The sequence below is a fragment of the Trifolium pratense genome, linkage group LG2 (genome assembly GCF_020283565.1).
Source record: "Trifolium pratense cultivar HEN17-A07 linkage group LG2, ARS_RC_1.1, whole genome shotgun sequence".
In the NCBI taxonomy this organism is placed as follows: domain Eukaryota; kingdom Viridiplantae; phylum Streptophyta; class Magnoliopsida; order Fabales; family Fabaceae; genus Trifolium; species Trifolium pratense.
In genome coordinates, this window is record NC_060060.1 from 56157130 (window position 1) to 56228946 (window position 71817).

At 32.5% G+C, this 71817-nt stretch overlaps 8 protein-coding genes across 14 annotated transcripts in view; 3 read left to right on the forward strand and 5 right to left on the reverse strand.

Moving 5' to 3' along the window:
* The first annotated feature begins 5834 nt into the window (after positions 1 to 5834).
* On the forward strand, positions 5835 to 8229 carry LOC123911324. Its single transcript, XM_045962726.1, has 2 exons — positions 5835 to 6072; positions 7654 to 8229. Exons 1-2 carry the CDS (start codon positions 5905 to 5907, stop codon positions 8182 to 8184), a joined length of 699 nt encoding a protein of 232 aa, XP_045818682.1. The 5' UTR covers positions 5835 to 5904; the 3' UTR covers positions 8185 to 8229.
* Positions 8230 to 19331: 11102 nt separating this feature from the next.
* LOC123908649 lies at positions 19332 to 20991 on the forward strand. Its single transcript, XM_045959342.1, has 2 exons — positions 19332 to 19650; positions 20301 to 20991. The coding sequence occupies exons 1-2, from the start codon at positions 19483 to 19485 to the stop codon at positions 20829 to 20831; spliced, it is 699 nt and encodes a 232-aa protein (XP_045815298.1). The 5' UTR covers positions 19332 to 19482; the 3' UTR covers positions 20832 to 20991.
* A 1354-nt stretch (positions 20992 to 22345) lies between these two features.
* On the reverse strand, positions 22346 to 23181 carry LOC123908416 (kunitz-type trypsin inhibitor-like 2 protein). The gene has a single exon (XM_045959038.1). It carries the CDS (start codon positions 23164 to 23166, stop codon positions 22471 to 22473), a length of 696 nt encoding a protein of 231 aa, XP_045814994.1. The 5' UTR covers positions 23167 to 23181; the 3' UTR covers positions 22346 to 22470.
* Positions 23182 to 26145: 2964 nt separating this feature from the next.
* On the reverse strand, positions 26146 to 26927 carry LOC123908231 (kunitz-type trypsin inhibitor-like 1 protein). The gene has a single exon (XM_045958802.1). It carries the CDS (start codon positions 26889 to 26891, stop codon positions 26256 to 26258), a length of 636 nt encoding a protein of 211 aa, XP_045814758.1. The 5' UTR covers positions 26892 to 26927; the 3' UTR covers positions 26146 to 26255.
* A 15366-nt stretch (positions 26928 to 42293) lies between these two features.
* LOC123908618 (serine/threonine-protein kinase SAPK2-like) lies at positions 42294 to 46339 on the reverse strand. Of its 4 annotated transcripts, none has more exons than XM_045959309.1 (10): positions 46223 to 46339; positions 45949 to 46076; positions 45762 to 45836; positions 44933 to 45034; positions 44675 to 44728; positions 44496 to 44588; positions 44325 to 44417; positions 43825 to 43929; positions 43602 to 43700; positions 42294 to 42981 (listed from the first exon to the last, which is right to left on the reverse strand). In XM_045959309.1, the coding sequence occupies exons 2-10, from the start codon at positions 46039 to 46041 to the stop codon at positions 42703 to 42705; spliced, it is 993 nt and encodes a 330-aa protein (XP_045815265.1). In that variant the 5' UTR covers positions 46042 to 46076; positions 46223 to 46339; the 3' UTR covers positions 42294 to 42702. The 4 variants fall into 4 exon arrangements, with proteins under 4 accessions (XP_045815265.1, XP_045815263.1, XP_045815262.1 ...); XM_045959307.1 differs by having other exon boundaries at positions 45922 to 46076; XM_045959306.1 differs by having other exon boundaries at positions 45922 to 46243.
* A 1796-nt stretch (positions 46340 to 48135) lies between these two features.
* Positions 48136 to 54217, reverse strand: LOC123904003 (DNA-directed RNA polymerase I subunit rpa43-like). 3 transcript variants are annotated; one of them, XR_006808237.1, is made up of 5 exons: positions 54027 to 54217; positions 53769 to 53860; positions 51938 to 52907; positions 51594 to 51614; positions 48136 to 48441 (listed from the first exon to the last, which is right to left on the reverse strand). XR_006808237.1 is itself a non-coding variant. In XM_045953700.1 (3 exons), the coding sequence occupies exon 3, from the start codon at positions 52498 to 52500 to the stop codon at positions 51973 to 51975; it is 528 nt and encodes a 175-aa protein (XP_045809656.1). In that variant the 5' UTR covers positions 52501 to 52907; positions 53769 to 53860; positions 54027 to 54217; the 3' UTR covers positions 51823 to 51972. The 3 variants fall into 3 exon arrangements, 1 of the variants encoding a protein (XP_045809656.1); XR_006808238.1 differs by lacking the exon at positions 48136 to 48441 and having other exon boundaries at positions 51591 to 51614; positions 52783 to 52907; XM_045953700.1 differs by lacking the exons at positions 48136 to 48441; positions 51594 to 51614 and having other exon boundaries at positions 51823 to 52907.
* Positions 54218 to 56825: 2608 nt separating this feature from the next.
* Positions 56826 to 62426, forward strand: LOC123909025 (uncharacterized oxidoreductase At4g09670-like). The gene is made up of 2 exons (XM_045959797.1): positions 56826 to 57355; positions 61667 to 62426. Exons 1-2 carry the CDS (start codon positions 56891 to 56893, stop codon positions 62297 to 62299), a joined length of 1098 nt encoding a protein of 365 aa, XP_045815753.1. The 5' UTR covers positions 56826 to 56890; the 3' UTR covers positions 62300 to 62426.
* Positions 62427 to 68553: 6127 nt separating this feature from the next.
* The window catches only part of LOC123905495 (ABC transporter G family member 11), a 9450-nt gene continuing 6186 nt past the window's right edge, over positions 68554 to 71817 (reverse strand). The window contains exons 7-11 of one of the 2 annotated variants that reach the window (XM_045955117.1): positions 71464 to 71550; positions 71011 to 71283; positions 70130 to 70237; positions 69452 to 69710; positions 68554 to 68850 (exon numbers count right to left, since the gene is read on the reverse strand). In XM_045955117.1, the coding sequence (XP_045811073.1) occupies positions 68834 to 68850; positions 69452 to 69710; positions 70130 to 70237; positions 71011 to 71283; positions 71464 to 71550 (744 nt within the window). In that variant the 3' untranslated portion in view covers positions 68554 to 68833. Of the gene's footprint in view, positions 68851 to 69103; positions 69711 to 70129; positions 70238 to 71010; positions 71284 to 71463; positions 71551 to 71817 lie in introns of those variants that run through there. The other variant, XM_045955116.1, reaches the window with a different exon arrangement.

A 71817-nucleotide genomic window follows, 5' to 3' on the forward strand; every position in this document is an offset into this window, starting at 1 on the left:
ACAACTTTATGACTTGAAGTCAAAAGTGAAAGTATAAAAAGAATATTGATTTAAGATATTACATTCTAGTACATGCGATGCTAAGGTAATAAATTAGCATAAACATCAGTATTCAAAAGTTCTTTTCTAAAACTATACATTTTTAATTAAAATAAAGTGACAAGGTAAATAACTCTAGGGTAAATAGTGTTATACCCCCTGCAAAATAGGCGAGTTTTGCGTTACCCCCTTGCAAAATATTTTTTTGAGATTACCCCCCTGCAATGTCAAGATTCTTTGCGTTACCCCCCTGGCTTAACAAGTGGGCATATGACATGGAAGAATCTTGACGTGGCATGACATGTGGAAATTAATTTATTTTTTATTTATTTTTAATTGCCAACTCATTAATTAATGTGGGTTTTTAATTAAAAAAATGAAAAAAAAACTTAAAAGTTGTTATATTTTTATGAACTTAGTTAAAAGAAAGTTTTTTTTTTTTGACTAAAAGTTGTTATTATATATAAAAAAAATTTCTTATATATATATATATATATATAATAACTAATAATAGAGTAACAAAAAAAAACGAAGATGAAAAAAAAACTAATAATAATAATAGTAACCAAAAAACTAATAATAATAATAATAATAACTAATAATAATAGAGTAACCAAAAAAAAAAACTGCAATCACATAGTCAGTGATTGCAGTTTTTTTTTTTTTGTTACTCTATTATTATTAGTTATTATTATTATTATTATTATTATTATTATTATTAGTTTTTTGGTTACTATTATTATTATTAGTTTTTTTTTTTTCATCTTCGTTTTTTTTGTTGGTTACTCTATTATTAGTTATTATATATATATATATAAGGATTTTTTTTTATATATAATAACAACTTTTAGTCAAAAAAAAAAAAAACTTTCTTTTAAGTAAGTTCATAAAAATATAACAACTTTTAAGTTTTTTTTTTTTCATTTTTTTAATTAAAAACCCACATTAATTAATGAGTTGGCAATTAAAAATAAATTAATTTCCACGTGTCATGTCACGTCAAGATTCTTCCATGTCATATGCCCACTTGTTAAGCCAGGGGGGTAACGCAAAGAATCTTGACATTGCATGGGGGTAATCTCAAAAAAATATTTTGCAGGGGGTAACGCAAAACTCGTCTATTTTGCAGGGGGGTATAACACTATTTACCCATAATTCTATGAACCCTTCCCCCGTATCACAATCAGAGCAGAGCTTCACCCAAGAACTCGAACACGATACTCAACAACCTGGAAACCAAACTATCTTTGAAGAAGGCTTCGAAGGGAGATTGATAGCTATGACAAAACACATGAAGCTAGGGGGCATCATCGACAAAGGGATACTATATTCATCGGATGGAACAAGCCTCGAGATGGATGGGTAAAGCTCAACTGTTATGGCACACACAAAAAATCGATAAATCTTTTCGGGTTGTGGTGACATTCATACCTATAGCAGTGGAAGTTGTTTGGTCACCTATGCTCGCCAAATTAGAGACAGTGATGCGCTTTATGCTGATTATGGTCTTGGCTCGGAGATAAGAGATTATTTATCTTCAAGTGGATAATGACTCAAAGTGCTAATGAGCATGGTTACATGAAATATCTCTACCTTGATTCGACGTATTCGTCATCTTTTTTGTTCATAGACAAAGTTACATTTACCACCAAAAATACACAATCAAGTGTGAAGTTCTAAATTCTAATTCAGACAAAATAGTTTAGTCTAACAATTTACTTCTTCCATTCCTTTTTAAGTGTCTTTTTAGAATAGTAATACCAAATTACGGAAGGGAGTAATATTTATCGATTAAAGTAAATCTTACTGATAAAATTGTAGTATTTATTTTAAAATAAATTTTGTTTTTTTCAATGCAATTTAATTTTTTCTAAGGGCAAATTATTATTATGTTAGTTGTTATATTAGATTTTTTTACAAACTTAAACTTTGGGCCTCCAAGGCTCCAACTCATCCTTAATTTTTAGCTTAAAAGTTCAACTAGTTTAACACTTTATCATCCAGTCATCCATATAATTTAGAAGATTGATAACCCAATCACTACAATGGTAAGAAAATCACTGATAAAATTCATGCAATTTCTAATCCAAATATTTAAAGAGGAAAACTCACTAAAAAAAAATTAATTCATGTCAAACTTGATATCAAATGAGCACTTATATCTGAATACTTTTATAAAGTTTTATCAAGTCTAAGGTGGGCTATATGTGACACCTTGGTCCATAGATCATATATATTTGATAAAATTTAGGCATATATATGAAAATATCGTAAATATGAAGAGTTTTGATTTTATTGTTTTATAAAAATATTCTTTTGATTTTAGTGCGTGAAAATATGGGTCATAATTGTCCATTTGTTTTCTTAAATTTAAATTTAATAATTTAGTTTGAAGTAGACATATTAAAGCACGTCCAACCCAATGACCTTTCTTAACTCAACTTAGACCGACATAAGATTTGATAGTTAATAAGAGTCAAGATCCTCTCCATTTTTTTCATTACTAATGTTTTGAAAATATAAATACAATAATAGGATTTGGTGAGTCAAACTATTTAATATATATTTAAAAATTATTCAAAACTATAATATCGAAGAGAGAAAATAGAGGAAAAAAAATGGAGAGATTCCAACTCACCTAATTTTTCCAAACTTTATTCGCATCTTTTGACCATGCTTCTTTTGGAAAGTTAGGAAGATAAAAAGTGTGAGATATCTCCTTATAACTTTGGGCTACTCTTATCAACTAGAATTTATATTGATAAAACAATAATGGGGTTTTCTAACTTAGACCCTAGTTAGGTCTAAGTTAGCAAGGTGCACCTTTTCAATTGGACCAAAATACCCATTCTTTTTAATTAATTAACCAAAATACCCATTAATAGACGGGGATCCAGTGTCGCGCGCGTACCGAAGGACCATGGTTACAGACCGTTGATTTCCATTAGACAGCCAAGATCTGATCTCATCAAGACTGTCTGATCAATCCGACAGCCCAGATCATCCTGATCCATCAGATTCCAGCGCGTGCGCCACACTGGATTACACCCTGGAGAGAGAAAAATTTGCTTTTTAAAAGTAGGACACGTGTCACACAATGGTTGGCTGAACGTGATTTTTGTTCATTTAATACTTTGAACTCAATTATTTCGTTGTAAATTAATTTTTTATTTTTTTTTATACTAAAATTCATAATTTTTTTTTTCTACAAATAGAGACTTGGTTCGTTTGATTTGGACACCGAAAAAAAAATGCAATTTTTCACTACCTTAATCTCATTTTTTGTCTACTAAATACGTTACTTGTGTGTTGTAATTTAACACGCACCACTCAACCAACTCACTGAAACCATTATACCAGGAAAATAGTAGATAATATTCTGGAACTTTTGGTATATTTTATGAAATTTTTGGAGACCTGAAACTATTTTTAGTTAATTAAATGAGATAAAACGGTAATTAAAAACTAATGTTTGCTTCTGAAACCATTTTACTGGTAGAATGGTTGCACATAGTTGTATTCTGAAACCATTTTACTGGTAGAATGGTTTCAATGAGTAATTTATTAATTGTGTTTGCTTCTGAAACCATTTATCTGGTACAATGGTTTCAGAGAGTTGTAATCTGAAACCATTTTGCTGGTAGAATGGTTTCAGTAAGTTGATTATTAGTTATTTGCTTCTGAAACCATTTAGCTTGTAGAATGGTTGCACATAGTTGTACTCTGAAACTATTTTACTGGTAGAATGGTTTCAGTGAGTAATTTATTAATTGTGTTTGCTTCTGAAACCATTTAGCTGGTAGAATGATTTTAGAGATTTGTACTCTGAAACCATTTTCCTGGTAGAATGGTTTCAGTGAGTTGATGTAAGGTAGTGAAAAATGAGATTAAGGTAGTGAAAAATTGGGTTTTTTTTTCTGTGTCCAAATCAAACGAACCAAATCTCTATTTGTAGAGAAAAAAAATTATGAATTTTGGTATAAAAAAAAAAATAAAAAATTAATTTACAACGAAATAATTGAGTTCAAAGTATTAAATGGAAAAAAATCACGCCCAGCCAATCAGACAGCGACACGTGTCCTGCTTTTAAAAAGTAGATTCTTCTCTCTCCAGGGTGTAATCCAGTGTGGTGCACGCGCTGGAATCTGATGGATTCGGATGATCTGGGCTGTCTGATTGATCAGACAGTCTTGATGAGATCAGATCTTGGCTGTCTGATGGAAATCAACGGCCTGTAACCAGGTCCTGCGGTACGCGCGCGACATTGGATCCGCGTCCATTGATGGTAATTTGGTTAATTAATTAAAAAAATGGGTATTTTGGTCCAACTGAAAAGGTGCACTTTGCTAATTTAGACCCAACTGGGTCTAAATTAGCAGCCCCCAACAATAATTATGTGTACTTTTATTAATTGAAAATAATTTAGGTCTTTTACTTTTGTAAAAAAAAAATTAGGTCTTTTACTTTAAAAATATATTTTACCCATATATTTTATATAGAGTAGTGAGACCGAAATAAGTTTCATTCAATTAAAAATTGAATGTTAAAGAGAATATTGAAAAGACATGTTCTTAATTAACATTCTCATGTGATATGTATGTAGAGAGTATATATGTATTGGTGGCTAAATTTTATATTATTTTTTAAAAAATTATAATCATAGTCACACTAAATTTCGAGTAAGAGTAGAGTGTCTCTCCAATTTTTAACTATAAATCTAATTAATACAGAAAATTAATTAATTTTTTCATTTATATCTTTTGTTTATTAAATAAATTTTTTATAATAATAGACACATTTTTTTTTTCTTTTAAGAAATGAAAAAAATCCATATGCTAAAATATTCCACATATACATGGTTCTCATTGCACTCTTAGCCCTACTAATTAAGAGAAATTAAGAGAAATCCTCACTCTAATTTTTTTTAACTAAAATAAAAAGAAATTCATTTATTAAAATGGGTAGAGTATATTAAATTCAAGTACAAATTCAACACTGTTAAAAATAAAAAAGTTTGAACCTGTAAACAAACTCACAACATTCTAGTTAACAACATAAAATGATATACTCATGCCTACAAATAATGTGTAAAAATCAAAGTAACCGAAATACACATGCTTTCTAATTTGCATCGTTAGCGAATTTAGTCACTTGTGAATTAATAGTTAACCGAACTTGATCTACTAATCCAACAAAATGAACACAATAACAAGACGAATTGTTAGCGAACTTAGTCACTTGTGAATTAATAGTTAACCGAAGTTGATCTACTAATCCAACAAAATGAACACAATAACAAGACGAAAAAACAAACAAACACCGCAGCAAGACGTAAAAGCAAACAAACACCACACCAATACGAAAAATAAACAAACACCACACAAAGACGAGAAATTAAACAACGTCGCACTGAGACGACAAAATCACACAAAAGAATAAGAAAACTATTCTATGTAAAATTTATTTAGATTAAAATAGATAAAAAAAAATATACAGGAGTGATTATTTCACTTCTAAAGATCCAAAACCACTCTCCTTTCGTTGAAAAAAGACAAAAAAAACATAGAGGAAAAAACGAACTTATATCTCTCAAAAATTAGTCCTGACTACTTATACTCACAAAATCACTCTTTATTAAAGTTGATTACACGTACTTCACTAACACTATAAAGCAAACTTTTTATTTTGTAATGTAGCTAACACTATGTTACTTGTGTTCCTAGGTAACCACTTCCCATATCTTTTGCTTTTCCCATTGTTCCACGTACGATTTTACACTATAAATAGAACTTCATTGCTAGAAGAAATAACGTATAAGGATAACAACAACAAAGAGTAAGAAAAGAGCAAAGAAGAAAATTAATAATGGAATGGAAGACATATTATTTGGATATGATGCTTATACCATTAGAATTTTTTATGACTATTGGTTATCATGTATGGTTGTGGCATAAGACTCGATCAGAGCCTTTCTCCACTACAATTGGAATCAATGCTCATGCTAGAAGATTTTGGGTGCCTAGCATGTTGAAGGTATATACTATTTTATTTTTTAATTTAATTTATATACACTGTAAGTGTAAAATTATTTTACAGATGCGTTCAATAATATATCAACATATCATGTATGATGTTTAAGAACACGTAATGTGTCACATTCATTAAATGATGTGGCAACACATCATTGGATGCATATTTAAAAAAAACTTTACACTGACAGTGCATACAAATTAATTTATTTTTTTTACATTACTATCTATTAATTATCTACTTATGTAGTCATTTTTTTTTATTTACTTCGTTAATTATTACTCATAGTGAAAACATGCCTAAAACAATCTAGTACTCAATATTTAATGTTTAGAAACTTCGATGTAAAATATAATGTTTAGAAACTTGAATACATAATATCCAAAGGAACAAAACTTGAATACATAATCCCCAAAATATTTAATGTTTAGAAACCTTATGTATATTTAGAGTTTAACACCTGATATAATATTCCTTCCGGTTGTTTTTATAAAAAACACTTAAAAAATAACACGGACTAAGGAAACTAAATTTTTCATTAATAATTCTAAAATTTTATATTTTGTTCCAAAATTAATACTAAATTAGCATGAGAAATGGTTCTCTCTAATTAATGCATTAACATTGAAATGAATTATTTGATATGATGAATATAAATGAAACTACGATGAATATAAATGAAACTACCGAAAAAAAAAGAACACAAATAAAATTGTGTATTTAATAAAGAATAAATATAAAGAGCATGTCTAATAAAAAAACTAAAAAAAAAATCTAAAATATTTCTTATAAAAAATTGCCGAAAGGAAAGGTGCATTGAATATTGAATATATGACAGAATCACAGAATCTACACATAATTGCATTCCCTAGGCTTTGGTACCTTTGACCAGAATAATGTAGAGCCTTTTGAAAATATGATATTGTCACTTTAAAAGTGGGTTTAACAACTTTAAAATAAAAAAAGGTAGCCAAAACCAAAAACTTTAAAATAAAAAGAAAAAGGTGAGTAGAATATGACTCTACTTCTTTAGTGTTATTGTTTAGATTTTAATCTTTGCCAAGAAAAAGAAAATGATAAATCACACTTTTAGGATGTTTTATATTAAAATTTACACTTTTTTTTCTTTGAAAAAGACATATAAACTAAATTAGAGTTTAATTTTCATGATCAGTCAAACAATGTAAAAAAATTTACATTATCAACATATCACAATTGATTATGTGTATAATTTTAGTAGTTATAAGAAAAGTGAAATATTTCTAATAACCTAACAATTATGATTGATTGATAGCGTAAAAATTATTTAAGGTAATTATACTCCCCTTAATCTAATTATAATTTACACTAATTTACAATAAAAGTGGTTGATATTTCATTACAACCACTTTTTTTTTTTTTGGTTAAGTCATTACAACCACTTTATTGTTCATAATACAAACTAAATGAATCAAAAGTTTTGTTACTTTTTTCTTATGTGCATCTATAGGGTACATGACAATGATAAAAGTGACTTAATTTGCTCCCATATATATTTAAAAACATTGATAAACTCTTAACCTCAAAACATTATGCTAATTTCAGGATATTGAAAAGAAGAACATCTTAGTAGCGCAAAGTCTTCGAAATCTTATAATGGGATCGACTCTTATGGCCACCACATCAATTCTTCTATCAGCTGGCTTAGCTGCTATAATAAGCAGTACTTACAGTGTAAAAAAGCCTGTTGAAGATGTTCTCTATGGTGCTCATAGCGAATTTTCAGTAGCACTTAAATATGTGACACTCCTTACCATATTCTTATTCTCATTTTTCTGCCACACTCTATCAATTAGGTTTCTCAACCAATTAAGCTTACTTATTTGCACCCCACAAGATGTTCTTTCCATGGTGACTCCTGATTATTTGGGAGAGATTTTGGAGAGAGGAACTACTTTGAACACTGTTGGAAATAGGATTTTCTACTCAGCTCTTCCACTTATGCTTTGGATATTTGGTCCTGTCTTGGTTTTCTTGTGCTCATTGGCTATGTTGCTAGTGTTTTACAATCTTGACATTGTTTGTGGAAGTGGAAAAGCAAAGACAATACTTAATGATGAAAGCAACTATGTCTAATTTGATTAGCTATGCATATAAATAAGATTAAAGAAACTAAGAAAATGAGCCCTACTTACTAGTATACTCTTTATAGTGAAGTTTATGAGAAAAACTACGAAACTCAATTTAGTTTCTGAGAGAAAGATGTGAATTTTTTATTTTCTTTTAAAAATTAAATTGAGTTTCATAATTTTTCTAATGACTAAAATAAGTTTTCAATTAATTGAAATTTATATGAATCTCATTAGTTAATCATGTGGAGCACATAATTTAATGGGATTTATCTGAATTTCATTATTTCATTCAATTGGAAGAGTATGTGAAAAGAATGTGTTGGTGGCATTTTAAGATTAATACGTGAATATGTGTCATTGGGTGTATATGGTTTACAACTTTATGTTGTAAAAGTAGTGTTACTTTCTTTACACACAAAAAGCAGAAGAGCACAAATGCTCTACATAAATAATTCCAATGACTTTTCTTATATATATATATATGGCATTGATTATGATTACCATTAATTTTTTGTTTGTTTTCATCGAATTCTTTTCTTGGTGGCACAAAAAAGTTGATATCATTGCAAAATGATAGAGTTCGCCCAATTAATTGTTCTTATTATTTTTGTTGAAGGGTGTGTTTGGTAAGTCCAATAAGTTAGCTTATAGTTTATGGGACTAGCTTATAAGTTTGTTAGAGGTGTTTGGTAACAAGTTTTTTTAATTAGCTTATAGCGTTTTTTGAGATGTTATTTCAAGTAGCGTTTGAGCTTATAACTTATAACTTTTTATATTTTATTCCATTTATACTCGCATGAATTTAGTTTTAATTATTTTTATTTAAAAAAAAAAATAAAACTACCCATTATAGGAAAATGAAGTAACCGCTTACCCTTGTTCAATTTTTTTCAACGGATTTTTTTTTTGAATGCATATCAATATTTATTGTTTTTCTTTTTTACATATTTACCATGTTAAATAAAAAACCATAAAATTTTCCATTAAGAATATAAAAATTTGATAACAAAATTAAACACTTTTAGTTAAACAAATCTCAAATAAATTCATATATCACATTTATAATTTTCAAACTTTAATTTTAAAAAAATTAAATATTTAAAATAATTTATAGTTAAAAATGTGTATAAATATATATATATATATATATATATATATATATATATATATATATATATATATATATATTTTTTTTTAAAAAAAAATTCAATATACATGTACTTTTATGTCATTTTATATTTACCAGTCACTTGAAAAACTAATTTTACCAAATACTTCAATTAAAATTAATTAACTTTTCAGCTATCAGCTAACTTTTATATATATATATATATATATATATATATATATATATATATATATATATATATATATATATATATATATATATATATATATATTTGCGCATTATAATATTAATTCGGGAAAATAGCCTAGTGGTTAAGAAGAGTACATGCTTATTTATAGTGTCAAAAGTGATGGGTTCAAGTTTCTTTTGCTCCAATTTTATATTTTATTCTGTTTTTATCAAAAAGTATCTTTTTTAATACTCCTTCGTTCTGTTTTAAGTTTTATTTGAGAACTAGCATGACACCCGTGCGTTCGCACGGGAGTCGCGGCGTTGCCGCTCCTCATTTGGTAAGATGAAATTTATTGGAAAGTAGATTAAAATATAAAAAAAAATAGAAGGGATATAATATTTGGTAAAAAAAAATAGAAAAAGAACAATGGTAAAATCATCACCAAAAAATCTTAGGTCTCGTATTAATATAGGAATATAAATATAGATAATGTCAAAATTATGAAAAAAATAGGCTACCTTATTAATATATTAGTAAAAACATAGGTCTTGTAAAAATGACCAAAAAACTTATGTCAATGTATTAATATATGAGTATAAATATAGTCACGTAAAAATTATTAAAAAAATAGGCAATCGTATGTGAAAATATAGGTCCCACAACAATCATCAAAATAATTAGGTCACTGTATTAAATATGAGTATAACCTGTAAAATTGTAAAAAAAAAATAGACAACTTAATTTTTATTTTATTTTTGTTACAAACAACTTAATTAATATATAATTAAAAGTATAAGTCCTCCCGTAGAAACCACACAAACAAAAAAGTTTTCATATTAATATATGAGTATAAATATAGGTCCTCAAAATGTTATAAAAGATGGGCAAGCTTATTAATATGAGTAAAACACATGTGTCCCCATGTACCCAAAAAAAATAAACACATAGGTCCCCAGAAATCACACAAAAGATTAGGTTCTCGTATTAATATATGATTATAAATATAGCTCTAACAAAATAGTAAAAAATTGAAAACTAAAATTTATTTGAAAAAGTGCAATAAAATAGGAATTTATTGGTGAATTAAAAAGAGGGTATAATAGGAAGAGAGTGTGCAAAAATCCACTTTCTTAATTTAGTGTTATCATTCTAACTGAACACCTATAAAAAAACGGAAGGAGTAAAATATTAAAATGGAATTAACCACCTAAAAAAAATTAAAAATATTGAAATTATTTACTAAGTTTCAAATATGACACAAAATACTCATGAAAGTGATGATGTGTCAAATTATTAAGTGGGGTAACATGAGATTTTCACATGTATCTTATTTTCTTAGGTCCTTGTAATAAATATATGTATGAGTATGAATATAGTCCCATAAAAATTATTAAAAAATATGCAATCTTATTAATATGTTAGTGAAAATATAGGTCTCACAACAATCATCAAAATAATTAGGTCACCGTATTAAATATGAGTATAAATATAGGTTCTACATAAATTATTAAAGATCAGAAAACCTTATTAATAAGAGGATAAATATAGGTCCCACATAATTCACACAAAAGATTATGTCCCCGTATAAATATATGAGTATAACTCGTAAAATTATAAAAAAAAAAACTTTATTAATATAGGAGTAAAAATATAAGGCCCGTAGATATAACAAAAAAAAGAGGTTCCCGTATTAATATGAATATAGTCCGTAAAATTATTTAATAAAATAGACAACATAATATATTAGTAAAAACACAAGTTAGAATCACAAAAAATAGTAGATTTTCGTATTAATATATGAGTATAAATATAGGTCTCACAAAAAATAGTAAATAACTGAAAACTTCATTAATAAGAGTAAAAACACAGTTCTCGCAGAAATCCCACAAAAAATTAGATCATTGTATTAATATATGAGTATAAATATATGCCTTGTAGAAATTATGAAGAATGAACAACTTTATTAATATATGATTAAAAATATAAATATCGTAGAAATCAGAAAAATAATAGGTTCTCCTATTAATATCTTTAGTATAAATTTAGGTCCTACATAAATTATTAAAGATCAGGAAACCACCTCAAGAAAATATTAAAATATTGAAATTAGTTATTAAAATATCTGACCAATGTATTGATGACACAAAATATTAAAATGAAAGTAACCACCTAAAGAAAAATATTAAAATATTGAAATTAGTTATTAACTTTTAAATATGACACAAAATACTCTTGAAAATGATTATGTGTCAAAAAATGAAAAAGGGAAAAATTGGTGATTTCATATGTATCTTCTTTTTTCCTTAAAAAAAAAGTATCTTTTTTTCATATATTGTAGATGTGTAATATGTTCATTCGTCGGTCATAGTTATTAATTTTATGTGAATATCTATGTGTTATTTATTTTATTTTTTTGTAAGGTAAATATACGTTTTAAATTGAGTAATTAAAACAAAATTAATACCGCCTATATTAATTCGCTTATATAGTAGATTGTATAGGATATATCGATGCCTCGTTAATTGATTTTTGTTTAATAAAAAAATTGAATTTGTATAAAGTGAGGTAATTTGAATTTGGGTTACATACAAAAAATTGGAGTTTTGATAAAAAGAAAAAAATCGAGGGAGAAGTAACAAATAAAGTGGAGTTTTGTGGTTACAATTGGACATTTAACTCATATGGGTTCCAAAAATCTACATTATATGAAAAGAAGATACATATGAAATCACCCTTGAAAATGATTATGTCTCAAAAAATGAAAAAGGGGCAAATTGGTGATTTCACATGTATCTTCTTTTCATATATTGTAGATATAAAGTGAGGTAATTTAATTTGAATTTGGGTTACATACAAAAAATTGGATTTTTAGATAAAAAGAAAAAAAATCGTGGGAGAAGTAACAAATAAAGTGGAGTTTTGTAGTTACAATTGGGCATTTAACTTATATTAGTTCCAAAAATATAACAAATTAATTCATATGGCTTAGTTGTAAATATAATAAGAAGTGTAACTAAAAGGTTAAGGGCTCGAATCCTGTTGAGACATGTTAGAAATTTTTTAGCATTTTCATACTAACTTTTTTTAATAAAGACACAAAATACCCTTAAAAATGATTATGTGTCAAAAATTGAAATAGGGGCAAATTGGTGATTTCATACTTATCATCTTTTCATATATTGTAGATATAAAGTGAGGTAATTTAATTTGAATTTGGGTTACATACAAAAAATTGGATTTTTAGATAAAAAGAAAAAAAATCGTGGGAGAAGTAACAAATAAAGTGGAGTTTTGTAGTTACAATTGGGCATTTAACTCATATTAGTTCCAAAAATATAACAAATTAATTCATATGGCTTAGTGGTAAATATAATAAGAAGTGTAACTAAAAGGTTAAGGGCTCGAATCCTGTTGAGACATGTTAGAAATTTTTTAGCATTTTCATACTAACTTTTTTTAATAAAGACACAAAATACCCTTAAAAATGATTATGTGTCAAAAATTGAAATAGGGATAAATTGGTGATTTCATACGTATCATCTTTTCATATATTGTAGATTGCGTGCATTATTCATATATCCTATTTTGATTATTTTTTTTATTGATATAAAAACAAATGTTATCATATAAGATATTGTTCAATTTGTCTCGATGAATATTTTCAAAATATATTTTTTTTATAATGATTAATTAAGGTTATTAGTGATTAAAGTTGTTGATGACAGTCAATTATATAATATTTTTAGTAGCAATTTAGGGTAGTTTTAATAGCAATTGAAGTCCAAAAACAAACAAATACTTGGAAAAGTGAAGTTATTTGGCCCGGAAGCAAGAAAAGTGGAAAAAACATAAAAAAGGGCAAAAACATAATAAACAGCGCAAACCATCGTACCCACGATGAGATCCGGTGTGGCGCGATGAGAAGGCAATTTAAATTGATGAAAATCTGCAACGAATTTTTACCATCGTACCACGATGACTTGTCATCGTAGCACGATGAAAGGCGGTTGAAGAAAACGGAAAATTCTGATCAAATCTTCCATATGCACATCAATATATCTTGTAAAGAAATAATATTTGTCTCATTTTTTTTTACGTATTAAATATAACTTTTTGAATCATGTATGCCATGTGAAATTGAATTTTTTTTACAATATTTTTTTATCTATTATTTATCAAATAACTTATTATATTTAAATGTCCACAAATCTTAGCTCAACTGGTAGAAATATCAAAATTGCTTCATCGAACCTCATTTCATCTATCTACCAAAAAAAAACTTATTATATTTAAATAATCACATAAAAATTTATAATATTAAATTATTTTATCAAAATATAATTACTTATTTGTTTTGTTTCTCACTTGTTTTCATCTATTATTTTTGTATTGTTTTTTTTCCGCGCACATGTATAAAAATAGGAGACACTGTTGGGAACACACGGATACGAAAAATTATTATCTGTCTAACTCTTGATGTACTCACTCCGTTCCTCCGTTCCCCATTTTAAGCACAAATTCTCTTATTAGGGTCTTTAAACAATTGATGTACTTAGTCTATAATATCGACCAGATAATCAATTATTCGACGATGAATTTTTTCTTATAAAAAAAATACAGTATATTGTTATGAAACATTTACATGTGTAAATAATTGTTATTCCTATAATTATTAACATATATTATTCCATCCGTCCCAAAACTTTAGTCTTTTTGGAGATTTGCACAGAGATTAAGAAATGATAAAAAATGATAAGTTAAGTCACTTTTACCCTTACTTTATTAAGAAAGAGAAAATATATTTAATTAATGCTTTAACTTTAGTATAAGGGTACAAATGGTAAAGTATTACTAATTGGGCATTGATTTCTTAAAAGAACTAAAGATTTGTGACAAAACTAAAAAGGTAAAAGGACCAAAGATTTGGGACGGAGGGAGTATTATATATAAATAGTTAATTGTCTTTCTAGATATGCTATTGTATTTATTACTACTAGCGGGCCAGCCGCGCCTGCCTGTGTCTAACTTATGTACCTAAAAAAAAAGATACGCCTTATGTTATGGTGAGTTTGTTAATAAAAGATTTTTGTTGCTACTAAAAAAAAGCAAGGGTAATGTTGGTATTATGAAAATTCTACCCCAAAACTCATGTATTCTTTTTATATATTTTATAGTATAGAATAGATATAGATGAAAAAACCATAAAAAAAAAAAGAGAGGAAGTTAAGGGCAATTATTATGGAATAATTAAAAAACCATAAAGGAAGTTAAGGGCAAAATGGACAAAAAAAAATCCAGCCCAAACTCCCTTATCCCTTTTATATATTGTTATAGATTAATATGATAAAATTGAACTTTTAAATTGATTAAGAAAAAAAAAATTGAATCGTTAGGTGAAAACATGCGAGTTTTAGTGATTTTATTGATTTTAATATGAAGTCAAATCCTGTAAACTTATTTTGACTACCGATTTTAGTCAAAATGATTTTAGCTCTGATTTAACACGAAATTTACCTCAAAATGTATGATTCTTAGAGTTTACGTTTTAAAATGATATTCTAACAACCTTACTTACATAGATGGACGAAAACTGATAAAAAGGTAACGCTGTATCTGTATATCATTTATGAGTTAAAGGAAAAATGTGGTAAAAAAATAACTTATTACAAATATATAACTTAAAAATATTAAGGTCTATCTTAAATCAGGTCATATTAAATGGCCGCACGAACTATAGGGGAAAAAAATTTGAAACTCAAGTGTATACACATATGTTGCTCGATCCTTATCACATAGAAGCAATATAAGGGTGCCAGAAAGAAATTTTCATCAGACAAACTCTAAAGGCCTATTGAAAAAGTCCAATAACCACTAATAAATTCATTTTTTTTATACAAGAGAGGGCAAAAGCCCCAAATGAATTCTACCATAACCTATTAAATCACTAGATCTTTCATTTCGTCTCATATCAATTTTTTTTTTAAAAAAAAACACGGTCTAACATAAACATTTTCAAAAACTCTGCATCGCCTGAAACTGAAATCACAACACACAAGCACATAAGGCGTTTTTAACCGTCTCCCTCAGTCTTCGGTTTGAATCACAAATCCCCCAACCATTGCTGCAATGCCATCTTCAACCTTCATCCCTACCAACGCATCCAATACCCTAGCAACTATAGTTCAAGATCACGAGGGAGGGCTTTCTTTCGTGACATTTCTGATGAACTCTTCCACCGGATCTTGCTTGGTTTACTTGGCCTTGCATAACCGCAGTTATTGTAAATGTAGGATTTTAATTATAAATTTGTACAAGAAATAGTGAGCAATACAATGTGCCTTTCGATTTAATATGCCAATTTTAATTCTGCATTCTTATATTATGATTTATTTTCTGATTTCTAAATGTTTGTTGATTCAATTCAATCTTTGTTTCTAAATGTTTGTGATTTACACCGTGCCTTCGATCTTCGCATATCTTCTGTTTGTTGATTCAATTCAATCTTCGCATATCATCGCTGTTCTAGATCGGCTAAAAGCCCAATATACATGAAGGGATTAAATATCTAGTGAAATCTCCACTTTTGATTAATTTTTTTAATAATTAAAATCTTGTGGGCCAAAGGAAATGAATGAGTGTGATTGCACAGGAAGAAAATGTGACTGGAGACAACCTCCACCTAGAGGAGGGTGGGTGGTATACGAGTTATGAGAGAGAAAAGAGAAAAAATTATTGTTTTTTTAGGATGCATTATTGGCGGCGACTAGTACTCAATAATTGCTTGTCACATTTATTGAGGGCTAATCCCTCAATAACGTTTTAGACAATTTTTGTTTCTCTCGATGCACATTCTTGGTGGCCACTAGCACTCAATAATTGCTAGTCACATTTATCGAGGGTTTTAAGCTCTAAAAAAATTTCTCTAGTAACATTAGATTTTCTTTGTAATTAATACTCCTCCCTTCGTTCTTATTTATAAGCAAAAGTCAACATAAAAAATTATTCTTAAATATAAGCAAAAATTATCAAATTCAACTTTATTTAATATCGTCTTTCCAATAATACCCTTTCTATCATCTTTCCAAAGAGTGCATTTTCAATATTTATGCATTTAATGTGGTTAGATAACTAAGGTTATTTTTGTCCAAGTAACTTATTTTTCACATAAAACTAGGACTCCTTAATATGTGTGAAAATAAGAATATTTGCTTATAAATCAGACTGGAGGGAGTACTATTTAGTGGTGGTTTTTTTGTTAATAGACGAAATGACAAAGTTATTGAAAATTCATACACATGAAGTAGATGGATCAAGGTTCAAACCCCGTTCATAGCGTTTAACACTAATAATTTCGATATTTCTGCCGGTTAAAGTGACCTATTTATCGATGATTGTAATTGATCTTATACATATGAAATTTCTAATATACTCCCTCCGGTCCTTTTTATAAGGAACACTTAGGGCAAAAAATTTGGTCCTTTTTATAAGAAACTTTGACCAATTTTCAAATATTTTAAATGTTCAATTTCACTTATGCCCTTATTTATTATGAGAGAGAATTTAAAAATAAGTAAGTTAATTGAATAAAGAGTAATTAAATAAGGGTATACATGGAATAAATTTAAATTTATAAGTGTATTAAATGAAAATAACTATGTTAAATGTGTTTTATTGGTCTGTGTGATTTTTTCAAAGTGTTCCTTATAAAAAGGATCGGAGGGAGTACCGTTTAGTCGTGACTGTAATTACTCTATAAGACGGGTCCACCATTCCAATCAAATTTTTTTCACAAACAAGAGTTGGATTGAACCAATGTACATTAACATTCATAAAAAAATTAAGTGTATTTTGGTAAAACAAAATCATAATCATTAAGTGTTTCTTGTCGAAAACAAAATCATAATTTTTTACGTACCCTTCACGTTGCCGATATTATGCTTACTTTGATTTGCGTTTTTAATATTCAATTCTAATTTTTAACGTTTTAATTACGGTTTAATTTTTAACTTTTTAAATCATCTAAATTGTTGTTGTAAAAAAAAAATCATCCAAATTGTTTCCAACTAAATTGCTTTGAAGCAATATTTAATTTTCAAGAAACGGACCCATAGTAAACTAAATTGAAGCGCATGTGTTCGGGCGTCGTTAGAAAGTGCACACTAAACTCCAAGCAAACTCCTCATTCCACACCACACCTTATGAGAGCGCCCCACAAACGATAAAAAGATGTGATAATAATTCGACACTACCACACCCTCGACTACAAAGTTGAGTGTCAACATTCAAAATAACCCTCCTGAAAAGATTATCTTTAGTTGGTACTTGGTAGTCACCTGCAAAAAACACTGAGCAAAAATTTAAACTTTCAGCGAAGCAATTTTGACCCAAATACATTAGCGAAAATAATCACTAGTTAATGTAACATATCTTTAATTTGTTTGTAAAAAAAACAAAACTATAAGGTTAATTTGGTATAATATATTTTCTAAATTAACTGAAGAGTTTTCAAATACATCATTATAATTTTTTTTACTAAAAATAAATGATATTCATTCATTCAAATTGATATAGTACATCGATACAATTCAAATTTAAATTAGCTATCATGGAAGCTTCAACAGACTTAAATATGGCATAAATAGGTACCTTTAAAGACCTCAATGATGGCTTGGCGGTTACTTCGGAACAGGTTACCAACTAAAGACAATCTAGTGCGGCGCAACATTCTTGATCCTGCCTCTCAGTTGTGTGTGACTGGTTACGGGGGTGTGGAAACAGTGCAATATTCGTTTCTTTCCTGCCCGGTTTTTGCACCCTTGTGGGGCTTGATTAGACCATGGGTTTGGGTATCCTCGGCTGATCCGTTATTGGTACAGGACCATTTTGTGCAGTTTACTCATGCGGCTGGAGGCATGCGAGCTCGCCGTTCTTTCTTGCGGCTTCTTTGGTTATGTAGCATTTGGGTGGTGTGGCAAAAACGAAACAACATAGTTTTTAAGACTAATGTTTCAAGTGTCCATCAACTATTAGATAAGGTCAAATCACATTCACTTTGGTGGATGAAGGCCCATCATGTAAATTTCGATTTAAATTCTCACATATGGTGGTCGAGTCCCTTCGTTTGTCTGGTCATCGATTAATTTCGTTTTTGCTGTAGTGCTTTTTGTAACACCTTGTATTATATTCGCTAAAATATTATAATTTATTACCGTTATTAATGGACATCCCAAAGTAATATTTAATAAAACATTATATGAATAATATATTGTCAAAGAAAAAAAATGAAACAAAACATTATATGGATTCTTAATTTTTTATAATATTATACATTTTTTTATAGAAATTTATTTTTTTTATTAAAAATGGTATATATCCACTATTTGACCGTTTTTGAGAAATCTATATTAAAGAAACCCATTAAATGAATGAAAGAGTACTAGTGTATAGTTATTAATAAACTTAGAATAAACAAAACTAAAATTTAAAACATAGAGTAATAATAATTTATGATTGTCCCATCGATAATTAATTATAACTTAAAAACTTATTTGGAGAATTTTTGAGGCAATTATCACACTGTTATAAAATGTGAAATTTTGCTAAACGCAACATATATGTCCTTTTGCATATATCTAAAGGTTTTAAAAGGAAAAAACAAATAAAAGAAAAACATCATTTTAATAAGTTCTAACACATGTTTTAGGTATTGTCTCACCTTGTTCATGAATAGTAGAAGATAAGAATATTATTTCAAAGTAATGTACCAAAAAAAAAAAAGAATATTATTTCAAAGTAACCTTTCAATGCAACCATTAACTTAAAAAGATGTTATATATAGATGAACAAACAAACATATATAATCCTTCAAAAAAAAAAAACATATATAAGTGTGTCTTTGCGCTTAGCGGAAGGGATTGTAATAGTAATTATGCAAGCATAAGTTGTTGGTGCGCAGTGTGTTGTAAATTCTGAAATATCGATATTTTCTCGCGATAAAAAAGATGGAGTGGCAAAAATATTATATGGATATACTTCTTGTACCATGCGGGTTTATCATCATTCTTTTATATCATTTATGGTTATGGCATATGACTCGAACTCAGCCATTCACCACAACTTTTGGAAGAGATGCAGATGGTCGAAGATTTTGGGTTCCTGCCATGATGAAGGTAAAATATATTTTTACATTATGTAACAATTTCATAATTTTTGTTGTAAAATATATGGATTTTTTATATTATGTAACAATTTCATAATTTTTTTTTCTTCTTTATTTTATTTAGGCCATGTTTGGATAAACACTTTATTTACAGCTTTATTGCACAAACATTTATCAAGATAATCACTTATTATGTATAAGGTATATTTCTATAGCAAAAAGATAAAATAAAGTTAAATTATTTTTGTATAAACTATTTTTATTAGTCATCTTTTGAAAAACTTATGAAAATCGACTTATAAATATACAATAATCAAGCTGTTTATAAGTTCTTCTAAATAGTCTCACAAAACTTATGCCGCACATAAGTTTAATTAGTCCTACTATGTCAAATAATGTATTTTCGCTCTCTCATCTGTTTTTAGGAACTTAATTTCCGCGTGTTTAATTATTCAAATGTTTGTTGCAATTTTTTAGATTGAAAAAAAAAAGTAGTTTTGTCCGGTAAATACAATTTATTTGGTAAATGGATGCAGTGACATTTGATATTATAGGATGTGAGTTTGAATTTGTCTCCATTTTTTTAGCAGAAAACCAAAGTTGTATATTAATCAAGCTCTTTTATTATTTAAACATATAGTTGCTAACAAAAATATGCAGGATATTGACAACAAGAATACAATAGCAATCCAAGCACTTAGAAATGTAATAATGGGAACAACCCTAATGTCAACAACATCGATTCTCCTATGTGCTGGTCTAGGAGCAATTATAAGTAGCACTTATAGTGTTAAAAAGCCAATCAAAGAATCAGTTTTTGGAGCACATGGTGATTTTGTTGTAGTACTAAAATTTGCCATAGTACTTACAATGCTATCATTCTCATTTGTATGCAACACTCTATCATCAACATTTCTCAATAGAGTAAATTTGCTAATTTGCATCCCACAAAATGTTAAGTCTATGGTGACTCCAGATTATTTGACACAATATCTTGGAAAAGCTATGTTATTGAACATAGTTGGAAATAGGCTTTTCTATACAGCAATTACACTTCAACTTTGGATCTTTGGACCTTTGTTACCTTTCCTCTCTTCAATGTTAATGGTTTGTATACTTTACAATCTTGATTTTGCGGGCGGGGATCGTGCTAGAAATGCGGATATGGATTTTATTCGGACCGATCCTTGAGAGATGCTATTAAAAAAATTTGGAGAAGAAAAATATGAAATTTGTAAGTGTATCTGTTTTTCTTTTGATTAAAATTAGTTCTATTTCATTTGTAAGTGATATTGAACCAATTTGTGTACTTAAATGAAAATATGTTTGTATTTATCATACATTAATTTAATTTAGTGATGTGACCTTGAAATCTGCCTCTTGTCATTTGGAAATTAAAATGTAGTGTTCATTGTCCCCTCACTAAATTAATGGTCACATAAGAGTAATAAATTAAAAATTTAAAGGATTATTTGTTACCTAGAAAATATAAAGAATATATCTGTTACAAATGTAAAACTTAATTATCCTCGATGCATTTGGTATGTATATATAATGATAGAATGAAAAGGACAAATTGCCTTGCGATTCAGCTGCAATAAAATTGCCTTGCGAATTGCTAATACACCAGCTCCAACTTGTACGACTAGAGTCTCCATAAAAGCTTGCATCAACGTTGCATTTCCACCAATCGATACGCAGCCGCTGCCACTGCACCATGAAAGGATCTGTGACAGTAGCAACAACGGGTTGCTGCATTCTGTTAACAGCACACCAGTCTCTGCCACCATATGTAAGACACGCGTCATTGTTTCTTTTGTCGAGTCTTTAACCCCGATCCAGACGCAATTGTTACGGTTATTCCACAGTGTCCATCCATGCTAGCTTCAAAAGGTGGCATATTGGGAATATATGTTTCAAAGTGTGACATATTGGTCAATAAGCCCAGCCAGCTTCTCTCCTATAATCAACTTCATCCTCTACATCTCCTCTATCTTTTATATAGTTGAGATAACCACCTACACTAAATTAATCACATTATTAAAAGTGATTAATAAACAAGTATCACACTAGCTTATAAATAATTGTTGTCTATGTATTTTTCCTGATATTAAGTTTTTTACTCTCTTGAATGCTAACAACTGATCGAGATGTCTACAATTATTGCTCTAAAATATCAACAAACAACTTGCTTTTTTATGGATAGTTTTATAGATAGGCTTTATGTCTATGGGACACCCATCATATATATAGGAAGATACTGTTTAACTATAGAATTAAATAATCAATTTGTCCCGGTAAATTTGTGAGTTTTGCGAGTTTTTTGTTTTATTCTCTGTAAGACCGAGTGTCAAATTTAAAGATAGTTGTTGTGAATTCGAACCGAAAACCACACCAATAAAATCTTTGATGTGTGTGTTGGACAAATGAATTGAAGCAACCAAAATCAAAATGAATGAGAATAAGCAATAAATCAACAAAAAACTGGAACTACCAAAAATAGAAAGTCAGCTCCATTTTGACATCAACTTGTGCCTGGGGCGAAAATCCTTCCGCCTGAAGCGCCAAAACAGTAACTTTTTGTGTCTTCCTCGTTTTCAAGGCAATTTCCAACAATAGTGTTTCCTGTCGAATTGTATTTGTAGTTTAATTGAACGAAAAAGTTCTATTTGGTTGCAATATATCAATAATTATAACAACTAAAATTACTTGAAATTTGATAATAAAAATATCAAAGATGAAGAAATGGATTACAAGATCTATTCATACAAACTTGAATTATTATAATTAAGAAAGTGTTACAATCACTCTTTTCATCAAAACAAAGTACCTAAATACTTTGAGATTTAACAGAATCAGCATCAACAAATACAACATTATAAGCACCAGCTATAGTCAAAATCAAACGTGAACCACCTTCTCCAGAATTAAACTCTTGCAATCCAACATAAAAACAATCACCAGAACTATCTAAACAAAATCCAATCCTATAACTTGGTCCTTGTGTATGTGTCACAACTAAAAATTTACCACTAATTATCTCTACACCAGGATAATTTGCAGGACCACCAATACCAACACAGTTTTCTTGAATTTTATCATCAACAAACACCAACCATTTTGATGATTCGGCGCAATCAGGCTTCTCGATGAATTCGATCTCAAGATCGGAACTTGTTACCATTCCAATTTCTGGGCCGATTCCGGTGGTATTTTGTGGGATGGTGAATTTAACTGGTAAACCAGTTATAGCATTGTTTTGTAGGACAGTTACTGGACATTTTGAATCATCACCAACTTTGTTTAAGGTTAGTCCTCCCTTTGTGGGGATGTTATCAGTTGCTGGAGAAATGAAGTATTGTTTACCAAAGACAACAGGCTTACCATTTGTGTCAAAAACTGGTTGACCTGCATTGTTTGGTGAAAGGTTGGAGAGGAAAGTAAATAGGAGGAAGGAAAGAGTAAGGGATAAGGTAGGATTCATGACTTTGCTTTGTTTATACTTTTTGTGTTTTGTTGGTTTCATTACCTCTGCTCTATATAGTATGATATAGTAAACAAGATTTTCACACTCCACTATTTAATATTTTATATCTGTATAATATTTCTATAATTCTATTTTATTTTATATAATTATTATATAAGAATGAATGAAAGGTAGACGAATAATAAATTGAGTTGTTAAATTTTTTGGATGTCAAAATTAATCATCCAAAATATTGTTTTTTTTTTTTTTAAATTATAATGACTATTAATCTTTGTCGGAGAATCTCTGGAATACATAAGATAAATTTCTCATTTCGAATTAAATTTTCATGATATACATGAATTACCAATGACTCATCTAATTAAATTCTTCTAGATAGTTGGTTACAAGTTAGTTGTGGGTATCATACGCAAATCTACTTAGGTGGTTTATTCTCATTGATTGTTAGACAAATATCACCAAATTATCAAGGGATAGAGTATGTCTCACTTTATATAATACATCTATAATTGTATTCTATATAATTATGAAAGATAGGTGAGTAATAAGTTGTGTTGCTAAAATTTTTTTCTTCCATAAAAAAAAATTGTGTTGCTAAATTTTTTGGATGTTAGAATCAATCATCCGAAATATAATTATAAAAGATAGACGAGTAATAAGTGTTTTTGGTTAATAGGCAGTACTAATCTCTATCAAAGAATCTTTAGAATACATAAGATAAATTTTCCACTAATTTTCATGATATACAAGAATAAGATATCAAACTTCTCACTATTTACTAATCGTTAGTTGGTTCAGTGGTGATTGAGGTTAAACTTGGTAGGGAGGAACACGGTTTGATCTCCACAATTGCGATCAGGAGGGGGCTGAAACAATTTGATACAAGAACTGAACCCGAACCAGATTAAACAATCAGTGGGCCGGATACTAATAGTGAAAACCAAAAAAACTTCTCACTATTTATTTAAGGGTAATGTTAACATATCCCTAAAAGCACATGTCAACGATTCTTTAAATAATTATGAGTAATTGTTTCTTGAAACAAATAACTTTTGACTTTAAACAAATAAAATGCACAATTTTTAATTCAAATTTTCTATTGTATCTTGTAATACATTAACACGTGCCCTTAGAATATGTTTTAGTTTTTGCCTTTATTTAAAGGCGTAAAACCTTTAGAGCGTGTTTGGTTTGACGAAAAAATAAAAGAAAAAAAAAATTAAAATCAATAAATGAATTCTGATTAACTTAATCCAAGTTTATTTATTGGTTTATGTATTTTTCTGTCTTCCCTATTTTTTTTTTCTTCCATAAACCAAAGATACCCTTGGTATTGGAATCAATTTATTATGATTATTATTATTTTTTTATTTTTTTACAAATTTTATTATTAATTTAATTTAATAACTGATTTAATTATTATGATTGTATTTGGTACAAGCATGACCAATCTGTACTGTAACTCACGTGGCCAACAAACTATGTTTGACCATATCCTTTTTATACTTTGTTTCGATCTCTTTCGTGCTTTTGAAAATAACTTTAATTTTAAAATAAGTAATTTTTTAAAAATAAAGGATTAGGATGCTGTTCGGCATGTGCAAAACAGAGCAGCAGCAGCTATGCAAAGTAATTGCAAGAAGCCCCTATCCGGCCGAGTTAAATGCAACATTGACCTTATTTTAAGGGTATTAAAATTGGCATTGAAATGTTTATCCGTGCAAAAACATAGTGCTTAATTGGATGCACTATATTTTAGCTCAACTTAGGACCCGTCGACTTTGAGGTGGACTCAAAAAGAGTGGTCGACAGTTTTTCATCATCTATTTCATCCGGTTCTTATTATAAGAAGAAATTTATTTTTTAGATTCATGGAATGATTGATGTATCTGGTCCATATTATTGAGTAGATCAGAGTTTTTCTAATTTTTATAACGACTAAAATATTGAGTTTATCCGGAGACAAGTAAATGAGGTTACCCACAATCTTACTAAAGTAACCTTATTTTCAACTAGTCACCAAGTGTTAATTGATATATATACCTCATTGTATTAATGAAATGTTATTATAAATCTTTCTCTGTATAAAAAATACGTTTTAAGCATCACATGTATCACACTAGCTTATAAATAATTGGTGTATATGTATCATTCATGATATTAAGTTTTTTACTCTCTTGAATGCTAACAACTGATCGAGATGTCTACAATTATTGCTCTAAAATATTAATAGACAACGATCTGCTTTATAGATAATGCTTTATCTCTATGGTGCCACACATCATATAGGAAGATAATGTTTTATCGATTTGTGCAAGAGAATCAGAAAAAAATATTTTATATTGAATTATTTATCTACATTTATATTATATCTAGTACATATTTAATCTTATCTTTTTTGGACAGAAACATCTTTAATCTTTAATAGTTCATAAAGTAGAAAGTTTAACGAAACACGTGTTACACAAGGGCATACATCTTTCATAAGTTTTTTGATAAATTAAGGTTTACCCTTTGCAATGTTAAGATTTCGTTAATTTAGCTTTCATTGAATATGATAGATTAAGATTCCGCGTAAGTGATAACGTGATATGATTAATGAGAGGAGTAAACCGAAATTCAAGAACCTTAGAAGCAAATGGACGGAATCTTAAGTCATAATACATTTTCCATATAAACACGAATGGTTGAGAACATGATCATTCAGGAAATGGCCATGTTGGCCGAAGTCCCTCTGATTGAGGGACATGGCCACATTCACTTGAATCAAGAGTCGGCCGACGTTTAGAAGTGCACAACACTAATGTCGTCTTAGCCTATAAACAATAAAATGATGCCACCTAATGACGATTTCAGCAAGTGTACTGAAATCATACAAGTAGTAAAATCCAAGTGTCAAACTTAAGGATCGTGCTTACTGTCAATAATCATCGATAATCATAAAAACTAAAATTACATATAATTTGATAATAAAAATGTCAGAGATAAATTTTCATTTTGGATTTTGTCATCAAACTATTAATCAAATAAAGAAATGGATTACAAGATCCATTCCTACAAACTTGATTAATTATTATAATTAAGAAAGTGTTACAATCACTCTTCCACTTATTTATCAAAACAAGTACCTAAATACTTTGAGATTTAACAGAAGCAGCATCAACAAATACAACAGAATAAGCATCAGTTATAGTCAAAATCAAACGTGAACCAGTTTCTCCAGCATTAATCTCTTGTAATCCAAGATAACCACAATCACCAGTACTATCCAAACAAAAACCAATTTTATAACTACCATCTTTTCCATGTTTCACAACTAAAAATTTTCCACTGATTATTTCTACACCAGGATAATTTGAAGGACCACCAATACCAACATAGCTTTGTTGATTATTACCATCAACAAACAGCAACCATTTTGATGATTCAGCACAATCAGGCTTCTCGGTGAACTCGATATCAAGATCGGTACCTGTTACGATGTTATCGGTGGTACTTTCCGGGATGGTGAATTTAACTGGTAAGCCTGTTATGGCATTGTTTTGTAGGACAGTTACTGGACATTTTGAATCATCACCTACTTTGTTTAAGGTTAGTCCTCCCTTTTTGGGGTTATCACTTGCTGGAAAAATGAAGTATTGTTTACCAGAGACAACAGGGTTACCATTTGTGTCAAAAACTTGCTGAACTGCATTGTTTGATGGAAGATTGGTGAGAAAAGCAAATAGGAGGAAGGAAAGGGTTAGGGATAAGGTCGGATTCATGATTTGCTTTGTTTATACTATTTGTGTTACCTCTGCTCTATAAATAATAGTAAACAAGACTTTCACACCCTCCACTATTTATTATTTTATTTTATTTTTTGGTAAAAAAAAATAATATCAACAATGAACCTCCTCAAAGTTTTTTTTATCTAATAGTGACCAGAAATTTCGCTTTAAAGGTGAATAAGTGAAGTGTTCGGAGTTCGAACTCTGACTCCTGCATAATATATATATATATATATATATATATATATGATGTCCCTACTAACTGAACTCACGAGAACGAACCTCTTCAAAGTTATAAACTTGCTTATTGACAAAAAAAAGATATATTAATAGTAAATTATTAATGCATATGAAATATATTGTGAAGTAAGATATAACGAAAAACTGAAAAAACAAATATATAATTAAGACATAAGGTTAATGAACATGTATATGATGTCTGATAAAAATTAATTATTCTTCTATATAATATCATTAAATAAAAATATAGTAGAATAATTTGACGAAATACATAATTAGTTGACGGATCCAAAAACTTTTGTTTGTGGGGGCTAAAAAATATATTAAGAATTTTTATAAAATACACAACTATGGTGACAAAAAAACTCAAAATACATAAAAGTTTATATAGATTATGTTGGGTTTTTGTATATTGGCTACATTTTGCAAAAACATATTTTAGTCAAGTGTTGAGACAAGTGTGTTGACCCCAAGTGTTGTGACAAATGTTGTGACACTTTGAAACAACACCTGACTCTGTTCTGCGCGCGCTAGCTGGATGTTTTTATTTTCTACTCAATCTTTTGAAGATCTGTTTGAAGAATTATTTCAAGGTTTCTTACAGAGGAAGGCGCACGTGTTTAATGTGTTTCATGAGGCAGCTAAACCCTAGTTTTATTTTCCAAAGGAATTATATTTTTGGAAAATATATTTTTGCGGTTTCAAAAATATAACTATTATTTTCAAAAATATATCACTGCTGCCGCAATTCTAGAAGCCCTAATTTTGTCTTGAAGCCCAAGTCATTCTACTACTATAAATACGAAGGCAAGCATATGGTTTCAAGGATCTAAAATCGTGTTTTACAAAGCGTGTGTTTTAGGGATTTTAGAGTGTTAATTGTGAGCCTATCTTGTGTCTCATTGATGCAAGCTTAGGACCTGAGTGTTATTGAGTTGTAAGTGTGAACTTCTCCTAAGCTTTGAAGTACGGAGATTGTTCTATTGTGTTGTGTGGATTACTCGCAAGCTTTTAAGCAAGAGTGAATCCTAGTTTCTTAGGAGTGTGTCTCCACCTGTTGTGTTTGTGAAATTGAATAGCAGCGCTGTCTGTGTTGCTAAGGTGGGAATTGGGACGGGGTCTCATATCTAGGAGTTCCTAGGTAGAAGGGTCATTGGGTAGTGATTAAGTGAGAAGTTGTAAACGGGTGAGTTTAGCTTCGAAGTAATACTGCTGATAGTGGACTTCATTCCTGGATTGGTATCCCCCATAGTAGGCTTTAGGCTGAACTGGGTTAACAACTCTCGTGTGTTATTTACTTTAATGTTTGTATTGTTTTATGTTATTTGCTCTGTTTATAGACAAGTGTTGGCGCACCAGTAACAACATCTGTCTACAACAGACAAGTGTTGCTACACCTTGAGCAACACCTGTCCACTGTGTGCCAGGAATTTCAATTGGCATCAGAGCAGGCACCCTGTTCTGAATTTTAGGGTGAGCTCCAGGGAAATCGTTTCTGGCAAGGATGGACAAAGAAGGAGGTTTTGTTACCAGACCACCTCTCTTGGTTGGCGCTTCAAACTATGACTATTGGAAGTCCCGCATGATGGCCTTCCTAAAACAAATTGATAGCAAGACATGGAAGGCAATTCTGAGAGGATGGACTCCACCTGTGAAGATGGACAAAGATGGTAAACCAACTCTTGAGTTGAAATCTGCTGAAGAATGGTCCAAAGAAGAAGATGAGCTTGCTCTTGCAAACTCAAAAGCATTATATGCGCTATACAATGGTGTTGACAAGCACATATTCAGACTCATCAAAAAGTGTGTCTGTGCTAAGGAAGCTTGGACAATTCTTGAGACTGTTCATGAAGGTACCTCTAAAGTGAAGATGTCAAAACTTCAACTCCTAACAACTAAGTTTGAGAATCTAAGAATGAATGATGATGAAACCATTCAGGATTTTCACATGACCATACTTGATTTTGACAATCAATTTGATGCCTTGGGTGAAAAGATACCTGAAGAAAAGCTGGTAAGAAAAATGCTTAGGTCTCTACCTAAGAAGTTTGACATGAAAGTCACAGCTATAGAAGAAGCAAAGGATATCACAGATATGAAGCTAGATGAACTAGTTGGTTCACTACAAACCTATGAGGTAGCCACAAATGAAAAGATGGATAAGAAAAACAAAAGTATTGCTTTTGTTTCAAATGCTGAGGAAGAAGATCAACTGAGTGACACAGAATCTGAACAAAGCATCTCTGATGCAATGGTTCTTCTGGGAAAACAATTTAATAAGGTGCTAAAGAGAATGGACAAACGCTCTAAGACAGGTGCAGCCGACATTGGTCGCAACACTTACAGGAATTTCAGAAAACCTGTAACAGATGAGAAATCAGCTCCAAATAAAGGTGTTCAATGCCATGAATGTGAGGGGTTTGGTCACATCAGAAGTGAATGTGGAACCTTTCTGAAGAAACAAAAGAAGGGGTTAACTGTAACTTGGTCAGATGAAGATTCTGAAGGAGAAGCCGATACTGCAAAAGCTATACATGTATTGACAAGTGTTTGCACATCTGACACTGAATCATGTGAAGAAGAACTAACCTTTGATGAGCTTGCTGAATCATATAAAAAGCTGTGTCTGAAGAGTGCAGAAGTCTGCAGAGTCTCTGAAGAGCAAAAAGAGACAATCACTAAGTTGCAAACTGAGAAAGCTGCTAATTTGTCAAGAATCTCTGAATTTGGTACTAAATGGGAAGATAGTTTAAAGATCATTGAGCAACAGAAGGCAACTATCATCAACTTAGAAGCTGACAAGATCAAACAACTGACTGAGATAGCCCATCTGAATGAAGAGGTAACTGAATTAAACTCTCATCTTGAGAATTTAAAGAAGCATGTTCTTAGGCTATTCAAAGGAAGTGATCTAGATGAAATCCTGGAAACTTTGCCTGCCCCTAGTAGATCCAAAACAGGCATTGGGTATGAATACAAAAATGTTAATAGGATTATGGATTACAACAAAGAAGGGAAATTTTTGCCTGAGTTGAGTAAACAACCGTCTCCAAAAATGCATGACAGGATGTCGCCACACCTGTCTCCTAGACAGCAGAGACAAGTGTTGCCACATGTGGCACCACATCAGCAAAGATGGCAGAGACCTAGGTTTATACCTAGACCAAGAAGCAGGTACCATTCATGGAGATGTCATCACTGTGGAAGAAAGGGGCACATAAGGCCTTATTGCTACAAACTGTATGGTTATCCAAGTGAAATTCCACAAGAACCTGATCAATCCATCACTAAAACAAAGATGGAATGGAAGCAAAAAGATGATGCAACCAATACCAAGGAGTATACAGCTGAAAGCAGTGGGAAAAGTTTGATTGCCCATACATCTCTCAGAGCATCATCAAAAGAAGATTGGTACTTTGATAGTGGCTGTTCCAGACACATGACTGGTGTTGAAAAATATTTAAAGGAAGTAAAATCTTATGCCACAAGTTTTGTGACATTTGGAGATGGAGCAAAGGGGGAAATCAAAGGTATTGGAAGACTTATTGACCATGGTCTACCAAAACTTGAAAATGTTCTCCTTGTAAAAGGACTAACTGCCAATCTAATCAGTATAAGCCAACTATGTGATCAAGGCATGAAAGTCAACTTTACAAAAAATGAATGTCTGGTCAGCAATAATGAAGGAGACATCCTTATGAGGGGTGTTAGATCAAAAGACAACTGCTACTTGTGGATCCCTCTTGAAGAAGGTAATGTATCTACATGTCTCTTAACTAAAAATGAAGAGGTTAAGCTGTGGCATCAAAAATTAGGACACCTTAACCTGAAGAGCATGAAGAGAGTCATATCAGAAGAAGCTGTCAGAGGACTACCAATCTTACAGATACAGGAAGGCAATATTTGTGGTGAATGTCAGATTGGGAAGCAAACCAAAGTGTCGCACCAAAAGTTGCAACACTTGTCCACCTCTAAAGTTCTTGAGTTACTACATATGGATCTGATGGGGCCCATACAAGTTGAGAGTCTTGGAGGTAAGAAATATGTTCTTGTTATTGTTGATGACTTCTCTAGGTATACTTGGGTGAATTTCATTAGGGAAAAATCTGAGACTTTTGAGGAATTCAAAAATCTTTGTGTACAACTTCAAAAGGAGAAAGACTGTGGTATTGTAAGAATCAGAAGTGACCATGGTAAGGAGTTTGAAAACTCTAAATTTGCTGATTTTTGTGCTGCTGAAGGAATAATTCATGAATTCTCTTCACCAATTACACCTCAACAAAATGGTGTGGTTGAAAGAAAGAATAGAACCTTACAAGAATCTGCTAGAGTAATGTTGCATGCCAAAAATGTTCCTTACAAGTTCTGGGCTGAAGCCATGAATACAGCATGTTACATTCACAATAGAGTAACATTAAGGAAAGGTACTGCTACAACATTGTATGAACTATGGAAGAATAGGAAGCCTACTGTGAAGTACTTCCATGTGTTTGGGTCAAAATGTTATATTCTGGCAGATAGAGAACCTAGGAGAAAATTGGATCCCAAAAGTGATGAGGGGATATTTTTAGGTTACTCAACCAACAGCAGAGCGTACATGGTTTTTAACTCCAGAACAAGAACTATGATGGAATCAATTAATGTTGTTGTTGATGACAGTGATACAACAAGTGCAGATCCAGCTGAAGAGACAGATGTCATAACACCTGTCCCAACACCTGATGATGATCAAACTGAACCTGAACCTGATCAACATTCTGAGTCTACTACAGAGGTTCCTAGACCAAACAAGGGACCATCTACTAGAACACAGAAGAATCATCCTCTGGAACTTGTCATTGGAAATCCAAATCAAGGAATTGCAACAAGAAGATCAAAAGAAGCAATCTCCAATTCATGTTTCATATCAAAGATTGAACCAAAGAATGTTAAAGAAGCTTTGACTGATGAATACTGGATCAATGCTATGCAGGAGGAACTAACTCAGTTCAAAAGAAGTGAGGTATGGGATCTAGTACCTAGACCAGATGGTATAAATGTTATTGGTACAAAGTGGGTGTACAAGAACAAAACTGATGAAAATGGTGATATTACTAGAAATAAAGCCAGACTTGTAGCACAAGGATACACCCAGATAGAAGGAGTAGATTTTGATGAGACTTTTGCTCCAGTTGCTCGCTTGGAGTCCATAAGATTACTCTTGGCTGTGGCATGCATTTTGAAATTCAAGCTATATCAAATGGATGTAAAAAGTGCATTCCTAAATGGCTATCTAAATGAAGAGGTATATGTTGAGCAACCAAAAGGGTTTGTAGATCCAAGCTTTCCTAACCATGTTTACAAACTAAAGAAAGCACTTTATGGATTGAAACAAGCCCCTAGAGCATGGTATGAAAGGTTGACTGAATTTCTTGTCAGCCATGGATACAAGAAGGGTGGAAATGATAAAACCTTGTTTGTAAGAGAAGAGAAAGGGAAGCTAATGATAGCTCAGATATATGTGGATGATATTGTATTTGGTGGAATGTCGCGACAGATGGTGGAACACTTTGTGCATCAAATGCAATCTGAATTTGAAATGAGTCTTGTAGGTGAGCTAACTTATTTTTTAGGTCTTCAGGTCAAACAAATGGAAGACACCATATTTATCTCTCAAGAAAAATATGCAAGAAACATTGTGAAGAAATTTGGTATGGAAGGTGGTAGTCACAAAAGGACACCTGCACCTACACACTTGAAGCTTACCAAAGATGAGAAAGGGGTTGATGTGGATCAAAGTCTCTATAGAAGTATGATTGAGAGCTTACTATATCTCACAGCTAGCAGGCCTGATATCATGTTTGCAGTTGGAGTTTGTGCTAGATACCAATCTGAACCCAAGATGAGTCATCTGACTCAAGTAAAGAGGATCTTCAAATATGTCAATGACACATGTGGCTATGGAATTCTATACTCTCATGGTAATGATTCTACCTTAATTGGATATTGTGATGCAGATTGGGCTGGAAGTGCTGATGATAGAAAGAGCACCTCTGGTGCATGTTTCTTCTTGGGAAACAATCTAGTATCTTGGTTTAGTAAGAAGCAAAATAGCGTGTCTCTATCAACAGCTGAGGCAGAATATATAGCAGCTGGGAGTAGTTGCTCTCAATTGTTATGGATGAGACAAATGTTGAAAGAGTATAGTGTGGAGCAAGATGTCATGACACTCTTCTGTGACAATCTTAGTGCTATAAACATTTCTAAAAATCCTATTCAACATAGTAGGACTAAGCACATTGACATACGTCATCATTTTATAAGAGAGCTTGTAGAAGAAAAAATTGTTACACTTGAGCACATTGCATCGGAAGAACAATTAGCAGACATTTTTACTAAGGCGTTGGATGCAAGTCAATTTGAAAATTTAAGAGGCAAACTTGGAATTTGCCTTTTTGAAGACAAATAGCAGTTACAGCATACAATGCGTGTAACTACCTCTCATCACTTTAAGTTACACGCTAATCAAGGAAGTTCTCATTCAACTTCCCACAACCTCCATCAACCACAATCATTACTTTTCATCTATTCTCTCTCTCACGCTCAAAAACTCTCTATCTTCCTCATCAACATCTCTCTGACTTCTCCTCTTCTCAGAAAATTTCAATTCCAAATCATGTCTAACTCCGCCAAATCTTCACCAACAAAGACGGATGCTACTCCATCACTACAAAAGGTGGTAATCGATGCTGTTCCTCTCACCACCATACCTTCCATAAGTCCAACTATGAGGAGAAAATCAGTTGCGAAGAAGAAAAAATTATCACGAACGAGCATAAATCCTTCATCTCCCTCCTCTTCAATTAAGAAAACGAAGAAGAAGAGCAAGAAATCGCGAACTGAATCGAGAAGGGCTTATACAATGTCTGAACTGCATGTTGATCCTCTGCCATCAAAAGATGTTCCTACTCCTGTCGTTGATACTACAGAGGACGATGTTGACACATCTGGTAAGAACTCACTTAATCAAAACTCTGATGTTCAAAATTCTGTTGAAAACCTAGGTTTAGAGAAACCTACTGTGTCTGAAAATTTGGGGAAAAGTGTTCCTAACTCCCCTGTTGCTGTTGATGATAATATTGGTGCTTCTACTGAGACCAATAATGATGTTGCTGATGAGTCCATTAAGAAAACTGCTCCTGAGACTCATGTTGCGCCAAGTGTTGCAACACATGGTGCTACGCCAAATGTGGTGCCAGATGTTACCACATCTTTGGCACAAGAAAACCTTGTGGACTATTCTGAATCTGATGAGAGTCCCCCACCTAAGGCTACTGATAAAAAGGCTGTTCCTGATAAAGTTGTGAATGAAACTCCTGAGGTGATAATTGTTAATGAAAATGAAACTACTGTTAGTGATAAGGGTATTCCTGCACATTCTGAAGCTAGTGTGGCTAGGAGGACTAGAAGTAGGGCTGGTAAAGCTGTAGAGGCTACTAACACACCTGTCCAAACACCCAAACCATCTAGGGCTGAAAAAGTTACTGGTAAAAAGCCCCTATATGGACCTCCAAAACCTGTAAGTAAGGTGGTTCCTAGAACTGAGACTAGGAAAAGGAAAGCTCCACCAACAAGTGATTCTGATTTTGAACCTGAGACAGATGTTGCTGCATCAGGCAGCACATCTAGAAAGAGTATAGGAAGGAAGAAGGTTCCTCAAACTGTTCCCTATGCTCCTTTAGATAATGTCTCATTCCATCTGGAGAATGGATCTGCAAGATGGAAGTTTGTGTATCATAGAAGGTTAGCTCTAGAAAGGAATTTGAAGAATGATATTCTTGAATGTCCAAGTGTTGTTGAAGCTCTTGAGTATGCTGGTTTGATGAAAACTGTTGTGGGTTTGGACAAGTGCTATGACAGGCTTGTCAAAGAATTTTTGATTAATGTAGCTGCAGATTGCAATGATCCAGCAAGTCCTGAATACAGGCAAGTGTTTGTTCGTGGAAAGTGTGTTCAATTCTCCCCTATTGTGATAAACCAATATCTCCAAAGAAGTTCTGATGAAGTGGCTCCTCTGAAAGCCACAGATAATGAAATCTGCAAGGTCCTCACTGGTGGAAAAATTAAAGTGTGGCCAAGCAAGGCAAAGTTGTCTGCAACTTCCCTCTCACCATTCTATGCTGTTTTAAATAGGATTGCTGCCCATAATTGGGTACCAACCACCCACTCAGGTGATATTGCAAGAGGATTGGGTAAGTTCATTTATGCTGTGGGTACAAAAGCCAACTTTGACTATGGTGCATATTTCTTTCAAGAGACTCTGAGCCATGCTTTAACATATGCTGTTGAGAAACCAGTTGCTCTTCCCACTCTGCTATGCAATATTATACTTGAACAACATCCAGACATACTAAGAAGTTCTGATGTTCCTTGCAAAAGGAAAGGGGTGTTGGTGATTGAGCAGAGGCTGCTGGATGGGACAAATGCTGCAGCAGGTATTGGCACATCTGTCCAGACTGGTGTTCTTTCTAGGAAGCAGATGATTGCTGATTTGACTGAGACCAGCAGAGCCCTTGAGGCAAGAAAATTGAAAATTGACCGTGTGATTGAGGCACTCAAGGCAGAGGAAGCTGCTGAAATGGCTGAGGGTGAGCCAGATGGAAAAGAAGGAAAAGAGGCTAGTGAGTCTGAGGATGGTTCTGAGGATGTGATGGAGGACTCTGATGAAAGTTCTTCAATCTGATCTCTGATGTTTTTCTTATGATTTTTCTGATGTACTTTTGTTGTTTCTTTTGTTGTTCCTTATGGGCAAGGCCCTGAATTTCTAGCACCTGTGTGTGCTCTATGGTCTGTAATAACTGCACACTGATATTCTCTATGCTCTGGTACACTATGATTTCCTATGCATGATGTTTGTCTAAATTGTGGCTAAAAAGGGGGAGTAGTGTGAGTAGTGTGTGTGTGTGACAAGTGTGAAGACAGATGTTCTCACATCTGGTGACTTATGCTCGTATGCTCGTATTAAGGGGGAGTGTGAGTAATATGCATGTACTGAGGGGGAGTAGTGAATATTCTTTCTCTATCTGGTGTGTGTATGCATGAATTCAGGGGGAGTGTGAGTGAAATTATCTCTTGATCGCCTGAATGTATTTGATGACAAATGTTGTGCCAAGTGTTATGGCACCTGACTATTGAGTCCACTATCTACTATGACTGAGAATTTATTTTTCTCAGATGTGTATGGGAATTTATTTTTTCCTTGTTGTTCTTATGTTGAAGAAAAGCGCGTTACACTATTAGGAGTTTATTTCTCCTACTTCTAAGCATCTACTATTGGGAGTTTATTTCTCCCTTGTGTTGTTCCATGAGGCTAGATGTTTTGTTCCGCTGTTGCATTGCCTCTGATACTACTTAACTCTTCTGGAAGTAGTTTTTATTATGCGTTACTTTCTTTCCTAGTTGTGTGATCATGTTGACTCGAAGGAAAGGTAATACTGTATCTCTCTATATACTGGTCTAATATTGTTTTAGCCAAAATTTGCCAAAGGGGGAGATTGTTGGGTTTTTGTATATTGGCTACATTTTGCAAAAACATATTTTAGCCAAGTGTTGAGACAAGTGTGTTGACCCCAAGTGTTGTGACAAATGTTGTGACACTTTGAAACAACACCTGACTCTGTTCTGCGCGCGCTAGCTGGATGTTTTTATTTTCTACTCAATCTTTTGAAGATCTGTTTGAAGAATTATTTCAAGGTTTCTTACAGAGGAAGGCGCACGTGTTTAATGTGTTTCATGAGGCAGCTAAACCCTAGTTTTATTTTCCAAAGGAATTATATTTTTGGAAAATATATTTTTGCGGTTTCAAAAATATAACTATTATTTTCAAAAATATATCACTGCTGCCGCAATTCTAGAAGCCCTAATTTTGTCTTGAAGCCCAAGTCATTCTACTACTATAAATACGAAGGCAAGCATATGGTTTCAAGATCTAAAATCGTGTTTTACAAAGCGTGTGTTTTAGGGATTTTAGAGTGTTAATTGTGAGCCTATCTTGTGTCTCATTGATGCAAGCTTAGGACCTGAGTGTTATTGAGTTGTAAGTGTGAACTTCTCCTAAGCTTTGAAGTACGGAGATTGTTCTATTGTGTTGTGTGGATTACTCGCAAGCTTTTAAGCAAGAGTGAATCCTAGTTTCTTAGGAGTGTGTCTCCACCTGTTGTGTTTGTGAAATTGAATAGCAGCGCTGTCTGTGTTGCTAAGGTGGGAATTGGGACGGGGTCTCATATCTAGGAGTTCCTAGGTAGAAGGGTCATTGGGTAGTGATTAAGTGAGAAGTTGTAAACGGGTGAGTTTAGCTTCGAAGTAATACTGCTGATAGTGGACTTCATTCCTGGATTGGTATCCCCCATAGTAGGCTTTAGGCTGAACTGGGTTAACAACTCTCGTGTGTTATTTACTTTAATGTTTGTATTGTTTTATGTTATTTGCTCTGTTTATAGACAAGTGTTGGCGCACCAGTAACAACATCTGTCTACAACAGACAAGTGTTGCTACACCTTGAGCAACACCTGTCCACTGTGTGCCAGGAATTTCAGATTACAAGAAGTTGATGCTTCGATGAATTGAGAGAGAAAAGTAAAATTAAGAAAGAAACAATGTGAAAATTAAAAAGTTAGAGAAGTGAAAAGTTAAAAATAAAAAAGATAAATTTGTGGGGGACTTGAGCCCCAAATAGATATAACCTGCATCCGCCACTTTGAATTAGTGTAAAATAAATCTCATTTTCTCCACTTATTCATCTTTAAGATGAATTTTTTAACCATTAAACTTCTTGACAAAAAAAATTTATTTTCTCGGTCAACATTTATATATTTGTTTTTTTTTTGACAGCATTAAATATTTGATTTTATGAGCCAAAAACTTGTATATTTGATTTTAAAATCGTATTAAGGTCACGTTTGTAGTCGTCAACGAGACACAAGTGAGTGATGCGATAAGGATTGAAGGAGCAAAGTACATTATGGGTACTGTTTAGCATTTGGCTTTTAAGTATTTAAGTATTCATGTTTATGGCCCATATAGTTGGTGTGATATGATCTTTATTTCTGTCAAAACACATCGTTTATGGCCCACGTAGTTGGTGAGATTCTCTTATATATCTGTCAAATATATTGAACTAACCCCCTCGTGGCACACATGGCAAATAAAGATAAAATTTAATAATATTTTTAAGCGGCATTGAGAATATTATATCAACAAAAATAGTATAGAGAAAAAATTTAATAGTTTCTTTAAGCGGTAATGAGAATATTTTATCAACAAAACTATGTCTTGAATTTAGAAGTTTTGAATTTGAGACACATGATCATTAAAATAAAAAAAAAAATAAAGTTTAAATTATTGGACAAATTTTTTATTGTTCGATATTTCGTGAATAAAAGATTATTTAGATATATTAATCTCGCATAACACTCATGGCACTTAGTATCGGAATATACATAATGGAACAAGTATGAATTCCAAGAAAACCCATAAGGATCCCACTTAGCATACATATCAACACTAAAGTCTTAATTTTTCAAAGATGCAAATATAATGTATCATTCTATTTCATTAATTTGTCTAGATATGTCATTTCCGTCAATTTTGTCACATATGGCAACCAATTTGCATATGTGGACTGACACATGGCACTTGGACACGTTGACACGTGTACTGTTCAAACAGTGTTAGTGACAAAACTAACGGAAAGGATTAACTTGTGTCGTGTGTGAAAATCCTAATATCAATACTCGGTATCATAATTTTAATAGAAATAACATATAAAATAAAATTAAATATAAATAATTGAGAATTTTGGTGTAAAAAACAATCTATTAAAAAATTTGGAACTATACTAACTTCGGTTACGCAAAACTCAATGCAGTAGGTCCGATATATAATTTGCAATTCATTAAACAACTTCTCCCGATCAGATAAAAGATTGGGATTCAAAGGACCTGTTTATTTATATATATATATATATATATATATATAGAATAAAGTTTTAAAACAATATCGATTTCAGGAATAAAGATAATAAATCACAAAACAGAATGAAAGTTTATACACACCTCTGAGTAAATTAAGTCGAATTGTGGTGAAATTGTTAATATGAGACATTGAAATGTGAAAGATATTTTTTTTTAATAGATTTCAATATTGTTGAAGGTGTTATAGTATGAGAATATATATATGATCCGGTAGAAAAAAAGTATTGATCAGGAAAGACATAAAAATATTTTGTGATGAATAATATAGTTAACAATAATTTTGATATGATATACTTTAAAACTGGATGATGCTTATCAATTATTGCACATAATTTTAATCATAATTGGTATACTTGCCATGATGGTTGGAAATATTGCCTTGCACTGAAGGGTTGTGGGTTCGAATTCTAGTCAAGACAAAATTGTATTATTTTTTAATAAAAATTGCAAGATAAAATGGAGGGAAAACAGGGAAAACAAATTAGGGTATTTTCCAAAAGGTATCCGTGAGCTTAGCTCAATTGGTAGGAACATCGCACTTTATGTGTAGGAGCCCGGATTCGAACCCGAGACACTCCACTTATTCACCTTTAAGGTGGATTTTCTAGCTACTTGACCAAAAAAAAAAGTATTTTTCAAAAGTTATAATGACTTAGTTGGTAGGGGCATCACATTATATACGTAAGAGTCGAGATTCGAATTTAGGAGTCAAACTACTTGACAAAAAAAAATTTAGGCATCAACCTACTTGACAAAAAAAAATTGACAAAATCAAACTACCATAAACAACCGACTATTTGATAAATTCTAAAGGAAAACAAAAACTTGTAGTCTATTAGCACCTCTCTTGAGAATCCAAACTTGTAGTTTATTAGCACCTCCATTGAAAGTCCTATGTTAGAATATAGATATGACATCTCATCTTAGAGTATATGTTATCATCTAGATTCACTTTTCTTGTAGTGTAAGAACAACAATCAATCGATTTTCATTGAATTTCCACTTCTTCTTCATTAAGAAGTGCTCTCACTACTCACTAGTATCTATGAGCATAGTTCAATTTGTAACGATATTACAATTTATATGCAGGGCTAATATTCGAACAATTAATATTATTAGTCCACGAGATTAGGCAATGGGGGGGGGGGTGCACGAGATTAGAAAAAAGGAGCTGGGTTTGGTTGATACGGCCCAAGCTGATGTTCAAAGGGAGGGGCAGCAAAGGAGGTAGGGGAGGAGCAAATAGCAGTTTTTTCTTTGCAGCCAACGGTTGACCCGACCCAAAATACTTCTTGTGTTTTGAGTGTGGTGAAACATGCTGGCCCATTAGAGGAGGAGCAATCAGGTTTGGAAATGAAGGGGGTGTCTGTAAGTAAAGGAATAATTTGCCAACAAGTGAATAATGGTGATTTGAATTGTATTCTTTCTCTCTATGAATTCCAGTTAAAGGTGTTTTTGATGCATGTATCCGGTATTAAAAATTCCATTGTTATTCCAAAGTTTAGAAATTTGAGGAAGACTTGTCCGACGCGTATCCGATACCGATACATCTCGATACGTATATCAGATAAGTATCGGGTAATTACTATATTTTTTTTATTTTTAAAAAATGACTAATATGTGTCGGATACGGATGAATAAACCGATATTTTCTCTCAATACATATGCATGATTTTATTTTATTTTTTGTTTTTTTATTAGTCCGCGTCTTACATATTTCATTTTAAAAGAAGAATAACATAAAGACAATCAATATGTGATGTTCTTTATGGATAAACAACTATATCATTTTTGGCCAGTACTAATTATGTTTTTTTGGGATAATTACTATTGATGTCTTTTTTGGGTAGTACTTAACTTAAGATAAGTGATTGTCACTTGTTTGCTCATTTTGAGTAATTTGAATGTTAATTTATAATCATTATCAATTTTAGTTATATTTATATAATGTGCTTTTATATATTTAATACTTCAAGATTAACCACACCAGTAGACTACCACTAAAGTTTCAGATTAAGCTCTAGCAATTCACTTGTCAAAGTTCTATTAAGGCCAACATTACATCAAACTTCATTAGTGACAATATGATCCGCTAAACCCAAATCCACTCAAAGAACCACCAAAAAGCCTATCCAAAATGCAATGAAACACTCTCCTCCAAGACACGGTCGCCGATCCACGCATCCAAGGCAAGCCCTGGGATTTGAATACCATTGACAAATGTTGTAGTCCATACTGCTTGTCTTAAATCGCAACCAATTCCAAGACATTCTTTTCGCTGCTTCGACTACCTAATCTATGATGACTTCCTTGTTGTTGAACAACTTATTGTTCCACGCCTTCCAAATACTCCAAATTCTCGTAGCCCAAATCACTTTAAGTCTACCGGATAAAACTCTCCCACTACCGATCAGACCTTCAAACTATTCTAAATGAGCCTATAACCTGCATTTTGAAAACCGAAGCAATTCCAAACCATTTATTGATCATGGACCAAGTACATGCAAAAACGAGACACTAAAAAAAAATGTGTAACTATTTCTTCCGCCCCGCGCTCCCCTACACATTGAATGGACCCTTTATCTATTGCCCTTCTCCTATATTGGTTTTCTTTTGTAGCTACTCTATTCTGCAGAATTTGCCAAACAAAACATGACACTTTTGTCGGAATTGATTTTTGCCATGCCTTCGACAAAAACGTATCAGCCGAATCAACCCACTCCGACATGATCTTATATGCTTCCTTAACCGAGAATGTGTTTATCGAATCGCTTATTCCTGAATCTAACAGACTTATATCTTTCCACCATAACAAACTGCTATTAGCCCAACGTCTAATACCACCCTCACTAACCCCGTATCGATTAGCCAAAGCTCTACACTATAAACTCACAGTAGGGAAATATTAAATGCCTTCAAAAAATTTACCCTCTATAGGTGTACATATCTTTTCCCATTAACCCAACTTATTTTCCTCTCATCCTCACTCCCTCCCCATAAAAATTGTTTAAAATGAGATTTGAAAACTCCAAAACCGGAGAAAAAACTACGGTCATTGTCAAAACCAACAACCAGAGAATATCTAACTACATCTCACAACACTCTAATAAAAGTAATAAAAGAGTACAAGAGAAAAACAGAAAAAATCAGATATAAGCTTATAGTGTTACTAACTGGTGCATTGAAACAAGGAACTTGAGGTTTCTATATATAGCCTTGAGCTCCCCCTTACTTCACTTCTCTAAGCGATGTGGGACTTCTCCACTATAATTTTCTTGACCTTTTTTTCCTTCATTAGCAAAGTGAGACTTACATTGCAATCAACCACAACAATTACAACCACCCGACCTCCAATAGACAACTTCTTATGCTTCCAGCTTGACAATCATGCCCACGACACTAAGACTAACATGTTGACACCGACAATAATTTGAGAAATAAAACTAAGTAAGCGTAACCACGTGCAACAATGTGGTGTCAGACATTGGACGTGTCTTTAATTTGATGTGTCGGTGCTACATAGGTTTAGCACATTTTTGTTCATGAATACACACTTAAAGAGGAGGGCAAACGAAATCACCAAATGTGTCTATATCTTCAAGATCTATGTCAGCATCAAAATCATCTAGGTCCATGTTGCTTCCACTAAGAAGTCCACCAATTTTTGGGATGTTAAGAGGTTTTCTTGCCTCTTGTATAATGGACAGGACTTCATCAACACTTTGTGATGGATTATTTACATCATTTGTTTGCCAGCTTCCACCTTCCATTAATTCTACTGGCAAGTTCTTCAAAAACCATGGATGGTTTTTGATTTCTGGTATTGTTATTCTCTGCAAAGAGAAATAATAGATTGAATGAAATTCTACAAGCATTTCAAAGGAAAATTTCCAGCAACATGTCTAAAATAGAGGAAAGGATAATCATTGCTTGAATTTGTGTCCATAACACACAAACCACATTCTTTAAGCCAAAATAGAAGAAAGAAGCACTTAAATATGCATCATAAGAGAGAAATGCAGAATTGTCAAGAGTTGGTTGAAAATAAACATCAAGAGAAACTATATAGGCAGGGTGATCTAGCACAACAGTAACTAGGCTCTGCTTGGATTGAATTATTTGAGTTTTTCTACCGACATATGCACTTTTGAATTTTGATACTGTTTGGGAGAGTATATGGTAACAACTTATGACATGTTCAAAAGTTCTTTTTCAGCTTATTTCCATAAACTCCTCAGGATAGCTTATGAAAACAGCTTAAAGTTTATATAAAAATATTTTGACTATATTTTAACTTTTGTTATAGAAATAACTTATACATAAGCATAAAGCACTTATGCTATAAGCGCTTAATTAAGTTGTTTATCCAAACAGAACCTAAGTATTGTAGCTTTTAGAAATTTATTGACGAAGAACCAAAAACTAGATTTTTGGCATGGAACAAACTACCCACCTTTTCAGGATTGGCCACAAATATTTGAGATATAAGATGTATACATTCCGATGAAACTCGTACGAAATCAGGGACTTTGTACTGGACACTAAGTATCTTCTGTAATAAACCACAAAAAGGCCAATTGAAACATCAGAACAGATAAATAATAACGAAACAATTCACTCTTAATTCTAGACCTCATTTTGCATAGGAATTCAATAAGTTTGCATTTAACACTCACACCAATTGTTTTCCTAAAGTTTCTTGGATCCTCAGGGTCTTCAAAAGGATATGCGCCGACTAACATCACGTATAAAGTGACTCCGCAAGACCAAACATCTGCAATCTATAGCTTTCAATGAAAACATAGTTAGCAAATAAAAAAAGGTAAATATTCAAGACAAAGGATAAGTAAGGATATGGGTTGTGTGCAGTCGCAAACTCGTGACAGCACGCACTCAGCCACATTTGGACTGTCCAATCAAGATCGGATTCTAGATTTCAAGCTTGGTATTTTTCATACCTTGTGACTGCACGCAGTCAGCCACATTTTTAATGTCCAATCAAGATCGGATATTCTAATTTCAAGCTCGGTATTTTTCATTTTTTAAACAAAATTAAAATCTACATTGAAATCTAGACCATATGATATTGATCAGACAGTCTAGATGTGGCTGACTACAGCTAGTCAGCTACACTAAATTCAATCCAAATCCATAATAAGGAAGAACAAGACTTTACCTTTCCATCATATTCTCTCTTCGTCAGAACTTCAGGTGCAATGTAAGCGGGAGTTCCTACAGTCGACTTCGGTTGTGAATGCAACACAGATGACTAAAAGACAAGGTAAAAAAAATGAACATCAATTGACAAAAGGAATCGAGAGTCGTAAAGCTTTGTTAACAATGTTACCTTTGAGTAACCAAAGTCACAAATTTTGACTCGTGGTGCAGTGCTTCCATCTAGGAGTGTGTTTTCAAGCTTCAAATCTCTATGGCAGATTTGCTGTATAAAAACTTTCCTTAAACTAAAAATAGATATTCATTGTAAAGATATAGGGTTCACTGAAAAGGTTTTGTTTAGTTTTGTACCATTGAATGACAGTAACTGACTCCTGATATCAATTGCTGAAAGAAAAACCTTGCCTGATAATGGAAAGAAAAATAAAAATCAAAGACTGGACCAAAAATTATGAATGAAACAATGATTATACAAGCTTAACATAAGCAATTAACTAGAGATGAATTTTGTTCAACCTTTCATTTCATCATTTACACAAGGCAGAATATGAACCATATCGTAATGAAATACATAAACTATTCAAATAGTATCTCCAATTTCTATATTACCTCATCTTCACTAAATCTACCAGCACTGCATATCCGCTCAAAGAGTTCTCCTCCAGCAGCATACTCCATTACTATGGCTAGATGTGTTGGTGTTAGCAGGACCTGCAATTAAATTCACCAATGCTCATGTAAAGGGAAACTACACAAAATTAATGATACTTTCATGAAATGAAAGACTTTGGTAACTATAAATCAAATAGCTTATGTAGTAAAGTATGAAAATTTCATGATAGAATAATTAGGATAAGAGATTACATATCACACTAGATCAATATTCAAATTCAATGTTTCCACGACTAATTTCCATCATTTGTGACTGTGTATTGGTGGCTTTGAAGTCACTAATTCATAGACACAACATTGACATATAGACACTTGTAATAATTTAAGAAAATGAAAATGATTGAATGTAGCCATAAATGTCTGAAATCGACACATGTCGGACACCAGACACTTCTTCAATCGGAAGTGTCGGTACTCAGTACTACTACTGCTACATGGATGGGTTGTATTTAGTAACTAGTTTCCACCACCACACATTTTTCTGCTACATGGTGCTCAGTATATTTTCCTTTTTTATGTCATATCCACATTATCAAATGAAATAAAATTTCACAATCCACAAGAAATTGAACTAAACCAAAAGCTAAAAGAGTACATAAAGACAACAAGTTAACAAAATAGAAAGGAAACAAAAAAAAAAAGTATAAATCTTGAAAACAAAATATCATTGTCATGTTTTTGCTGAATTTTATATTGCTTAGCAACACAAAATTAGTAACAAAAAAAGAAGACATCCTTTAATGATTAGGATGTTGAGTGTACTAACCTCTTTAAATCTAACAATATTAGGATGCTTCAATGATCTATGATTCATGATTTCCCTCTGGACATGCTCGTCAATCTGCAATACACAAATCTCAACAGTGAACCAAACACACACACACACACACACACACACACACACACATATATATATATATATATACCTTTTGGCCTCTTTCAATAAACTTAACAGCAAAAAGCTCTTTGGTGAAGATGTCTCTAACTAGCTTTGCAACAGCAAAATTCCCAGAACCAATATCTTTGACAACCTCATAGCGCTCCATCTTTTGATCACTGAAATTCTACACACTTGTGTGTTCTGTTTATGACATGTGAGAAAGAATAAGGAATGAAAAGTAATAAAGCACGGAATAACTTAGATGAATTGTTATTCCTTTTTAGCCAAAACAAAAAGAAATGTAGGTTCTAGGGATTTGGAAAATCCCCAAAAGTCTTAAACTTTACCAAGAAGCAAGCCCACTATCTGACTCATGTGATGGGAACGCAGTGCCGCAGTAGAAATCGAATGTCTAACATTTTGTCACTTTGTGGATAAAAGACGGTTACTTCCTCTTAATAATAACTTAATAAGACTCATTTGCATTAAATCATAAAATATTTTGATAAACTTATAATAATACATAAAGATTATATAAGGTGCTTGTATAAGTTCAAAAATACTCCCTTCGGTCCTTATTATAAGGAACACTTTGAAAAAATCACACAGACCAATGAAGCACATTTAACATAGTTATTTTAATTTAATACTCTTATAAATTTTAATTTATTCCATGTATACCCTTATTTAATTACTCTTTATTCAACTAACTTACTTATTTTTAAATTCTCTCTCATAATAAATAAGGGCATAAGTGAAATTGAACATTTAAAATATTTGAAAATTGGTCAAAGTTTCTTATAAAAAGGACCAAATTTTTTGCCCTAAGTGTTCCTTATAAAAAGGACCGGAGGGAGTAAGTTAATTCAAACGAGACCTAAGTCAAAGTCTATTTTTACCGTTTATTAAATTATTGATATATTTAATCTATATTAATTGTATTTTTTTTATAATTATAGTAATAGTATTATTTATTTATTTGTTTTTACTAAAGTAATAGTATTATATTACTTGTCAACTAATACTAGTGATATTATTAATTAAAACCGGACCGGCCAGTTCAACCGATTGAACCGAAAATCGGACATATGTCCGGTCCGACTAGCCCCAAAACCGCACTGCAACAGAACCGGGAAGTGAACCAGGAAATCGGATAAAAACCGGACAAAACCGGCGGTTCGGTCGGTTCACTATGTTGAACCGTATTTCCTTTTATTAAAAGGAAAAATCATGAGTTTGTAAAAAAAAAAAACAGAAGTTTTGTCGATGCATTTCATTTTCGTCTTTTTCTATTCATATCGAGTAGCAAAAATTTCAAAACAGAAATCTTTTTTTTTCCTTCTTCATTCTATATTTATTTGCTTTCACAAGTTCCTGTCTTGCAACCAGAAACAACTTCCCATCATAAGCAACACAAAATTAAAACCTCAAACAATTCGGACCGGGATGTGGAATATGACATATGAGGAAGAAGAAGTTGTCATGTGAACGTTGAGAAGAGGATAACTGTGTTGACATAGAAAAAGCAGAATTTTGAAATTCAAAGCCACACTCTCCACACATTGAATGGACCCTTTATCTATTGCCCTTCTCCTATATTGGTTTTCTTTTGTAGCTACTCTATTCTGCAGAATTTGCCAAACAAAACATGACACTTTTGTCGGAAATTGATTTTTGCCATGCCTTCGCCAAAAACGTATCAGCCGAATCAACCCGCTCCGACATGATCTTCTTATATGCTTCCTTAACCGAGAATGTGTTATCGAATCGCTTATTCCTGAATCTAACAGACTTATACACTAGTACAGAAAACACTTTTTACATCTGGCCAAAACCCCCTTTTACATCTGGCCCAAGTCAGAGATAGACGTATGAGAAGTAGTAAGTTTATGCTTTTTACATCTGACTTACGCCAGATGTAAAATCGACACTTTTTACTTCTGTTTCGTATGGTCAAGCTTTCCACAGATGTAAAATCGTCACTTTTTTTAAAAAAAAAATAAAAAAATCCTGTATTTTTGTTTTTTAAAATCCTACATTTTTTTTAAAATCCTACATTTTTTTTAAAATCCAACCCACATGCCAGCATCCAAAACATAACTTCACAACATACAATAATCAAGAACTGATACATTCAATCCTACATTAAAAATCAAGAACATGATACTGCAAATATTTTTAGTTTTACAAAATCACAAACCTGATGAATAAAAGAGATATCATGGTTTTGATTAATCAATAAGTAATTACAAACATAAAACTAACAAAATCACAATACACTTCCTAAAGAACCTGATGAATAAAAGAGAGATATCATGCTTTTGATTGCTTCAGTTTTACAAATACTTTTGTGAAACTCTAACATCCACACTCATGTTCAATAAGTTGATGAATAAAGAAATGGAACTAGAAACAAAAGGCTGCAGCAGGAGAGATCAAACAACTTTTCCACTAACCTGCATTCTTTGTCAATCTGCAGGCATGCTTCATGCATATTGATACCTACGTGATCCATCAAACTTTCCTCCGTAACACGATGCAATTATGATAGTTATTGTTGAACAGCCTTGTTGGATATGCCTTGAAATCTCGGTAACAAGAAGTCAGAAAATCATGTTTTTGGGAGATTCTGCCTGCTCACGCCCAGGCGTGGGAGCTGGCGCCCAGGCGTGCAGAACTGGGATCAATTCTGCCTTCTCACGCCCAGGCGTGGGAGCTCACGCCCAGGCGCAGCGCGTTTTGACAGCATGTGTTGTTTTGCTGTTTTTTTGGGAAAAATCTTTTCTTTGAGGGTATTCTGACTTGGATTTGTTTTATTTTAAAATAGATTTGTTACTAGTTTTTTGGCATATATTTTTCTATAAATAGGGAGTGCTTTATTCATAGAAAAATTGAGAGAGAGAGAGAGAGAGAAAGAGAGCAACTCAAGAGAGTAGAGATGTAGAGACAAGGATTAGGGTTTGCCACCACACAAGGGCTAGGGTTTTAGAGAGGAAAAAGAGTTTTCTCTTGGTACAACTCTAGGGTGGGCAAACTATCTTTGTGGTACACCTTGGGAAACACTTATCAAATTGAGTCTCTTGGCCACGGGAAGAGATTCGGGTTTTTGGGTAGAATTAGGATTAATTCTTGTAACTCAATTGGAACTCTTTGTAAAGTTACTTGTTTGATATAGTGGAACGGAGGGGCTGCTCTCTCCCCCAGACTAGGTCATTATTGGACCGAACTGGGTAAACAAATTATCGTGTTCTTTCTTCTCCTTTATCTTGTTTATCGGTTATTATTATTATTGCTTATTCCACTTAATTATTGGTTGCCGTTCTATTGCTCCACACATCAAGTTCTTTTATTGGTGTGATTTTAAGACGAATTCACAACAATTGGCGCCCACCGTGGGGCAATTGGAACAATTTGAAGTGAGCACCATGGCTTCTAAGTCGGATATCGAGGGACTTTCCAAAAGCAATTTGGAATTGTGGAAAGTGAAGATGGAAGCAATTTTATTGTTCGGGATGATGGGTAAAACATGGAGTGTTGTTATCCGGTGCCTCGAAGATAACGAGTTAATGGAGATCGCGAAGAAGATCGGCCTGGAGAGGCGGTGGTAATAATACTCGACATCAGCCTGGAGAGGCGGTGCTAAGAATACTCGGGTTACTTCTGAAACAACAACTTTATTATTATGTAGAGGTGCTAGTGGAAGTTGAGAACATGTGGAGTATTTGGGTCATGGACTTTTGATGCTTCTATCACATGTGTTCAAAGAATGAATACTTTGAGACTCTAGAGTTAGTTGAAGGTGGAGTTGTTCATCTTGAAGACGGAAAGCTTGAAGGTTCAAGGTATGGGTTTAGTTTGTCTTACGAAGTTTGACAATTGTGAGTTTTTTTACACGATGTGAGGTATGTTTCTGAACTTAGATGCAAAGATAGTTGGTCGTGCATCTATAACTAGTGGTGATTCTCATAATGTAGTTGAGTTGTGGGACTTCGGGTGGACCTGTTAGTGACATGTGTTTAGTTGGACTAGTGAACAAGGTTTACTAGGTGTTGAACTGAACTGGAATTGTTGGAGACTAACAATAGCTTGAAGTATGTTTCAGAGGAGTTGAAGAGGTCTTGCGTGTTACAAGGTGGAAATCATGGTGAATATACTTTGGTGGAAACTCAGTTTGAGGTGGAGTCTTCCAATAGTGGTAGACAGTCAACATTAGCTCTTGGCTATCTAATCGAAGATAGGGAGGAGAGTGGTATTGTTGAACCAAAGGGGGATGACCATGAAGACCTTGTGAGTTATGTTTCAATTGTGGCTGAAGAAGTGCAAGACCTTGAGAGGATCTTCAGGGAGGCAATTGAAAGCAACATGTGATCAGACTTGGTAACTTGTGAGACTGCTGGAGGTAGTTGGATACAAGGAGAGTTTGATGTTGCAGCTTGTGGAACCACCTAAAATTCCAAGGTTGGTTTGGAGCCAAGCAAAACTTCGAAAGTACGGAAGGCATTCCGGGGTCGAAGAGTGGTGAAGGCTTGTAGGGCTATCGCAAAATCCCATGGATAGTCGGAGGCAAGCGATTCTTCAGGAGGACGGAAAAGGCACAATCCGGGGGCTGAAGAGGGATGGTGGAGCTTGTTGAGCTATCTAAAATTCCGATGATAGTTGGGAGCAAGCGTTTCTTCAGGGAGGTACGAAGTTGACCACTTCGGAGTCTGAAGAGGGTGCGGTGAATCTTGTGGAGCTACCTAAAATCCTATGGTAGTGGGATGCAAGATCTTCATGAGAGCGGAAGGCATTCCGAGGATGAAGAACGAGGTACGATCCAGTGATCTTGAATAGAAGATTCAAGATGGAGAGAGCAGCACGGTGGTTGATCGGATCACCATCGATTTAAAGGCAAGGTGGAGAATTGTTGGATATGCCTTGAAATCTCGGTAACAAGAAGTCAGAAAATCATGTTTTTGGGAGATTCTGCCTGCTCACGCCCAGGCGTGGGAGCTGGCGCCCAGGCGTGCAGAACTGGGATCAATTCTGCCTTCTCACGCCCAGGCGTGGGAGCTCACGCCCAGGCGCAGCGCGTTTTGACAGCATGTGTTGTTTTGCTGTTTTTTTGGGAAAAATCTTTTCTTTGAGGGTATTCTGACTTGGATTTGTTTTATTTTAAAATAGATTTGTTACTAGTTTTTTGGCATATATTTTTCTATAAATAGGGAGTGCTTTATTCATAGAAAAATTGAGAGAGAGAGAGAGAGAGAAAGAGAGCAACTCAAGAGAGTAGAGATGTAGAGACAAGGATTAGGGTTTGCCACCACACAAGGGCTAGGGTTTTAGAGAGGAAAAAGAGTTTTCTCTTGGTACAACTCTAGGGTGGGCAAACTATCTTTGTGGTACACCTTGGGAAACACTTATCAAATTGAGTCTCTTGGCCACGGGAAGAGATTCGGGTTTTTGGGTAGAATTAGGATTAATTCTTGTAACTCAATTGGAACTCTTTGTAAAGTTACTTGTTTGATATAGTGGAACGGAGGGGCTGCTCTCTCCCCCAGACTAGGTCATTATTGGACCGAACTGGGTAAACAAATTATCGTGTTCTTTCTTCTCCTTTATCTTGTTTATCGGTTATTATTATTATTGCTTATTCCACTTAATTATTGGTTGCCGTTCTATTGCTCCACACATCAAGTTCTTTTATTGGTGTGATTTTAAGACGAATTCACAACAAGCCTCAATTGAATTAACCCAAGTCTGCAAATGCAACCATATATCCATAAATAAACTTCTACAATATATAATCATCTAATTTTAAATTAATAGCATGAAGGTCACAATTATGATAGTTAGAAGCTAACACTTTAGGCCTGTCAATAAACACACAAAATGAAGCTGACATTTTAAGGAAATATAACCTATCATTCCTTTAAAAAATTATCAAGGTAAACAATAATGATGATAAGGATAGAAAAATGCACTTTGTTCTTCTCTATTTTGGCTTGAGAAATAACCAATAACTAAGTCATGCAACCAAATAATTAAAAGAATTAGTAGGCAAAAGAAAAAGAGACATAAACCTCCAATAATTAAAATGAGAACAACTTCCAAGTTCTTATCCAACAAAATGTATGCTTCTTGTGTTATCTGGAATCAGAGATCCATAAACCTGAAGTGTTTCTTCATCAAAGCTCTTCACCATAAATCGAATCATGGTCTCTTTCTTTATCACGTGTCGCTTGTGAGATTTGCTTGCATACACTCCTTTATCGTGTTTCATTACGAACTCTGCCCTGATATCTTTCTCGGCTATAATCGCAGCAGAAAACCCAAGCACAACAACATGAATCGAATCATGTGTAATTTTCTCTACCTTTCCTTCTAAAAGCATATTTGGCTTGGGAGAAAAAAGCAACATATTGACCTTCAGATTAACACCGAAATAAGGACAAACACCGGGAAGAATCTTTGCGCATTTGTATAACGAGTTAATATCATAAGCCAAAACGACACCGTCGAATATATCACTGTACGTGAAAAGCAAAGAACTGAGTTCACGAGGAACATCTTTTGAAACTTGATTGCTTTTAGAAGGATGAATGTAAACTATTAAACTAGCTTCTGAAACCTTTAACTCTTCCATTGGTGAATGGAATTGGAGTTAGGTTTTTAAGTTGGAAGTACTTGGTGTTATGGAGTTAACTCGGTTGGGATTGAAAAAATTGACTCGGTGGAGAACAGGTTGTCCGCTGCTTTTAGTCGCTGGAAGTGGGGAAGAAAATACATGTAACTTATAATAAATATGCTATAAATATATATACTCACGACCAAAGATGTGGTGCTAAGTAGCAACACTTCTTTCCTACTACTTATTTGAGATAATTCTATTGTGAAGAAACAAGACAAGAATGGGTTTTCACTTAACTGGTATTAGACAATCATCATCTAGCAAACAAGTGGAAGTGCAAAAAGGCTATCTTGTAGTGTCTGTTGGAGAGCCCATGATTTTTTGCATATTACTTCTCGCTTCAATGGGATATAAATCTGCAACTGCAAGAGAGTGACATAGATTAGTAGTGAGTATATAAGGCTCCAAAAGCACAAACAAGAACATAACAGTGTGCAGCAACAAGAACAACAGTGCACAGAAACCATAACAAAAACCAAGTCTTGAATAAAATAAATTGTGCTTCAGCACACTATTTTAAAATAAATTGTGTTAGGGAAATTTCCCAACCACAAATTAAAGTTGACCCTAAGAACTATAGATTAACCAGGTCTTAAATAACAGAACATAAACTTAAGGTACATGATTTCATAAACTTGAATTAAGGTACATGAATAACCAATTAAAGGTTAAGACCGACACAAAGACCCTATTCAAAGAAACATAACACAGTCATCAAGTTAATGTAACAATAACAAACATTAGTTTCATGTAACAACCTTAATTTTTTTTAAAGAAGATACAAATTATAATCATCATCCAAAAAATATACAAATTTACACTCTCTAATCAAAGACAATTGTGTTTACACATAGATACATATATCAATGTTCAAACAGAATTGGCAAAGAGGAATGAATGTCAAGTATATTTGGCTTCCAATCCATAACCATGATCAATTTCTTCACAAGACAGAGAGAATGATAGTTTAAATAGCCAGTACATGACAAAGATTCAAAACATGTTTTCTCCTATGATTAACCAACCATACAATCATACAAGGAGATGCAAAGTGACACTGCAAGCAAACAAAATCCCACACAGCCACACATGCATATGGACAAAATTAAGCATAACAATCTACAAAGTCAAAATCGTAAAAAAAAAAAACGACCCTATAAACAAATAAGCAGAAAATTAAATTTACGCCAAACAGGGAATTAGAGGAGAAAATTTCTTCTGACCGATGAAACCTCTGAGCTTTATCTTCACCTTCTCAATGGCTTTCTGGTATTCAGCACTGATGTTGGGTAAGATTTTTCCATAGCTTAGGATTCTGCAACAAAAAATCATATCATGTGACAGAATCAGAATCAAATTATCACAGATCGAAGAAAAACAAGATCAAAATATGGATCTAAAAACACCGATTCTGGATTATTCTAGATTATCAATTAACTACGATAACTACGATTCTGAATCGAATTGAAAAATGAACGAACCTCGAAATCTGAGAAGAAAAACGGTTGAGTTTAGGGTTCGAGAGAGATGACGAGTTCGAGTGATAAATTGTCGTGATTGAGAGGGAACAATGGAGTTCGAGATCGTGAGAGGTCGTGATTGAGAGTTCATACGATCGAGTGAGAGAAATAGTGAGACTGCTAGGGTTCTTCTTCGCGTGAGAGAGAGAGAGAGATCGTGATTGTTATGTTTTTTTTTACTCTTCCTGCCTTATAATTAATTTCCATTCAAACAAAAAAAAAAATCACTTGAAAGACTTGTTACATCTGGGATGATATTATGGTCAGATGTATATTTATTTTAGATAATTTTCACCATAATTACAAGATTGCCACCGCGTTCAGTTTTGTTTCTGGTACATTGAAGTCAGATGTAAAAACTCTTGTCTATTTATTTTTCACATCTGTGGATATTGAAGCCAGATGAAAAGGCTACTCCATATAGCCTTTTACATCTGACATATGCTCGTCAGATGTAAACATGATGTGTAATATGTCATATTTGTACTAGTGTATATCTTTCCACCATAACAAACTGCTATTAGCCCAACGTCTAATACCACCCTCACTAACCCCGTATCGATTAGCCAAAGCTCTACACCATAAAATCACAGTAGGGAAATATTAATTGCCTTCAAAAAATTTATACCTAATATCCCTCCCTCTATAGGCGTACATATCTTTTCCCATTAACCCAACTTATTTTCCTCTCATCCTCACTCCCTCCCTATAAAAATTGTTTAAAAAGAGATTTGAGTTTATTATTGTTGGGAAAAACCGGTATAGAGAAAATAAAAGAATGCAATAAATAATACAAGAATATAACGTGGAAACTTCAAAACCGGAGAAAAAACTACGGTCATTGTCAAAACCGACAACCAGAGAATAAACACTATGTGAAAATTGTTACAACACATAGACTACCCTCAACATTCACAGGCCCCCAGTACAGCCACACTCTCCAAAGCAAATACCTAACTACATCTCACAACACTCTAGTAAAATAGTACAAGAGAAAAATAGAAAAAGTCAGATATAAGCTTAAAGTGCTACTGACTGGTGTATTGAAACAAGGAACTTGAGGTTTCTATATATAGCATTGAGCTCCCCCTTGCTTCACTTCTCTAAGCGATGTGGGATCTCCACTATAATTTTTACCACTACGGATATGTGTAAATACCCGTAGTGGAATCCCCATGATTTATATTAAAAAATTGGAAACCATACATACTACTACTGGTGTTCTGTTTAACCGACGTGAAAAACCAATATTGCACTACGGATATTTGGTTAAACCGACGTGGAAACCCCATAATTTTAAATAAAAATTACTGAAGAAATTAGGATACCACGTCGGGTATTAAACGACCCGACGTGGAAAGTACAGACTTACAACGACGACTGCATTTACTACGGGTCACCACCCGACGTGGAAAGTCCCTTTGGCCAGTAGTTAAAACCCCTTTCTGCTAGTGACTTCTCCACTATAATTTTCTTGGCCTTTTTTTCTTCATTAGCAAAGTGGAACTTACATTGCAATCAACCCCAACAATTACAACCACCCGACCTCCAATAGACAACTTCTTATGCTTCCAGCTTGACAATCTGGATTTCCACTCTAACGCAAAAAGGTAAGAAGTCAAAATTTTTAACATGTTACTAAAAGGTAAACTATTGAAATTGTCGGAACATGTTTAACTATAGGTCACTAACAAATGTGTATGTTTTCCAATACAAACTTTAATAATTTTTAAGTTTTCTTTCATATTTTTTTCTTTATATTATGATGATTCTTTACAAAAGTTTTCTCATATCTTAAAAATATAACTAGTCCCCTTCATCGACATCACAAATAGCCTTGTAAAGACCTCCCCATTAGGGGTAGGATAAGCCAACTACCATACCAGCCAACATACCAACATGCCAACATAGAAAAGATGAAAATACAATTTTAACTATAGAGATTTCAAAAATATTTAGAAAATTAATGCATTATATATATAGACTACATTTGTTTGTCAAATTTATAATTCCTCCGTTTCTAAATATAAATAAGAATTTCGTCAAAAAAAAGAATAAAAATTAGTCAAAAGAAAATTTGATATATTATTACAAAATTAAAACATCAATTTTTTTACTCACTTTTACTTAATAATTTGAAATGAGGGAGCACCTTATAAAATATTTGGCTGGTAAATAATTAAAAGAATAATGATGTACAAATAAGGTCAACTATCTTAAGTTTCTAAATGTCCACCGCATCACAAAAACCACTATTTTATGTCAATAATTTGTGTCTAATAGCAAAATTGAAGTACAATAGACAACTAATGAAACAAATTATTTTTATGGTAGATAAAATAACAATACCTTTTAATTAAAAGCAGACAAATTAGACACAAGTTAAATAAATTTATTTATGTGATGATTCCCTTTCTCCTGAAGACATGCAAAAGAAATGTGATATGTCATAACGTAGGTCAAATTAGTTTATATAATAACATCTTGGGATCCACCCAACAACAGTTATATAATGATAAACTAATGGGGTGAGGATTAAACGCAGTTACAGCAGGACGTCATAATTGATCTCAGTCGTCCGATCATAAATTAACGGCATAGATTGCTTTAGATGAAAAGAAACATATTTTAATTTAAGCCATTGGATCTTTGATTGACAATTTAGATTAAAAATAGTGTGAAATCTTGATCCAAACTAATGCTATTTTTAAAGCCATTTATAAAACTAATCTTATTTAGGTCATCATCACAATATACAAATCCTTCTTAACTAGCTCACATAACTCTAATAACTCTCACTTTAATCACTAGCTTTCCTTTCAAATATGGCTTATGAAACAAAAGTACGTTTTGGTATTCTTGGATGTGCTCAAATCTCTATCAAGCTATGCAAAGCACTAAGCAAAGCACCAAACGCCACACTCATAGCCATTGGAAGCCGTTCGCTCGAGAAAGCGACAGCTTTTGCGAAGGAGCAGGGATTACCAGAGTCTATTAGGGTTTACAGTAGCTACGAGGCTGTTGTGGAAGATGATGAAGTAGATGCCGTTTACATCCCTCTTCCGACGGCCTTGCATGTGACCTGGGCAGTCAAGGCCGCCGAGAGAGGGAAGCATGTGTTGCTTGAGAAGCCGGTTGCAATGAATGTGGTGGAGCTTGATCGAATTCTTGAAGCTTGTGAGGTTAATGGAGTGCAGTTTATGGATGGTACCATGTGGGTTCATCACCCTCGAACTAAAAAAATGAAGGAGGCTTTATCTGATGAGCAACGTTTTGGTCAACTAAAATGGGTATGTTTCTATAATTTGATACAATAGAATATGTTGGATCACTAATTTGTTCATTAATATTCTGGCTTGTTTTCTTTTCATCATGAATATATTTTCATTGAACTGCCCTATAGCTAGAAATTATCATATAAATTACACTTGATACATAAAAAAATTAATAAACCAAAAAAGTGGATTTAAGTGGTTAATAAATTCTCTTTTTAAGACGAATTGTTCTGGATAATTTGAGTTCGATTTCTATGTGGAAACAATTTTTTGCCACCTCGCCGAACTCTAGATTAATGGGGCTCTATTCTCTTGAGAGTTAGAGTTTTAACAAAAATAAATAAAATTAATAAACTTTTTTAGGATAATATTTATCTAAGAGATAGTATGATATTTAACTTGTTTATAGATTGATTGACCTTATATTATTTTTAATAAAATCTCTTTTTTTTATTTTTTATTATTATAAAATCTCTTTTTTCAATAACATAAAAAGTATCAGTAACATAATTTAGATAGGTGATAACCTATTAGTGGAATTTGTGCTGCAGGTGTAATACCACTTGTATTATTTTTTATTTGTTGAGTTTAGTACTACTTTTTTTTTCTTTCATGATTTATATTAATATTTATCTTTTTGTTGCTAAAAACAAACAGTGATTAGTCAAAATATTTAATGCAAATGTGTAGATCAAAACTATTTTTTTAATAATAAAAATAGAAAACAAAAACTTTTGCAAAAGAAAAAAAAAAACATAACAAACTGAGACTAGACAAAAATTATCCATTAGCCAATATGTGTAGAGACTCCGGGTTCACTAGAACTCTAACTCTTCTAAATATATAGTTATTAACTGAATTACCCTTAGGTACGTACCAAATAAGTGAGACGAGGGATATCACTGAATACATGTTACCGAATTTAATTAGACTAACAAATCACTGTATTTTCGATTCGATTCCTCCTTGTATCTACAACATGTTGATTAATGAAATGAAGTGAGTTTATTTTGATAAAAAAAAATTAGGCTAACAAATCCAACTCATACACAACTAATAACTTAACAGCCAATGCCAATGGACAGCTACAATAGCTAGAAAAAAAATATTAAATCGTGATCTTGATTAATCAAATGAAATGTTTTGTAATTTTATTGGATAATGGAAGTCCTGTACACATGCATGAGAGGAATCATATGAGGAATCATATGTATAGAATTCAATAAGAAACAAGTTGGTTTTAAAAAAAAAAAATTGCACAAAGACTAAAATAGTAAATTGGTTCAACGCTCCATTTCTGTGCTTTTATATATTATTTTTATTTTGCGCAATTTCTCTACTTTTCAGGAATGTAACCACCATTGTACCAAAAATAGAAAAGATATCAGTATTATGGTTTTTAATATTTATTTTACAAACTACGTATTACATTTTTAAGAAACAAATAATGTAAAATAAATTGAGTAAATAAACAAATTAGTCTTTAAATTTTCACCAGTCAATATTAAATTCATCCTTGAATTTTATCAAAATAGCTAAAACATTCCTCAACATAATTGTGAAAATTATCATGTATGCAATTTTAGTTCTTGAATTTTATCAATATTAAGGTCTCGTTTGGTCCTACTTATTATTTTCTACTTTTCTAATTTTCATTAAAAGAAATAGTGAAGTAGAAAATTGTATTTGACCATATTTTTCCTTAAAAGAATTAGAGAAATAAAGTAAAAAAGTAGAAAATAAGGAGAAAACTTGGGTCAAACACAATTTTTTTATTTCTTTACTACTTTTTAAGGAGAAGAAGAAAAGTAAAAAATAAGTAGGGTCAAACGAACCCGTTCATCCTTGAATTTTATCAAAATGACTAAAAACTTTATATATGATAATTTTGCACGGTCTAAGGATAATTAGAAAAATTAAAAAGTTTAAGGATAATTAGAAAAATTTAATTTTAGCAGAGACTAAAAACTTTATATAGGATAATTTTGTACGGTCTAAGGATAATTAGAAAAATTAAAAAGTTTAAGGATAATTAGAAAAATTTAATTTTAGCAGAGACTAAAAACTTTATATAGGATAATTTTGTACGGTCTAAAAATACTACAAAAATTAAGTAAGGACCAAACTTAAAAATCCTCATTTTATAGAAACCAAAAATATATTTAACCATAAATTCTTGTAAACAAAACAAATCTTTTAAATTTTGACTACAAAGTACCCTCCATTTTTTAGTGATGACTAATCTCCGCGCCGATGACCAATATCCGCAATTCCAAGATAGGTTCTTATAATTTTTAGTATAAAAGTAAATTTTATAACAATAAAAAATAGACATGCAATATCTCCTTTTATTTTTTATATATCTCCTATACAATATAAAAATTATTTGAACATTAATATGCTATGTAAGTTTTATTTCTTATTTTCACAATTTTAAAATCAACGCTTATTAAAATAAGAGAGTTTTAGGTATTATATTCATGTGTACGAATGCCTCTCTTTTCTTCTAAGTTTCTAGTTTTATATTCACGTGTACGAATGCCTCTCTTTTTTTCTTTCTAGTTTTAAGTTTTCTAGGTTTTACTAGTAGTTTTTTTTTTTGTTTTTGCAAAACTAGTTTTTGTTTTGGTCATAACAAAGAAGTGGATAAATCCTAATTGGCCTCTTTTGATGTCAAAAGTTTGCCATACTTTACTAGACATGGTAGTATCAAACTTAAGCAAATCGATAAGAATGCGAAGCTTGTACCCGACAACATTTTTATAATACTTAATTAAATTAATAAAATATAATTTACGTAGCTTTTTCTTGGTAAAAAAGCTTGGCATCATTCCAAATACTAGAAGAATATGTCGTGAGAAATTGTACATGGTGGGTCATTTTTCTATGGGTTTTATAAAATTATATGAACATGTTGTCACGTGTGTCTAGCATTATATTTTTTGTATTAAACAATTAGTACGGAAAATCCGAAAGGTAAAATGTTTTTGCATCTTTATTGATCAATGGGTCAACAATTTCTTCTAGAGAGAGTTTTGTTTAGAAAATAAGAGGTACTATTTCAATTTCATTGATCCATATAGAAAATTAAGCACACAAAAAGAAACCAAAATTAGAGTTTGAAACATGTTTGGAAAAAAACAAAACATGCTTCTATTCTCAACTTATTTGGGGGAGGCATTTGCTAGGCAGGGTTGGTAGTGGTTAATGAGATGCTTTCTTGCTAAGAAAGAGTATGAGACTTATTTTTTGAGGTTAACAGTTAAGGATAGTTAACCTTATACATCATTAATAGTTAATTTGAAGAATTAATGTGGGAAAAATTTGTTCCAATACGTGGATTACATAGATTCATAGGCTAGTATTAATTCAGTCTAAGGGGGAGCTTAAAAAAATTGAGTCATGTTAAGGTTTCAAGATACTCTTCATTTTTTGATCAAAAAAAAAAAAAAAAAAACTCTTCATTTTGTCTTTCCATTTATTTTCTGCATTACTATAATTTTAAAGAATTTTAGAATGTATATTAAATAATGGAAAATGCTAAACAGTGCCCCGGGCACTAGTTAAGGATACAAATATAGAAATTTTATCTCGTAAATTGTGCATTCAATGTTTTAATGATGTGAAAAGTTATTTTCTCTCATCATTAACTTTATCATTTGTTTCCTTTTTTAGTATGCTTAACTAGTGCCCTAGGGGCACTGTTTAGCATGACCCTTAAATAATAAGCACAAAGTGTCACATTATCGCATCAACAACTGCATCAGACGATTTCGAACATATTTGGTTAAAATCTTCTCACAAAAAATTATAATTTTAGAACTTCAAATACCAAAAGTTTCAGAGCTAATGTTTAACGATCTCTCAATTTTGTATTTCAAGTATCACCCAATCAATATTTTGCGGAGCAACCTGAAACTCTACTATGGTGGATAGATACTATTGCGGCACGGTGGTGCCATTTCGTATAGTTTGTGAAAATTTAAAATTATTTTCAGCTGCAACAGTCGTAATGTGCGTCGCAGCATCCACAATGCCCGCAATCCCAATTCCCGCAACAGCCGACCGTAAACGCAATTTAAAACCATGATTTATTGTACTAAACATTGACAAGCCACTAGGTTTGGTCTAGTGGTGAGGAGTTTGGATAGTACGTTATAGGTCCTGAGTTCGATCCTCAGCTCATTGTAAACCAACCAAAAAAAAAAACATTGACTAGATACATTAATTTTTGTTGACTCATACGTAGGTAGTATTGGTTTACAAGAGTATACATTATTGATCTTAATATTTACATAATGTCTTTTTGTTTGTTTTGATAATCAGATACACAGTTGCATGGCATACAATGCTGGTCCTGAATTTCTCAAAAACAGCATCCGCATGAAGCCAGATTTAGATGGTCTTGGTGCTCTTGGTGACATAGGTTGGTACAGCATTCAAGCTATCTTATGGTCAGTAAACTATGAACTTCCAAAATCAGTTCTTGCATTCCCAAAAGCCACCCTCAATGAAGACAATGTAATCATCTCATGTGGTTCTTCATTACATTGGGAAGATGGAAAATCTGCAACATTCCATTGCTCATTCTTAAGTTACATAACCTTTGATGTAACAATTTTGGGAACAAAAGGGTCTCTTAGACTTCATGATTTAGTACTTCCATTTGAAGAGAGTTTTGGATATGGAAAATTTTCGGAGTGGTCGGAGATAGATTATGGAAAGATTGAACAAGGAATGTGGTGTCCTAAACCAAATGAGCATGTTGTTGAGACAGAGTTTTCTCAAGATGTTTGGATGATTAAGGAATTTGCTGATTTGGTTGGAAAAATTAAGAGATTGGAAATGAAGCCAGAGAAGAAATGGTCAGATGGTAGTAGAAAGACTCAACTTGTGTTGGATGCTGTGAAGGAGTCTATTCAAAGAGGTTATGAATCCGTTGAAATTGTGAAGAGTTAATTAGTTTAATTGATGTTTAAGATAATTTGAAAATGTGGTTGGATTGTGAATTTGTGATTTTGGAATTGCATTTTGATCTTTGAATTGTGAAAAATGATAAACATATTATTTTGATAAAGTTTTGGAATTAATTAATGTGACTGGATATACTTTCTCTTAGTAGCTTCTCATTTTTAGCTGTTTTCTGATTATTTTTAGTTTCTGATTATTTTAAAAATCTGTAACAAACAGATGCAAAACAATTAAAAGTGATTATTTTTATAAAAAAGTGATTTTTTTCTAAAATAAACTATAACAAACGGCCTCTAAGAATGACTTATAAAATAATCGATTTTTTTTAGAGGAGAGAGAAAAAAAATGTTAAAAGAAAAAAATTATTTGTAATTAAAAAAAATCACTTTAATAAGTTGTATCCAAACAAACTAAATATTATTTTATTTAAAAAAAAAAGTGATTTTTATTATAATAAACAAACACAAATTAAATTCAACTTTTCTAAAAATCTCTAAATTATTTTACATCAAAATCACTATTTTTATAATCCGTAACAAACGGACCTTAGCTGTTCACAAGCTTTCGTGAAAATTCTAGGCCAGAAATACACAATTATATACGACGGTACAAAATTTGGATCATAAAACACCCCAACATGCTAATATTTAATTTAAGCATATTAAATTAAGGTTGCCTCATCTTGTATCCCTTCATTTTAGGATCTAATAATTTTGTATCATTATCAAATCGTAGGCTCAATATTTTCATATACATAGGCTATTAGAAATGAAAACTTAACTTGAAATACTCATGCAAGGAGATGGTAAAAGTCACTATCAACGCAACACAAAGGCAAATGAAAAGATTCCTATGCCATATCTCTCCCATGCCCTCCATGATATGGATGACACAAAAAGAGGTGAAAGGATCCAATACTTCTTGAATATTGGTCCCCTATTTGCATATTGCATTGCAATAATACCAAATCAAGTAACCTTTTGAGTCAAATAAATGGTCAATTTAATCATCAAATGTATAAGATGGTGGTGTCATTATAATCTCTTAATTAATTGAAATTATAAAAATATTTCAAAAATATTTCTGAGTGTAGTTTTTGTTAGTAAATATATGGACTAAACTGATCAACAAAAATATATATTTGACGATAATATTAGTGAAATGCAATTCGACTAAAAAAGATACATTCAAGATATTTTTAATTATAATTTTGATACATTTTAGGACAAAAAATGATGTCTACTGCTTTTGAATGAATTTTGAGATGTAGCAAACAGACAATGTGACTTTCTGGCTTTTGGTTAGCAAGTTAGGCCATATGCTACTTTTGGAATTTTTGTGAAGGGACCATATAAGATAAAGTGTAGGCAATCAAATCAAAGGGTTTTGAACTTCAATATATAGCACCTTATATAAATCTTGGTTTATCATATGAAGCACAACTATATGCTGCAAAAGAAAACTCACCTCCTAAGAGGGACTTGCATAAGAGGAAGAGAGATTGATGCAGCCAAGGATGACTTGCCGGCGGCGTTGGCTCATGTTCAGGTGTGATTCCTCCTTGCTACGCCGGCAAGTTGTCTTTGGCTATGTTAATCTTTCATCTTCTCATGTCAGTATCTTATTTAGGGTCAATCATTATTATTTTAAATTGTGGTTTGTAATTACGACTGCAATGAATTTTGAGGTCTCTGCAACGGTATCACAATTTTGACTATGTCGGCTGCATTTCCGCAATACCCAAGAGCTCCCGGCGACGACAGAGGAACCAACCCGCCTGCTGTGGCGGGGCGATATTGGCAGCGCAATTGCATTAGCAGGGACAACATTGGAACATTGTGAAGTCCTAATTCCCTTGTGTAGAGGTAAGATATATAGTGCATCTCTACTAGATTCTTTATCCATTTTTTTGGTAAGTGACAAAAAACTTTAGTTAATATATATGATAGTTTTAATATGTTAAATGTCCCTCTCTTTTTGGTCAAATTATTTTTGAAGTTGAGCTTTCAAAAGAAATATTTATTCATATATAGTTTGACAATGTAGTGTGAATAATTAAGCTGATTTGGCTTGCACATCATGATTGGTTGCCGACATAGAGTAAAGTCAAATATTTAGACAAAATAAGGGAAGATATTTGAAATTTTGATAACAAAATCCAGACAGATATAATTAATTTTAAATTGTAGTTGTAATCTCATTGTGATATTCTTGTTATTTTGAAGAATCACAATTAAATGTGATGATGTCGTTTATTTATTATGAGGTTTGATCACAAATTTGAAATTGTTCGTATATTAAGTGTGAGTAGGGTCTCATATCAGATTGAAAAGTAAATTGTAAGCGATAGTAAGATTTTGGATGAATATGAGATACCGTCTAATTCACTTATCTGGTCGCTCTTTGTTGAATGTGATGATGTGATAATTCATCGAGCTTCCATCATGACACAATAGTGGTATCAGAGTGGATGGGTTGCCCAAGGGTCTTGATTTCTTGTATCATATGTCTTCTTGACAACGGTGGCCAAGCAACGTGTCCGGTTGATGCAGCATTAATGGTGTTGCATGTGTATGTAGATGACAAAACTGTTGTTTGAGGGCAATATATAGAATGAACTCACATGTGAGGGGAAGATTGTTGGTATATCAAAATGTAAGAGTCATTTATTGAATGGAATAGTGAATGTTGAAAAACACATAAGTAGTCAAATTCAGTTAATACGCCTACTATAGGGTTGCAGCCCCAACTGCAGTCAGAATTAAGATACAAAAAACACAAACAATAAACATACGATGTTTGATAGCGAAGCTCGGCTAATTATTCTTATCTACGTTTTGGACCGTAGAGTGAGAATACTCCGGTTTCTTTTATTTCATGCTTAAGATTTGTGGTATACTATAATTTAAGTTTTAATATTACTCTTAAATCATATTCACTTATCAGTAACTATGAGTCATATGAAATGCTCGGTTTTAAAATAATAAAATCATGCTACACCATGTGTATATTCATGTTATTTTCATTGACAAATCAAAATTATGGACCTAAAAGAAACTCTATTTTGATGTGAAACTGGTAGTGAACAGAACAGTATTAATTAGCTAAGTGTGCTTCTAAGAAGAAATGTAACATGCATGATTTTCTTACCTATTGGAAAGAGATATTTATCTGTGAACTGTCCTTAGCCATGTGCAAAGAATGTGGTTTCATGCACTAGTTGAATAACTTTTTGTACATGGGGAACAGTTCAAGGATGACCATACAATCATATTCATACGTGTGATATGTGTTGGGGTTGATTGCAATGTAAGTCCCACATTGCTAATGAAAAAAAAAAAGGTCAAAGAAATTATATTGAAGAAGTCCCACATCGCTTAGAATGGTGAAGCAATGAGGGAATCAAGGTTATATAATGGACCTAAGTTCTTTGTTTATAATTGCACCAGTCAGTAGCACTTTAAGCTTATATCTGACTTTTTTGTTTTTCTCTTGTACTCTTGTATTAGAGGGTTGAGAGATGTAGTTAGGTATTTGCTTTGGAGAGTGTGGGTGTATTGGGGGCCAAGGGAAGGTTGAGGGTAGTCTATGTGTTGTAACAATTTTCACATAGTGTTTATTCTCTGGTTGTCGGTTTTGACAACGACCGTGGTTTTTTCTCCGATTTGGAGTTTCCACGTTATATTCTTGTGTTGTTGATTGCGTTCTTTTATTTTCTCTATGCCGGTTTTTCCCAACAATATGTCTACTAGTTGTGTGCAGACAATATGTCTACTAGTTGTGTGCAGTTTGAAGTCTTCCAAAACTTTCTTAATGTAACATGTGCAGTTATGTCATAAGCAAGTAATGAGAAAGTTTATTTATAAAAAAATAAATAAGCAAGTAATGAGAAAGTTTATTTTATCTTAGATTTGCACAAAAATTTCTATTATGTTATAGTCTATTGTTTTTTAATCTAAAGTAGAACTATTGCATTTTCAACTTGATAAATAAAGCTGTCGGAAGAAGTGGTAATTTGGAGGGAAACTTGGCATAGAGATAAACACAAGTGTAGGGTGTAGTATGAATTGAAAAAAGCTCACTTAAGTCCTATGTTAAAGGGAACACACCTTAGCAGGGGCGGCTCCAACTTTTTAGAGACCCTGCTCAATTATTAAAAATAGGCTCTAGTAAAAAAATGAAAAAAAAAATCCTCTCTATATAAGTTTTAAATAACATTAAAAAAGTCATTCTTATAACCAACATAAAAAGCGACCTCCGAAAAAAAAATAGACATTTTATAATCAATAAGATCTAAATATAATTTTCAAGTTAATATTACTATCAATCTTCTAGCTACTTAAAAGATATCAACATTTTAACATTTTTTAAAGCAAATTGATCAATTAAGTCTTCATTTTATTCATCATTTATTAATTTTGTGTTTATTACTAAGTAGTAGTAGTAGTAATAATAATAATAATAATAATAATAATAATAATATTTCCATGAGCATTATTTGTTTACGCTTATTGTTACTAATATAACTACTATCCATTGGTATGGTAGTTGGTATCATGATATCATATATTGAAGATCCATAGTACATAGGAGGCCTCCAATTTCTCCAAATTTATAGGGGCCCTATGCAGTGACACACCTTGCACACTCATAGGAGCCGCCCCTGCACCTTAGTAGTGTTTATATATGGAAAGGTGGCTTCTTGGGTGTGCTCCAAGAGGTACCTAGTTTTGTAAATGGAAGATTTCGCACACATTGTTGATTATCACGCGCACTGCTACCGTCCGTCCGGCTCGGGCCAAAATTGGTGTTATATTAATTTTTAATACTAAGAAGTGAAAAAATAATAAGTATTTTTTCATTATGTGCATTTATCCGTTTTAATTTCGCACATGTTTCTTGTTCCACAAGACCAACTGGTCAGCTTAAGCTCCCACGAATTCCTCTCTTTCGGTTTCCTCACTTGCTCTATAAATAGCAGCTCTCATAATTTTTCTGTTCTATTGTTTCCAAGAGTGGCTTCAGCCATCTTCATATCAATATTAAATTGATTCTTCGAATCATAGAAGGTGTATTTCTGCCCAATGTCTTACAGTATGTTAATCGGTATTCAGTTTGAACTGGGTTGTTCTATCCTAGGGACTTCGCGGTTGATAGTTTGTCTTGTACAAGTTTGGACAATGCCACGAAACGTTTTACAGAGAGCGACCTAGTCGAGACTCAACCCGATAATTCATTAGTGGCTGATTTTCGAAAACTACTTTTTCAAATTTCAAAACAACAAGTAATACAAAACTTTAAAGAAGATTGCAAGCCTAAGTTACATAATTTAGTTACGGCTGAGGTTGTCAAACTCAAATGTCTATCTAGACTCGACTTGTGAATTTTTTTTTGAAGAAAAAGTTAAATTAGCCCACCCAAATTGATAACAGAGAGAATCAAACCTCAGACCTTAAGAGAAGCACACTCTCAGGTCCCAAGTCAATGCCGACTTGTGAATTTGTTAGGATAGAGCCATATTAATGGTTTTATATAGCTAGCTTAAGAGTTGAGGTTTGCACTACACTTATAAAGGCTATCTTTACCATATCTCTAGCCAATGTGGGACTTCTAACACACCCCCTCACGTCCAGAACTGAACAAGCTGGAACGTGGGATCAACAACAACGGGTGGCCCAAATATGGGAGGTCTCCACAACAAAATAACAAATGGATCTAGGATAGGCTCTGATACCATATTAAATAACCGATTATCCCAAAACCTTAAGGTGTTAGGATAGAGCCATATTAATGGTTTTATATTATTTCTAACACGCCCCCTCACGCAAGAGCCCACTTGGGCTTGAAGCGTGGATAATGCATAGGCCCACCTACCATATGCTTAAATTCCACTTTTTAATTAGAAAGTGAGGGGAGCGAGGATCGAACTCTAGACCACTTAGTCATAGAGGCTCTGATACCATATTAAATAACCGATTATCCCAAAACCTTAAGGTGTTAGGATAGAGCCATATTAATGGTTTTATATTATTTCTAACAGAATTCTTGTACGATTTTATTAATATAACGATTTGCGAAACTTGGAATTCAAGAAAAAGGTGAAACCCCTGCAAAAATTTTGGGCCTTTTTCAAAAAAGTTAGCGAACTCACCACATACTCACAAGTCATCTCGAGTTATCAAGTAATCAGAGGGTTTGCAAAAAAAATTCTGTAGAGAGCTTTAGAAGCATGAAGGAAAGTATAACTTATAAGGAATTATTTTGATAAAAGATAATAAATTGTGCACATTATTGTCCTGTTTAGTTCTGAATTGCACAAATTAACTGTGCAAACAACTTCTAACTCTGGGCACCGTGTTTTGGGAGGTGGAATCGTAAACTTAGCTGAGAATACGAGTTGACTCGATTTTAAAATCCATGGCCGCAGCATCTCACCTTCCCGAACTGACACTGATTGTTGAAGAGAAACTGTCTTAGCTAACTTAAATCCTCCTTGATCATTCCTCTCCGACATAAGCCAAGTCAAGATTCGTCATCGCCTAGGTATGGGAACAGTATTAGTACCCAGTATATTGGTACAGAATACGGCATTTTTAGAAAAATCTCGTAAAATGGTTCAAAAACATGTTGCATCAACATTGCATTTTTAAAACCAAATTAAGGTTGTTTCAGCCAAATAAAATACTGCTGAATTGGAAACAGAACTATTTAATGGTTGCATAACTAGACTTTGTTGATTGATTGTGAAAATAAACAAAAAATAATGCAGAGAATTTATATGTGTTCTATGAATGATAATAAACACCCCAAATTTCATATATCATATTGCTAATCCTATTTAAAAATATATACTTAAGTCTTCATTCAAACTTAGAGGACATAACTTTGTCTTTGAAATCCCAATTTTAAGTAAATGTATCACCACATATGTATAGAAATTTAACATGTGAAATTTTCATATCTATCTCTTTTCACTAGCAATTTAATATTCTTTACCAAAAGAGATAGACAAAAAATTCACATGATATATTAAAGTCAAATATTATCAAAAGTGGACTAATTCCTACTTTTGATTGGAAATATAAGTTCTCAAAGATGGAGATTGAGTGAGAACATCAGGTGCAATAGTTGTATTCTGACCTCCATTTTTTTTTTGCATTCTTCTTTTAGCAAGCTTGCCTCTAACCCAAGGAGTAACATCCTCATTGATTTTGATCATGATGAAGAAAATAATGCGGTATATGACGATCATGCTTAAGATCACGATTAAATCTATCCATTTTGATCTGCTCACAGTGATTTGGAACACGTTCTCCAAGATGTATTCGCCTGGTATCTTAGGTAGATCTGGTGTTTGGTTGTCGAATACCAAACCCTTTAGATCGTTTTGGTATTGACCCTGAAAAAAAAAATCATTTTATCATTACAACTAGTCATGTTTACCATGGAAAAACATGAATCACAATATTTACGTAAATTTATGTCGAATAAAAAAGTTGTTTTAGCAAGAAAAAATAATTAACAGAAGTTTCACATTTGTCCAATCATCATTGTTTTATATATAACTAGTCAGATAAACGTGCTTACGTGCATATGCACCCGTTTGCACACGGCGTGTCTTGCACATGAAAATAAATGTGTAATTGGTTCAACTGATTGATTGCACATTACAAAATTTTGGTTATAAATCGAACAAAACAATGACATTAGTTGAGTAAAGTAGCAAATATGATCAATGATAAATAAATTAAACAGTAATGTCAAATTGCAATTGTAGCACATATCTCTCAAACAATTGACTTGTGTAAATTTTGTTACCTGTAAAGCCCAAAAGTGGAAACTGATGTATGACATTGGATAGCGCCAAACAGGTTTTGGGATATCATGTGGGAGCCTAAAGTAGCCAGAGACCAACATGAATATTCCCTGAAATTTGGAAAATAGTAAATACAATTGAATTAGAAGAGTGATTTTTTTAACATATTGCTCAGTAGCTATAAAGCACGGGCACTAGATACGACACAGACACTGACATGTCGATACCGATAATAATTTGAGAAAATGTCACAGTTCAATGTAATTTAAATGCCGGTGTCATGTCGGTGTCTGACACTGCGACACGCTTAATCCAAAGAGTGTTTGTGCTTCATATCTTAGTAGTATCTGTTTGTAACATGGTATGTTACATGGCATAAAATTAGTAGAATGTCATTTGGTATAATCACTATCAATGAGACTTTTGTAGTCCCCAATCGGTCAAAGGAGCTAAAGGCCCTATCAGCACTCGTGTGTGGCTTAGACCCTCAATTAAGGTCAATGTTTTGATTTCAAGTATACCATGCCACTTTTCTGAGGTATTGTCTGATTTGAGTCTTTTGTAAGCCTCGCAGCGTATTACATTTTAAGAGGTGTTTCGGACATCGATTAGTTGAGGAGTTTGGGTGTTGTTTATACAATGTCGTTGCCCTAGTAAAAAAAATCTCATCTCATAATACTTGGGAATCGAGATTAAAGCTAGTTTATGAAGTAGTCTTAACCTAAATTCCCAAGTAACATGATACATTTTTTTTCCACAAGGGAAACTAGAAATTTATATATTGAAGCAAAAAGGAAGAAATATGGAAAATGGTATGAAAGAGAAGGATCATTATGTAATGTTATGCATAATTAAGTGCTTAAGATTATAGTTAGGTGCATACTTGAATTCCTGCTCCAATGATAATTCCCATGAGGAAGTTAGGAACAATACTAGCAATTGCCATCATTAAGCTTTCAACAACAGTGACACTTGCATAAAGGCAAAGCACAAAGAAAACATAATGTGAAAAGCCAGGGTGTAGTTGAACCATGAAGTAACAAATTGTTCCAGACAGAAAAGTGATTAATATCAGAAATGGTGTTGCTGATAATGTGTTGCTTATAACAAATGCAGTCACACCATAGTGTCCATTTAGCCTCTCCCTTTGGAAAACCTGTAATTGAAATAGTTCATCAAATTATGACACTATATTAAGTTTGATAATAAGGTTTAGGGTCGCCACGCCAGTGGACGGTGGAATTGGTCCCCAGATTGGTCGGTTTTTAACTCAGATACGAGTTTCCAAAACAATAAAGTTTAATTACTCATTTAGGTTTAGGCACAAAAATTTTACCTTCATATCTTCAACAAATGAAGGAAATCCACCAATTGACATGAAGGTGACAAAACCAAAAACAAAAGATGCACATGAACCTCTAGCCTGAAAATTAGAAAAACACACAATATACGGAACATATAAAAACCAATTTCAACGCAAACAAATTTTACAGAAACTAAAACTCCTTCTGGTTTCATACATAAGCAAAGATTCTTTTCTAGATTCGTTGAATAACTGACGTATCTGGTTCATATTATAGACCAAACACATCAGTTATTCAATGAACAAAAATGAATCTTTGCTTATATATGAAACCGGAGAGAGTAAGTAATTTGTACTTAAACACAACTTTGAATTTATTTAGAATAA

What these genes read in the sequence shown, in the direction of transcription:
- LOC123911324 (XM_045962726.1), top strand. Translation starts at nt 5,905, where the DNA reads ATGGAATGGAAGACATATTATTTGGATATGATGCTTATACCATTAGAA. An exon ending in GGGTGCCTAGCATGTTGAAG is followed by an intron (nt 6,073 to 7,653) that starts GTATATACTATT and finishes TGCTAATTTCAG; the next exon opens with GATATTGAAAAGAAGAACAT.
- LOC123908649 (XM_045959342.1), top strand. Translation starts at nt 19,483, where the DNA reads ATGGAGTGGCAAAAATATTATATGGATATACTTCTTGTACCATGCGGG. An exon ending in GGGTTCCTGCCATGATGAAG is followed by an intron (nt 19,651 to 20,300) that starts GTAAAATATATT and finishes AAAAATATGCAG; the next exon opens with GATATTGACAACAAGAATAC.
- LOC123908416 (XM_045959038.1), bottom strand. Translation starts at nt 23,166, where the DNA reads ATGAAACCAACAAAACACAAAAAGTATAAACAAAGCAAAGTCATGAAT.
- LOC123908231 (XM_045958802.1), bottom strand. Translation starts at nt 26,891, where the DNA reads ATGAATCCGACCTTATCCCTAACCCTTTCCTTCCTCCTATTTGCTTTT.
- LOC123908618 (XM_045959307.1), bottom strand. Translation starts at nt 46,041, where the DNA reads ATGGAGCGCTATGAGGTTGTCAAAGATATTGGTTCTGGGAATTTTGCT. An exon ending in ATATTGTTAGATTTAAAGAG is followed by an intron (nt 45,035 to 45,761) that starts GTTAGTACACTC and finishes ATTTAATTGCAG; the next exon opens with GTCCTGCTAACACCAACACA. An exon ending in GTAGATTTAGTGAAGATGAG is followed by an intron (nt 44,729 to 44,932) that starts GTAATATAGAAA and finishes TTCCATTATCAG; the next exon opens with GCAAGGTTTTTCTTTCAGCA.
- LOC123904003 (XM_045953700.1), bottom strand. Translation starts at nt 52,500, where the DNA reads ATGGAAGAGTTAAAGGTTTCAGAAGCTAGTTTAATAGTTTACATTCAT.
- LOC123909025 (XM_045959797.1), top strand. Translation starts at nt 56,891, where the DNA reads ATGGCTTATGAAACAAAAGTACGTTTTGGTATTCTTGGATGTGCTCAA. An exon ending in GTTTTGGTCAACTAAAATGG is followed by an intron (nt 57,356 to 61,666) that starts GTATGTTTCTAT and finishes TTTGATAATCAG; the next exon opens with ATACACAGTTGCATGGCATA.